Raw genomic sequence first — 72,089 nt, forward strand, 5'->3', positions numbered from 1 at the left:
CCCCTTTGCTTTTTGGGCCTCCCTTCCCCTAGAGGGCCTGGAAATGACAAATCTCTATTATATGAGGAGTATATAGTTGAACACTTTAATTTGCCTGATTTTTCTTTTTACAATTATCAAAATAAAATTTATTAAGAAAAAGGAAGAAGAAGAAGCAGAATAAGAAGAAGAGGAGGAGGAAGAAGAAAAAGAGGAAGAAGGAGTAAGGATAATTGCAAGGACAGAGCTGCAGGCCCAAGGAGAAGCCACGAGCCACAGCGGATGATTTCCAGGACTTGCAACCGAATGGAGTCAGCCCAGTTGAATTTCAAAATTGCTTGGGATTGGTGCTCCTCCTTTTTCTTCTAGTTTCTCCCCTTTTTTCTTTCTTTCTTTTTTTCTTTTAAAGATTTTATTTATTTATTTGACAGAGATCACAAGTAGGCATAGAGGCAGACAGAGAGAGAGGAGGAAGCAGGCTCCCCGAGGAGCAGAGAGCCCGATGTGGGGCTCAATCCCAGGACTTTGGGATCATGACCTGAGCTGAAAGCAGAGGCTTTAACCTTCTGAGCCACCCAGGTGACTGCGCTGTTGTGAAGTTCTTTGTCTCTGATCTGGGAATCTCATGTCTTTTGCCAGTTTCCAAAAATCCAGGCCAGGCTAACTCAATAGTTTGCAGGAGGGGTTCAATCTCAGACCCTTTACAGTTCTCGACCTTCAGTTAATAAAAATGATGGTATGGTCATGGGTATTTATCTAACTTTTAGGAATATTCTTCAGCCTTGTGACTGATAAATCTAGTTCTAAATAAGATACCACTTTAATAGCTTTGAAGCTTAGGAAATAAGAAACAGCCCATGGTTTATATTTGGTTGCTTAAATTATGAATAATAATATCCATATTAGTAAAAGTTAATAGACTCAGCACTCTTCAATGCTAATAGAAAGTATCTATTTATGAGAATGTGTTAATAAGAAGTTTTCCACACTTGTTCTACTGTGTGGTGTTAGAGTCTTAAAGAATAATATTTTCCTCAAAAAATATTATGGCAAAGGGATTTCTTTCCGCAGAATAAATGAAATCTGATGCATGACTCAGACCATGGGCTCCTCGAGATGATAGAAATTAGGAAGCATTAGAAACATGGGATAATTTTTTAAAGGAAATGAAAAATCTGGATGTGTGAAAACAAAGAACCAGAGAAAATTCCTGTGCAATCAAATGCATTTATTTTTTAGCTTAAGCAAGACAGGTGGTGAGCAAATTCATAATAAAAATGCCACCCAGAGATTAGCAGCTGGCTGTGCATGCAACCATGTATGCAAAACCAAGTTTTTCCCCAATACCAGCATGCAGATTGGATTCCTTCATGAAATTAACTCTGTGTCACATCCAGTTACTCTGCGTATCTGTTGCTGGGGAATTTACAACCCATTTACCACCTCAGCTGACAACCTTCACTACATTTCTGGGGACAGGAATGTCATGCAATGTACTATGGATCGGTACTCACTCCAGGAGAGGAGAGGCAAGGCTGTCGTCTGTAGGGTTTAGCATGGGTGGCCAGAGGGTCTCAGAAGAGCTAATTCAGTACACCCAACAGAAATATTGGCCACAGTGACTGAGATGAATCTTCTGACATCCCCACAGAGGCTTAGCCCCCTGATAAAAGTTGGATTCAGTTAAGGGTTGTGTGGAAGGGACAGACATGGGGGATCCTACAAGAGATAGGAGGCAGTCCCCTACCTTACACTGCTTTATGAACACTGCAGCCTCTTCTGGATACAAAGTCTCAAATTCACAAAATATTCGAGCTGGGATGAATCACCTACTCCAGATTCCTCACATTACAGTTAACCACGTGGCAGCCCAGAGAGGTAAAGCAACTGCTAAAGGTAAAGCATGGTAGTAGCAGGACCAGACTGGAATGCAGTATGCTAACCGCCACTCAAAAACATTGACACAGAGTATGTGGTCAAATTCTTCAACAAGGAGGATGAGACTGTGTAAACTTTTTTTCCCCAAGAAGCCTGAACTGTGTTGAAAGGCACAGAAACTGAGCTTATTCAGTTCTTTTCTGAGCTTATTCGGTTCTCTTCTCTCTTCCTGTCTCTGTCTCTCATAACCCTCCCCTTCACCACACAAACAATTCTGGTGAATGGAGATTTCTTGCTTTACAAAGACACACCCAACATCTTCAGGAAGACACTTTACAGAGTAGTTTCTCAGTCCAGGTCTTTGTGTGAGGTCTGGGAAACTGGCTTATTTTCTAGAACAATAGGTGGCTCTGAAATCAGAAGATCATCCTCTCCAAAGGAGGAGTTCTGGTCTGTGTTCACAAAGTTGGGGATGTCAAACTTCATGAGCCTGTTCAGCTCCTCCTCTGGCCGCCCATTGCTTCTAATGGCTTCCTGGATTTGAACACTGCTGTTAAGGGCTGTGGTCTGTTGACAAGCTTTAGCCTTATCCAAGTGTTCCATTTCATTGATGTAGCAATGAAAGAGAGACCTGGATTCCTCATTGCCCTGTCGAGAAAACACCTTATCTGGCTCCAGTGGTCTTCCAAAGTCTGACACAAAGCTATTCATTCTGAATCTCTTCTCTGAAGATTCTGCATTGCTGTAAGGAGAAGGAAAAGATAAGACTGCTTTACACACCAGCTCAGTCACATTCAGAAATCATGGTTTTGGGGGGTGCCTGGGTGGCTCAGTCGGTTCAGTGTCCGACTCTTGGTTTCAGCTCTGGTCATGATCCCAGGGTCCTGAGATCGGGCCCTACCATCTGCATGTGTGTGCCATCAGGGAGCACCATCACACTGCCCCCCTGCACGCATGTTCTCTTTCTCTCTTTCAAATGAATACTCTCCTAGAAAGTTTCTTTCCATTCAGTTTCTATCCCCTTTAGGTAACACTGCCTTGATCTTGATTTCTATTGATAAGCTTTTGTCTATTCTTGAACTTCCCATCAATTTCCACCTCCTATAGGTAACATTTTGATTTTTATCACCACAGGCTAGTTTAGCCTGTTTCTGAAATTCATACAAATTGATACAATATATAGCCTCCTGTGCCTGAATTCTTTTCCTTGGTCCATGTTGTTTCGTATAATAATAGTTTATCCTTCTTGCTTAGTGATATTTCATCATATAAATTTATTACAATTTGTTTATTTGTTCAATTAAAGGGCATCTGGGTTGTTGACAATTTGGCACTGTTGTGCTTAGGGCTGCTAAGAACGTTCTGGGTAAGTTTCTTTGTAGATATACATTTTTATTGCTCTTGAGTAAATACCTAAGAGTAGAATTACTGGGTCACACAGTAGATCTATGCTTGACTTTTTATGAAACTGCAGTTTTCCAAAAGTGGCTCTGCCATTTTACACCCTACCACAAAGTATGGAGTTCCAGTTACTCCTCATCCTTGTCAACATTTGATGATGTCAGTCTATTCAAGTTAGTCACGCTAGTGGGAGAGAAATGGCATCTTGTCAGGATTTGAATGTGCATTTCTCTGGTATCTAGCAATGTTGATCACCTTTGAATGTATTTGCTGGCTATTGGTTTATCTTCTTTTGTGAAGTTTCTATATGAGCCTTTTGCACATTTAAAAAATTGGATTGTTTATTTTTGTTACCAATTTGTGATTGTTTCATAACACATTTTTAATACAAGTCCTTTGTCAAATGTATTGCAAACATTTTCTCTTGATCTGTGACTTGCATTTTATTTTTTAAAATTTTTTATTTTTTTATTCACATATAATGTATTATTAACTCTAGGGGTACAGGTCTATGAATCACCAGGTTTACACATTTTGCAGCACTCACCATAGCACATATCTTCCCCAATGTCCATAACCCAACCACCCTCTCCCTCCCCTTCTCCCACCGGCAACTCTCAAGTTTGTTTTGTGAGATTAAGAGCCTTTTATGGTTTGTCTCCCTTCAGATTGCATTTTCATTTTTAAGATGTCTTTTGATGAGCAGCAGCTTTAAATTTCAGTTAATCTCAAGTTATTAATTTTTTTATTTTATATTTAGTGCTTTTTATATCATTTCTAAGAAATAATTGCCTACCCTAAACTCATGACAATATTCTTCTATGCTTTCTTCTAGAAGTAGGGTGTCCAATATAATAACCACTAGCCACAGGGGACTATTTAAATTTAAATTAAGTAAAATAAAATTCAGTATCTCCATTATATCATCCACATTTCAAGTGCCCAGTAGCTACATGTGGCCCAGGGTTACCTAATTCGACAGCACAGAGAATAGTTACAACATCATAAAAGTTCTCTTGGATAGAGCTCTTCTAGGAGCTTTTACTGTGGGCATATGATGCATGTTGAGATAGGGATCAAGGTTCATTTTTAAGTTTATCCAGTTGATCCACCACTGTCATTTAAAAGACTTCCCTTTCAATTTACTTTACACAGCAATAGACAATAAGAAAAAAAATTCCCTTCACAATAGCATCAAAAAAATAGAACACAGGCAAACCTCATTTTACTGCTTTTCATTTCATTACATTTCACAATACTGTATTTTTTACAAATTGAAGGTTTGTGGCAACGCTGTGTCTGAGAAGTCGATCAGCCCCATTTTTCCAACAGCATTTGTTCACTTTCTGTCACATTTCAGTAATTCTTGCAATAGTTCAAACCTTTTTATCATTATTACATTTGTTATGGTGATCTGTGATTAGTGATTTTTAAAGTTACTCTCTTAATTGGTTTTGGGGCACCCTGAACTGCGCCCACACAGGATGGCAAACTCAACTGATACATGTTGTGTCTTGACTGCTTCACTGACCAGCCTTCCCAATATCTCTCCCTTTTCTTGGGCCTCCCTATTTCCTGAGACAGAATGATATTGAAATTGTGCCAATTCATAACCCTCCACTGGCCCTAAGTGTAAGTGAAAGGAAGAGTTACACATCTCTCACTTTCAATCAAAAGCTAAAAATGGTTAAGCATACCAAGGAAGACACGTCAAAAACCAAGACAGACCAAAAGCTAGTCCTTTTGCACCAAACAGTTAACCAGGTTGTGAAGGCAAAGGAAAAAGTTCTTGAAAGAAATTGAAAGTGCTGCTTCACTGAACACACCAATGCTAAGAAAGTAAAACAGCCATATTGCCAATATGGAGGAAGTTTTAATGATCGGGATAGATGACCAAACCAGTGACAAGATTCCCTTCAACCAAAGCCTAATCCAGAGCAAGGCCCTAACTCTCTTCAAATCTGTGAAGGCTGAGAGACTTGAGGAGACTTCAGAGAGAAAGCCTGAAGTTAGCAGAGGTTGGCTCATGAGGTTTAAGGAAAAACAACCATCTCCATAACATCAAAGGGCAGGGAGAAGTGGCAGGTGCTGGTGTAGAAGCTGCAGCAAGTTATCCTGAAGGTCTAGCTGATATCATTAATGCAGGTGGCTACACTAAACAGATTTTTGGTGCAGACGAAACGGACTTCTATCGGAAGAAGATGCCATCTAGGACTTTAATAGTTAGAGAAGAGAAGTCAATGCCTGGCTTCAAAGGACTGGCTGACTCTCTTGTCAAGGGCTAATGCAGCTGGTGACTTGATACTGACATCACTATCATGCACTATTCTGAAAATCCTGTGGCACTAAGGAGTTTATGCTAAATCTACTCTGCCTGTGCTCTATAAATGGAACAACAAAGGCTAGATGACAGCACATCTGTTTACAACATTGTTAGTGAATATCTTAAGCTCACTGTTGAGACCTACTGCTAAAATAAAGATTCCTTTCCAAATAACACTGATCACTGATAATGTACTTGATCACCCAAGAGCTCTGATGGACATTTACAGAAACAAGATTCATGTTGTTTCCATGCCCACTAACATGACATCCATTCTGCAGCTCATGAATCAGGAGAAATTTTGACTTTCAAGTCTTACTTTTTAAGAAACACATTTCATAAGGCTATTGCTGTGGCAGATAGTGACTCCTCTGGTGGATCTAGGCATAGACAAGTCAAAACCTCCCAAGCATTCACCATTCTAGATGCCACTAAAAATATTGATGATTTATGAAAAGGAGTTTAAAAAATCAATATGAACAGGAGTTTGGGAGAAACTGACTCCAATGTTCATGAATGACTTTGAGAGCTTCAAGATTTCTGTAGAGGAAGTAACTGTGGATGTGGTAGAAATGGCAAGAGAGCTGGAATAGAAGTGGAGCTGAAGATGGGACTGGGGATCCAAACTTGAAAGGATGAGGAGCTTCTAATGGTTGAGCAAAGAAATTGGATTCTTGAGATGGTGTCAACTCCTGATAAAGATGCTATAAAGACTGTTGAAATGACAACAAAGTTCTGACTTTCTCATACTCTCAAATGAAGCTGGCATAGGGGAAAACGATGCTCTACAGCACCTATTAGATCAGTTAGGAGAGTCTGAAGTCAACTCATTCTCCTACGGCTTTGGTTACAACTGGGAAAATGAAAAAATACAAGGGTCAAACATCTTAAATTCTACCTTGATTCAAATTACAGGTAAATCCAGCAGCCAGAAGCTTCAAAAACTGAAACACTGAAAGAAGAGTAGCTTTGAGATGTTTACTTGACTTGGAATTAATACCATGTCATAAGCTCTCACAAGGAAAAGAGAGAACACTGAAGAATATTTGTGCTATAGGCCATTATGTCTGTGTCCCTCCAAAATTGCTATGTTGAAATATAGCAAAGAAAAAGGATATTTAACCTTAATGAATAGGATTAGTGTCCTTATAAAGAGCCTCAAGCAAGACCCCTCGCTTTATGTGAAGACACAGCGAAGACACAGTGAAAAGTCTACCATCTGTGAGCCAGATACTGAATATGCCAGCACTTTGAACTTTCAGCCTCCAAAACCATAAGAAACAGATTTATATTATTTATAAGCCTCCTAGTCTACAGTACTCTTCTATAGCAGCCTGAACAAACCAAGACAATTTGTCAGAAAATTTAGAATCACCAATAATTTTAGCATTTTTTATTGTTTTTCTTCCATTCCTACCTATTCTAGATCTTGTCATCATGAAATTGATGATCTAGCTAGTGTGTTCAAGAGAAGTTCTCCTGTGTCATCTTAACTGTTTAAAAATTATAATAGTTTATTCTGATAGGACAGTTAGCCTTGAAATCCTGTTCATTTCTTTGTTTTAGGAGTTTGTTATTCCTCATTTTCATCTTGTAAAAAAAATGCAACTGAGACTTAACCTATTTGTTGCAACCTTACTAAACTGCACAAGCCGGAATAAAGAGACTGTTCAGACTGTTCTGATTCTTGGTTTTTCCTTCTTCTCCCCATGGGTTTGGTCTTGTATTCCCTGCCCCTGGGGAATTTTCTATACCTGAACAGAGAGCCTCTAACACCCAGTCCTTTGGTACCTGCACTGATTGCCATTATTCCTATGATATTCCTCAGCTCACAAACTTTCACCAGCTCCCCAGACTCTCCACCTGGTCAGCTCAGACTCCCCACCCTTGCATCAACCAGTCTTTCTGGTGTGCTCTTCCACCAGAGTCCCCTTGCTAACCCTATAGTCCAGCCATATGGCACCTGACCATCCCCAGATGTGCTCAGGACTGTCTGTCTCTGTGCTTTGCTTGTGCTGTTCCTCCTGCTTGATGGGCCCTTCTGTCCATCAAAGTCAAATATCTTCTTCGCCACCCAACACAAATGTCACTGTCTCTAGGGAGACTCTCTGACCTCCCAATGGGAAGGACAGAGTCCTTCCCTCCTGCTGTACTTCACTAACAAGATGCATCTCTTCCTGCCTCATGGCAAAGCTATTTATGCACAGCCCTTCTTCTCTTCTACACCGCTGTCTATATTCTATCCATCTTTGCATCTCCTGAAAAGCCTCGCAGTCATTAGAGCCTCAGTGAGTGTCCTGAACAGCTGTGTCTGCAGGTGGCCTGAAGCCCTGGTTCCCATGAAAGACACAGCCTCCCCCAGTGTTAAGCACAGTGCTCCTTCCTCTGTGCCCAAGAGATAAATCAGGTCAGGTGGACAGAATCTCTCACTTCCATTTGGAGAAGGAAAACACCTATAATGCTCCAGGTTATTCCTCTAGGGATTTTTCCAGAGTTATTACAATTTTTACAAATGAAGTATTTCTGCTATGCTGAGTCTTAGCATGCCCACGATTGTCTTCAGGTTTGCCTTGCTCAGGAAAAGTGGTGGGCAATCCGGACTTTCAGAAGTCATTCCCAGTGGTCTTTTACAGGTGCGTTAAGCTAAACAATGACCTACAAAGAGTGAAATCTCTGTGATTAACAACTAATAAGAAAACAATAATAACCACTAATATTTACGGAGATGTGCTGAAAGCTTTCTCTCATGTAACAAGCCCTAGAGGTGCCGGTCCTTCTGTCTGGGTGTGGACGTGCCTTTTGGTGGCTATAGGTGCTAGTTCTCACTTACTAGGAAGATGTCAGTCTCTCTGGGGGCAAGAAAGAGTTTACTGCATTACAACAACCCTCCGCAGAGTCCTGAGCAAGCCATAGCTGTGCACTCAATAAGCATCACTTAACTGATGGGAAATTAAAAGTAACTGAATCTGATACATGACATAGGTTTTCTACCTGTCAATGGTGGTAGATCTCACGAAATGTCAGGGCTTCCTCAGGAATACACACCATGTCTGCACCTTGCCAACTAGTTCCTTTGGACCTTGGTCATTGTCAAAAACACTGAGCACTGATACTTTCTTGCTATAAGCTTTTAGGTGCACTGTACCCATCTTTTAGCGGTGCCATATTTAGGTAAATTGCAATTCAACAATTTACAATTTTTTTAGAGAAATTTCCATTTCTCTAAGGTCACACACAAACAATTCTGCACTCACTCAAAAATGAAGAACATCCCCACTTGGACAAGGTGCTCTTAGGAAAGGCTACAAAAGGAGGGTATTTGAGGCATATGATATCTGGGGTTTGATAGTTTTTTTAGGAAGTCCAAAATAGTAGACATAAAAATGTGATCCAAGCCTTTTCTGTTACTCTCTCTCTGGCAGATTTATGATAATGGGGCTATAATGCTTTAACAGGAAATCACACACAGTAAATGGCCCCTTAGCTGAGAAAGCAGGAGGAAATGGTTTTTTATCTTCATCGTCCATAAAGGATCCAGGTAAGAGGGGATTTTTTGGCTCCCCTTCCCCCCCACACAGCAGCAAATATTCCATAAGAAAAATAATCCCCATTAAAGCTGTTTCTTGGGCCTAAAAGCTTTTAAGAAAGGTGATGTCAGCTTTATAATAGTCTTTTTTCCTCTGCAGTATACTTTACTAGCAGTGTTCTCTAGTTCTGGTTCTCTTCTTCTGGGCCCACAGATTACCCTTCTCAGCCTGGGCAGTGCATGGGTGTGGTTCGTTCTGGCCAATGAGCTGCTGGGAGGAAGGAATGTGCGCCATTTCCTGGCTGAAGAGCAGAAGGGCGGTTGTGAGATCTCTGCAGATGCTCTTCCCTGTTAAAGGAACCCAGGAGGCTGAGTGCTGGAGACACTGCAGATACAAGCCAAGAAGCTTCTATCCACCTGTTGCTGACCCTCGGCAAACATGCAGCTTGAGTAAGAAATAACCATGTCTTGTGTCATACCAAAGTCTGAGGAGCTGTTTGTTACCGTCTCATTACCTCGTCTGATTATTATACATTCCCATTCTTCGCCAAAGCCCTTGAGAAGCCAGTGACTCCAGAATTGAAGTTCTTATGCTGATATGATCCCAATGTGAAATCTTCAGGGAAACAACTTGTCCATGTTATTGTGATGTCATTGGCTCTGTGGAGTGAATGGATCTCAACTCCCACCATCCAACACTGTTAAATGAAGGTCCAGCCAGAGACGGCAAACACATATTCTCTATTGAGTAAACTGTGATTGATTCCTGATGGCTGCCCAAAGGGTTGTTTTGGGTTGTTTTTGTTGTTGTTGTTCTTGTTGTTTTAAATATTTTTTTGTGTTTTTTTGTTTGTTTGTTTAAAGATGTTTTTGTTTTTTTTTTAAAGATTTATTTATTTATTTTGAGAGAGAGCATGCACGAGCCCACATGTGAGCACAGTAAGGGGAGGGCAGAGGGAGAGAAAGCATCCGAGCAGACTCCCACTTAGGGCTTGATCTCAGGTCCCTGAAATCACAAGTGGAGCCAAAATCAAGAGTTAGATGCTCAACCGACTGAGCCACCCAAGTGTCCCCCAAGTGATGTTTTGAAAACAATTCTGAGGCCAAGTCTCAGCTTTATAGGTTGATAGCACAGCTGATTAGTGATGTCTCTGTGGGCATGGGAACAAGGATGAGAAGCATGGGTTGTGGCAGCTACCATCCTTGCGTGTTACTACTTTTAAGGAGATGCACATCCTGGCCTGAAATACCTCCATGGAGAGAAAGACAGTTAAGCAGTAAACTCAGCACTAGTCCAATCTGAACTTGCAGACTCGATCAGGGATATTAACCAGAGTGTTGGAGTCATATTTCAAAAGGATGCTGCCTGACATCTTACTTGAGTAAGTAACTGTTCTTTGTGACAAACCACGCAGAGAGCCTGATGTGCAAAGCAGACACATTAGTTTTTCTGACCAATTACCAAGACTCTCTCCTTAGCCTCCTTTCTAAAATCATCCCACCATTTGCCTGAGAGACACACCCAAGATGAGGCTGGGGTAGAGAACTCCCAAGTGCAGATAAAATGTGAACGCTTAGGGCCTGGCTGTCCCATGGGAGCATGGGTTTCTTGTTGTTCTCCCTCTTCCTATTTACCAAGACCCGCAGCTCTCAGCAGGACCTCCAACCAGCAAGCCAGGGAGGGACTACCCTTCTCTGAGTACCACCGTGAATCCAGCCTGTGCAAGCCATTCCACAGGTGTCAGCTCATTGAGCCTTTACAATAATCCTCAGAGGCAGGGACGCCTGGGTGGCTTGGCTGTTAAGCATCTGCCTTCAGCTCAGCTCATGATCCCACGATCCTGGGATCGAGTCCTGCATCGGGCTCCCTGCTCCTTTGGAAGCCTGCTTCTCTCTCTCCCACTCCCCCTGCTTGTGTTCCCTCTCTCACAGTCTCTCTCTCTGTCAAATAAATAAATAAAATTTTTAAATAATAATAATCCGAGGAGGCAGATACTATTTTATTTTTATACAAGAGGAATTTCAGGCCAGGAGAGGTTAAGAATCCAGCCCAAAGTCTCAGTAAGTCAATCCGGAAATGTTTGACTCCAGAACCCACGCATGGTCCAATAAGTGACAGAAGGAAACAAATGTGATTGGTTGCTAGTATCTTTAGTTCTGGAGAAGGAAGAGATTAAAAATTACCAACACAAGATCATTCCTGTAGTGGTTAATAATAAGAACTTCTGAGTCCACGAGGTTTGTGTTTGAGGCCTGGACCAATAGTTGTTTTTACCTGTGAGACGTCAGACAAGTGTGAAGTTGGAATGCCTAAAAGATTTACTTCATCTTTCTGTGAGGACTTAGTGAGATTACAAAAATAAGGGGATGAGCAGACCCTAGCATATGGTAAATATTTTTTAAAAAGCTCTTATTATTCTCAGTGATTTATCATTCTTTCCTCCACGCCTAATTATCACACAGGGAAGCTTAAATTGGTTGTTTTAGATTAAAGCTGACCAAGTGGAAAAAAATAATGTCTCCTTTAGAGAAAATTTCTGCCAAATGAATGTCAAATTTACTAAGATCTAAAAACCTCTTTAACTGATTTTTGCCTCATGTCTGTTTCTTTCAGGCTTCTATTATGATATAAAGCAACCAAACGCCATGTCTTATACTGCCGCAGACTCAAAAAAGCATCTACAATGCGGCCCCGAGGGCTGATCCATTTATTGAAGTCAAAAAAAGGTTAGACTTTCTCCTTAACCTCATTAAAAAGCACAGAATTACAATAACCGCTCTTATATCATTGAGATTATTCAGAACCACCATCTTATATCATTCAGATTATTCAGAAAACCCAGCTAGCAGGAGGACTGAACTGCCAATTGAAAGACTGGAAACAGTCTCAGCTACCCAGGGTCACTGTGACAGATTAAGGAGATGGATCAGAGGGCTCCAGAGAGACAAAAACAACCAGAGTGTGTGAGTGTGTGTGTGTGTGTGTGAGAGAGAGAGAGAGAGTGTGTGTGTGTGTGTATCTGAGAGAGATTTATTTTAATTATTTAAATATATTAATTTATTTTATTTTATTTTTTTTTTTTTAAAGATTTTATTTATTTATTTGACAGAGAGAGATCACAAGTAGGCAGAGAGGCAGGCAGAGAGAGAGAGAGAGGAGGAAGCAGGCTCCCTGCTGAGCAGAGAGCCCGATGCGGGGCTCGATCCTAGGACCCTGAGATCATGACCTGAGCCGAAGGCAGCGGCTTAACCCACTGAGCCACCCAGGCGCCCCTATTAATTTATTTTAATTTAATTTTTTATTTTAAGGAACTGGTTCACGTGGACTGTGGAGGCTAGCAAGTCCAAAATCTGCCAGGTAAGCTGGCGGGCTGGAGCCCCAGGGAAGAGCTGCAGAAGGAGGCTGTGGGCAATCTTCAGTGGGAATTCCTCTCTGCTTGAGAGACGTCATTCTCTTTCAAGGGAGGCTTTCCAATGATTGATTGGATGAAACCCACTCACATGACGGAGGATGTTCTGCTTTCCTCAGTCTACTGATTTAAATGTTAACTCAATGAAAAACATAAATGCAGAAATGCCTAGAATAATATTTGATCAACTATTTCGGTATCATGGCCTCGATAGCTTGGTGTATAAAGTTAATCATGACGTGAAGTCATGTTTTCTTTGTGGGTAGGGCGTTTTCAAGCGTAAAGATCACGTGCGTCCTATATCAAGCAAACACATCCCAACAGTTCTGCGAAAATCTGTCCCTTTGAAGAAAAGGAAGATCACAGTGCTGCTGTTCACTGACCACTCCATGAGGTGTTCCCTAACCTAAGTCTGTCCTCTGCTTTTCTTACCACTGTTGCAACCCACACCCTATTTTCAAATTCCCTGGACCAGTATAACAGAAGCAAAGGCATGCACGGATTTTTATGAGCCCACAGAAGAAAGGGAAGTTCCCTGTCTTTTTAGTGGTTTTTCAGTGGCTGTTAAAGAGATTCTCAACCAGATGTCTCCGTAGGCTTCAATAAATGTTATTTTCCTTCCATTTAAAATGTGTTTAACTTTTTTTTTTCTGCACCTTAATGTCTGAAAATAGCTGAGTGAAGAGCAGAACCGCTCCCTTTCCCCAGGAACTTGTTACAGTACGCAAGTGCAGGCTGAAGACTGAACAACAGCCACGGGAGAGAGTGTGAGGAGATACGACAATGGGGAGAACCCTGTTGCCAGGCTATGCGGAGTAGGAGGGCGACTAGATGGAAAATGGTAGGATATGTGCTACATTTCTTCCACTTACTCTCCCAGGCCGCTCTCTGCCATTCTGCCTGCTGCTGTGCGCTCTGTGGCTTAGAAAACTGACCTCTGTTGGAGGAGACTGGCTGCTGGTTGTGCCCCTGTGGTCAGCCCATGGAGAGCGATGGTAAGAGGTGGAAGGAAGAAGGAAAATAAGGACTTGGTATTTATTTTGGGGTCCCTCCCTGAGATGGGTTTGGGGTCCCTCCCTGAGATGGGTCCCATCGGGCTAGCTCTGTCCTTCAACCCAAAGTCACAGCTCCTTTCGGCCACCCTTTTCACGAAACTCCTGGGTCCCCTTCAGATCTAGGGTGGCTGGTACCTGTTCCTCAGTGTTGGTCACCTGGGGGACCCTGCACTGTCCTGTCGGATTATCTTTCCATCTGGCCACAACTCGGGGATAGTCTTGTCATCGAAAGCTCTTCCAATTACCTATATGGAGTGTGCTATCTCTGCTGGTTGGGACTGACTAAAAAGGTATTCAACATATGTTATTTCTTGCTTTTTTGAAGAGTTGGGATAATAAAAATCCTCGAAAACATTTCTTAGTTTTTTGCAATCCACAACTGAAAAAACACCTTCTGATGTTACACAATGTTCTTTAAGAGTCATGTAATCATTTCCTCCATAAATCCGAGGCCCAACACAAATGTTCTTTATCCTGCCCTGAGAATTATATAATTCTTGGTGTTTCTCTTTTTATCCTAGCTTCAAGGAAGCTCAGTGTTGAACTCACTGTTTTATTGTCAATAATTCAACGGAGTACCCAGTTGTAACTATTTCTCTGCTCCTTGAAATGTTTTTTTTAAAAACATATTGCGTGGGGGGCACCTGGGTGGCTCAGTGGGTTAAAGCCCCCGCCTTTGGCTCAGGTCATGATCCCAGATCCTGGGATCGAGCCCCACATTGGGCTCTCTGCTCAGCTGGGAGCCTGCTTCCTCCTCTTTCTCTGCCTGCCTCTCTGCTTACTTGTATTCTGTGTCTGTCAAATAAATAAATAAATAATCTTAAAAAAAAAAAAACAACATATTGCTTGGAGCACTGGGTGTTATATGCAAACAATGAATCATGGAACACTGCATCAAAAACTAATGACATACTGTATGGTGACTAACATAACATAACAAAAATATTTTTTATTTAAATCAATTCTTAATTAATTAATTAAATTTCTTTTTAACTTAATTAAAAACTACATCATAGATTAATATAGATCCTAGCATACTCTAATTTTCTTGAATTTTCTTAATTAGTAACTAATTTACTTCCTGTCACTTAGTATAATATGTAGCACATAGTTACCTAGAAAATATTTATAGAATGAATAAATTAATAAATGAAAATAAATGAATAAATAAATAAATAACTGGTTTTCATCCCATTTTGCTACTATCTTTTTTTCTTCCCCACTATTTTTGGTCTCGTAAGTCACCCAAATTCTTCTGGGAATAGGAGAAAATACAACCTAATTAATAAACATTTCAAAATAAAAATCAGGCCTAGATCACTGTGAAACCTAGGTTCACAAGGATCTTCTTGAAAACAAGCCCCAGAGCCAAGAGGCAAAGTGCCAGGAGGAAGGTGATTCCACCCAAAGGCAACTGGGTACAGGCAGTAGTAAATCCATAACCAGCCCCTTTTTCCCCCACTGGAAGCAACCCCAGCCCTGGACAGTATGTCTATTTATTTAGTTCCCACGGGGCTTAATAGATATTTAGGAAAGACCCAAACTTACTCCTGGTGTGGTGCTCCTGTCTTGGTCAACAAAATCAGCACAAAAAACATGAAAATCACGAAGACAGCCAGACCAACCCAAAATCCAATCACAATGGAATCTGTAAACAGTTAATACTGGGATTAGCATTTCATAACAGCTTAAAACTTGAACATTCAAGGAATCTGATTTTTTCATTACATGAAATAAGAGAAGAAAGTTAACAATATGATAAGACAATCTTGACCCATTAGTCAACTGGGGACAGATAAGATGTAAGGAATGAGGGAGAGGGAAGATCCTGTGTGCTGCAGGGTTTCTGTCCCAAGAGGACACTGAGAGACTTTGGCCTTGTTGACTCTTTTTTTCCCGTATCTTAGTGAAGGAACCCCAGAAAGACGGTAGATCATCTAGGTCCTTAAGTTTCCACGTAAGTGTCCCGAGTTAGAAAAAATCTTTTTTAGCAGAGATTGCAATACGAAACTTAAAATAAATTCTGGGGGCACCTAGCTGACCCAACATGTAACTCTTGATGTCAAGGTTGTGAGTTCAAGCCCACACGGGTATGGAGCCTACTTAAAAAAAGAAAATTAATTCTCATTCAAACCAACCCAATTTTGTATTTTCACTTACATTCATACTGGAATAACTCAAGTCCTCATTAATTCTTGAGGAGAACGTACAAATCACCTTCTGAGTGCTCTCCCTATCTTGTGTCTTTCCCTCTGTCTCATCTCTGTATGAACCTACTTTATGACAACTCTGTTAATGTTGTTCCTTTATGAAAAATTATTCAGCAAAGCAAAAACAAAGCAATAGAAACAAAAAAATTCTTCGGCAAAAATAGCCCTGACCTTTTCCAAATTAAAAGAGATTCCATATGTAAATCACTTTCTACAATGTCTGGCATCTGAGAAAAATGTACCCCATATTTGCCAGCTATTATGGTTAAAATTACCATCAATCTCTCTCAGCTTACCTGTACTTTAAAACCCATGTTTCCAATTAGACAAGGGAACACTGTGTCTCTGTATTTACCTTAATTCTTAGCCATAACTTCCTAAGATCCACACCTTTTCAGGGGCTCTTATCCTCACCTGGCTGGAACAATTTTCCCCAACATAGAGCTAATAAGTCTATCCATCCTTCAAAGACCATTCCTTGAGGCTCCTGGGTGGTAAGTCATTAAGTGTCTGCCTTCAGCTGGGGTCATGATCCCAGGGTCCTGGGATGGAGTCCCACATGGGCTCCTTGGCAGGAGGCCTACTTCTCCCTCTGCCACTCCCTCTATTTGTGTTTCCTCTCTCGCTATGTATCTCTCTGTCAAATAAATACATAAAATCTTAAAAAAAAAAAAAAAAAAGACCATTCCTTACACCATCTCCCTCACAAAGCCTGGACTAACTTCCCCAAGTGATGTGTTTTTTCCCTCCTTCGAACCCCATAACATGCTTATGCTTCTCTACAAGGGCCCTTCCTTGATCTTATCTTGGTTAATAGTCACAAGTATACATCCTTGGGACAGGGATGAGACTGGTTAGTCTACAAAAACTGGCACATACACGTTAGGGTCTCAGATCTGGGGAAGGCACCAAAATTGAATCATTTTACATTTTCTTTCTTTTTTAAAGTTATTTTTAATTACCTTCAATTAATTAACATATAGTACATTATTAGTTTCAGAGGTAGAATATAGTGGTTCATCAGTTGTATATAACACCGAGGGCTCATTTTATCGAGGGCTCATTTTATCGAGTGCTCTCCTTAATGCCCATCACCCATCCACCTCCCCTGCAACAACCCTGTTTGTTTCCTAAGGATAAGAGTCTCTTATGATTTTGTCTTACTTTTTTCCCTCCCTTCCCCTATGATCTTCTGTTTTGTTTCTTAAATTCCACATATGAGTGAAATCATACGATAACTGCCTTTCTCTGATTGATTTATTTCACTTAGCATAATACCCTCCAGTTCCCTCCATGTCATTGCAAATGGCAATATTTCATTTTTTGATGGCTGAGTAATATTCCATTGTATATAGACACTACATCTTCTTTATCCATTCATCTATCGATGAACATCTGGGCTCTTCCCCTGTCTTGGCTATTGTGGACATTGCTGCTATAAACATTGGGGTGCAAGTGTCCCTTCAGATCACTGTATTTGTATCCTTCGGGTAAATACCTAGTAGTGTAATTGCTGGGTTGTAGGGTAGCTTGTTTTTATCTTCTTGAGGAACTGCCAAGCTGTTTTCCAGATTGCCCAAACAAGCTTGCATTGCCACTAGCAATTTTAAGGGAGTTCCCCTTTCCCCACATCCTCACCACCTCACACCAGTCAGAATGGTAAAAAATACTTCACATTTTCTTATCTGTTCTAAGAAGTTCCCCTACATGAGATTACAGTGAGAATGCTTAGAAATTAAAAAAAAACACATTAAATTAAAAAAACATTTAATGTGTTTCAGTGCAAAGCATCATTCTAATTAAATCATGTATTGCCCTTTTTCTAAAGTTAAGAAGTCAGATTGGCAATTTATTCTGAATAATTCATATTTCATTCTACATATAGGATTGCCCTGAAGTTCATTTTTATTCAACCATGTTCATTCAGTGCTTTGGACACAAAACTAATGTATCTTTCCCTGGACTCAGAGTGCCAAAGCAATAGAAATTGTAGACTTTGCCTTATAACATAGTGAAAATGAAGCCTAAAAAGGACAAAAGGATGAATACCAAAAAAACACGTGTACACAAGTGCAACCAACATTCAAGAATAACACCTCAGTCCTGGAGACACAGCCTGGAAAGTCCCACCACACTGATAAAGATGGTTCAGCATGCTGTACTTCATCAACAGCCTGCAGAGCAAAAGCAAGTTCTAAAGTATATGCAAGAATTATACTGAAGTTCTCAGTTGAGAATTTAACCTTGTCACCTTGATTCACATTGGAAGGTGTTCGCATTAGGACAGTTTTTGCCCTGCAAACAATGGCAGAGACTTCTTCGCTTCTCTAGCTCAGGGTGGGCAGAGATGGAGGAGGGGTGCCTTTAATCCAGCCTAGTTCCTTCCCTTTGCCTTCCTAGCACCCCAGGAAGCTGATCAAAAGGCAACAATACTGTGGGGCATGAGACAGTCACAGCCTTCCTTGATGTCATGGGGGAGCAAGTGAGGGAGGATCAGGGCGATAGTTAGAACTTGAGAATGCCAGTGGTCCAACGGCATTTCCAAATGCTTCCTTGATAATATGGCATCTACATATCCTATTACAATATGCCTCGAGTGGCTCTGTTTACTCACATTCCTCTTCAAACAGAATTTTGCTTCCTCTAGTTATTTCCATTAATTTTCCTCTCCCTCATCCTGTGTCACATGGCCTGACCCTAGGGCACTTTTTTACCCCGAACCCCTTTCAGGGAGTATCAGAGGTCCCCATCTTGACCCAGGCAAATCTAAACTCTCCTGCACTTTTATTTATATACCATGTTTCCTAGACATGGGCATGGCAGTCAAAGAGGGAAAGCAGAGAACCTGGCCCTCTCCAAAGCACCCCTCCCTGAGAAGGATTCAAAATAAAGGTTTATAGAGAGTAAAGCTCCAGTGAGGCCAGCTGGTTAAGGAAAGCAAGAGAAGTTTTCCTAAGGTGTTTCTAACAGAGCCCAGCGGCCACTTCTGTTCTGTCTAGAAACTGAACTATTTAGAGATCATTATAATAAAGGGGTAGAGTAAATTGTCAGGGGGAATTCTAGATGGTGAATGGAATGAAACAAAGAAGAAAGCTGACAACAGCGTGGCTTTCACTGGTGGGATGCTCTTTCACCATGATTATCTTTTCTACTCTAGGGTCAGACTAGGGCCAAATACCCAATCCCAGTTCCCTCCTTTCTACCTCCTAAGAATGAACTGTGACCCTTCCATCTCCTGGCTGTATGAAAAACAAGGATTAATACTAACTGAACGAGAGGATTCAGATACGAGAGCCATAGCTGTCCTCATAGCACTTCTGCTTTCTAATGCATTAGGGTCAATTTTGTGGTCTGAATTCCTGGCAAGGAGCCAACAGTGCTGTTCCAGAACTTGCTTGCTTTGACTGCGCTTCCAATGATGTGTCTTACTCTAAGTCTTCGCACGCTCCTGCTCTACTTCTTGTCTTGATGACCTGGCTTCTTACTAATTCGTCCATGGGTGTGGCTGGCATTATCTGCAAGTTGGCATATGAAAAAAAGCATGGGATATGACCTCCACTGATGGCTCAGAATAAGAGGGTGCTCCTTCAGTCTTTCCTCAACACAGCAGCTAATGGTCCTGCTAAAATGTAAATGTGTCCACATATGGACTTATAGGCTTTGCTTCTGCTTCTCTAAGAACATCTTGTCTCACCTAGTCAAGGTCTTCCTAAATGTCCTATTTCTCTTTTTCTTCATAGCAAAATTCTCGAGAGATCTGTCTGTACCTATGGTTTTCAGTTCTTCTCCTCTCATTTTTTTTTTCTTCAACCAATTCCATCAGCCTCTCACTCGCACACACTCTGCTAGGACTGCTTTCAAATCATTGCCAATTAACCTCTGTGTTGTAAATCTAACAGTCAAGTCACAGTCCTCAACTTACTTGACCTAATAGCAGCATTTAACACAGCCTCATCCCTGAACTCTTTCTTTATTTGACTTCCAGGAAACACAATTGCCCTGTTTTCTTCCTACCTTCCTGTACATTCCATTTAGGCTCCTATGCTATTTTCCTTCTAACACCTCCAACTTTAAAATGCTAGCATGTGCCAGGGCTCAGTTCTTCTACCTCTTCAGTTTTCTGTCTATACTCATTCATCTAGCCTCTTAACTTTCAATATGATTTATATGCCGTGACTCTCAAATTCACACCTTCACAACTCATCTCTCCTGCCATGTCCTATTGGATGTCTGACAGGTCTCAATTTAACAAGTCCAAAGCTGAGCTCCTGATGTCCCTGCTTCTCCCATAGTTTCCCCCATCTCTGTTCATTGCAATTCGTGCCGCCAAGTAGATCACGTATCTTCAAATCCTCCTTGGCTCTTCAATTTCTATTATGCCCTATGACCAATCTACTGATGAAGACTATCAGATCTATCTTTTAGAACTATCCAGAATGTATGTACCTCGCCACTCCACTGTCTCCCACCATGGCCATGCCACTGCCATCAGCTGACTGAACTACTGCGATAGCCTCCTCTGACTGATCGTTTGCTTCCAATCTCCCTCCCTCCCCCACCCGCAGTGATGTCTTATTGAAGCCTAAACCAGATGCGATTCCTCTTCTCCAAATGACATCTCAGAGAAAAAGTGACCTCAAAGGCTCTATAACGTTCTTCCTCTTCTCTATTGCCTGACTTCTTCTCTTGCTATCCTGCCTCATAGTGACTCCCCCGGTACCATGCTGGTCTCCTCATTGTTTCTTGGATGATCCATCTCATTCTTGCTATGGAGCATTTTCTGGAATGCTATTCTCCAGATACCTTCCAATTCGGCCTCTCACTTCCTTCAGGTCTTTTCTCAAATTCCTCCTTCTCGGTAAGTCCTTCCATGGCCACCCTGTGTATAACTTTACCACCGCACTCCGCATCTCCTTTTCCTACCTCTATTTCCTATGACCATATGGCATGGTTTGTTTATTTGACTTATTTATTGTCTATCTCTCCCACAAGGAAGCAAGATCTATAAGCTGAGGTATTTTTGCCTCTTTTGTTTGCTGCTGCATTTCCAGTTCTTAATTGAGTGCTGCACATAACGGGTACATGGTAAATACTTGCTGAAAGAAAGAGTGAATGAGTGGATGGTCATTCTGTTGGTGCCAAATATATGCAGCTATACTTCCACTTCTGATGGATTATAAGGTTTAATACCAAATGAAAAACTGAGAGCAAAAGGAGAATTCACAATAACCACCAGAGCTTGCCTCTCAGATGAAAGACCCTTTGAAGGCAGGACTCTTCATTTCAGCAGGCAGAAGAACCTAACTAAAGTATGATCTGTTCAGGTAAAGCAAATGAAGACAACTGTTATCCTGTCCTCAATAAATGCTTCCCCTTGAAATATCTGGCTTCTATTTTTCTAAATCTACACCTAACTGGCTTTGAATTCTGCTCTGTAATACAAGGAGACACACTTGAAGGTCAGAATCACAACTTAATTTAAAAAATTTTTTTTCTTTTAAAGATTTTATTTATTTTACAGAAAGAGACATACAGCTAGAGAGGGAACATAAGCAGGGGGAGTGGCAGAGGGAGAAGCAGGCTCCTGGCCGAGCAGGGCTCAATCCCAGGACCCCGGGATCATGACCTGAGCCAAAGGCAGACCCTTAATGACTGAGCCACCCAGGCACCCCAGAATCAGAGCATTTTCAAGTGGAAGAGACTATACCAAAGTACACAGTATAATAGATGACTTATTCTTTTTTTATTTTCCTGTATGTCTGTGTTGTTTTTCGTTTGTTTCTTATTCTCTTTTCTGTGCCTCGTATATCATCAGGTTCTAGAAGCTAAGGACCTCTATTTTACATCCAAACAGTAAGGACTCAACCAGGCATTCCGTTTTTTTCCTGATGTGAATGCTAAAACTAACAAAGCATTCCTTATTAATGGTATAGTACGTAAAGAAAATATGTAATGTGTCATACTTCTGTCTACATTTTGCAGGAATTCTTACCAGTTATAATCATCTCTAGAATGTAATATGCTCAAAAAAAGATTTCCAATTATCTCTAGAGATATACCAACCAAAATAATAGCAGCAAGCCTGTCTTCTTTGTCTCTTAAACTAAGGGAAAGAGATAGGAGCACGCTGACAGAAAAAATTTGGTTTGCCAACCTGTAAACGTGCAAATTATAGGGAAATATTTGGCAATTTGCCCAGTACTAAAATTTGCTTTGTACTAAAATTCTTTGTACTAAAATTCTTAAAAAGCAAGTGTCTTTACCTAAAGATTGCTCCAGAAAAACAAGATTGAATAATTAAAGTAAATGAAAGAGCATGATTTCATGCCCTGACAGCAACGGCCTTCCAACAGATAATCAATGAAGCATATCCTCATGGATTTCATCCGCTTTTCAAAATTTCCACAGAGAAATACTGAGAAGACATCAATAAATGAAGGAGTGAAAGCATTTAATTATTACTGCTCTCTTCAGGGATTAAGGATATATGATTTAGTTAATGACTTTTTAAGGAATAAATATAGAAATCCCTTGATCTGGTAAGGGAGTAACTCTGAAGCCCTTTGCAGGTTCACTGGTGGAGACGAGGACTTGGGAACCAGCCAGAGTATTGTAGGATTTTCTCTGCCTTTAGCGCTGCCCCTCCTTCTTGGTCATGCCCCCACAAAGAATGAAGAGGTAGACCCGATGAAGAGTGGCCAGCAGTAAAGCAAAGTTTACTGAGCAATGTTATAAAGCTCCAGGGTTGGGGTAGAGGGGTGGCAAGAGTGTTGCCCTTGGAGTTTCTAAGTTTAGGGGGTTTTATGAGCTCTTTTCCGGAACTATTTAAAGCAATCAAGGTGTGCTGAGTGGTGCCAATCAGGGCTTGGGTCCTGTATCCATCCACGTGCTAAAGTCTATTAGGCTAAATTCTACGTGCTGATGGTCTTTTTTTTCTTTTTTTTTCCTCACATCTGGGGTCTTCTTTATTAACCGCCCCTTGCCAGTGATACTGACAAACGTTTTGTGGTTACCTGCCTTATTTGAGGACGTTTTGCAGAAGTCATTTCTGCAATGGCTGCAAAGCAGAATGCTAGTGGGGTCCTGCTTAAGCTGCAAAACAGGATGTCAGTGCTGTTCTATATTAGCTGCCCCACCTCCATATTTTCATTTCATTGTTGGGGACCCTGGCCCTGACTATCCAACTGTCCAACTAATTCCTAACAGTACCACTGCCCTCTAATTGGCCCACTAGAGACTCTGCCGCAGCCACTAGCCACCAGTGGCTTCCAGGCCCCGGGGACCCATAGGCAAAGCCTTCCTGCCGCAGGAGAATGGGGGACAAAGTCTCGATCACTTAATTGAGCTGGAATGGGACTTGACCAGGATGAAGACTTAGGAGGCTCCTGAGTTTGCCTCCTTTCACAAACACATTGAATATACAGCTGCATATGGAGGAATTCCCTCTGAAAGATATCCAGAAACTAGCTAAGTCCCCTCCGACACCTCTGGCAAAAGAGGAAAACACCCACGTGAAAATGGGTAGGAAGGTCTGAGACACACTCTTGCCATAACCCCTACCCCCAACATAGCAACATACAGTTGGAAGGAAACCCCCAACTTCCAGCTTCTCCCTAAGAAGGAAATGGTTTGGACAGCACCTCTGGAGCCCCAGTTTTAAGATCCTCACTGCAGAAGACAGAGCCCTTTTGACTTTCAGAGCTAGGCCTTTTACGCTGCTAAGAGGCCTAGCTCTGAAAGTCAAAAGGGCTGAGGTGCATGAGAACCTAAAGACTACACAGCAAGCAAAGCAGCAGTAATTCAAGGACAGGCAGGGGAGCCCCCACCACAGCTATCCCCCCAAGGCTCACTGCAGAGGTAGTAGACAAAACTGCCCACTTCCCATTCTTTCCTGGACAGGAGTTTCTCTGCCTGCTTTAAAGGATGAGGCCTCAGGGCGGGGCCTCGGATTTAGCACCCAGCCAGCGGCTGCCAGCAGTCTCCCAGGGAAGCTGCCCACCCACCCTGCCTTCTCCCTGCAGCCTATTCTAATCATAAAACCAAGTCACCGGCATCTCCCTAGAGAGAGCTTATACACATGTCTGACACTCTAGCTTCTGTGGCTACAGCCCAAGGGACAGGTCCCCAGTCTCCTGGCTCTGATACCAACGGTGCTTACATTCAGGAGTCCTACAGGACTGCAGGGAACAAAAAAGCCATTCTTAACAAGCAGGCGGACTTGCCCAGCTATCTACTTGGCTGAAAAGAGAGGAAACGGGCAAAAACTGGAAGAGGATTTCCACTACCTCCATTTTGACCTCAAACTTTCTAATTGATTAAGTTCTTCTTTCCAGCTTATTTATTTCTTTCATCAGGCAAAAGATCCCAGAGCAAAAGGTCCCCTGATGGGAATGGAAACTACCCATAATGACTGCCCTGAGCTAGCAAGACCCTGCCCTTGACTGACTCCAAGACAATGACCAACCTGACCTTTCCTGCCCACCTTTGTCCAACATTTTCTTTATATAAACCTGGAAGTATCTTTGGCACTTTGAAGAGAGTCTGAGACACTAGTCTGCTGTCTTTCCAGTGTTGGCCTTACTGAAATAAATTCCTTTCTTGTTCCTCCAGGACTCGTCTCTCTGCCTATGGATTTTGTCAGCTGTAAGTGGCCAAACCTGGTCTGTTTAGGACCCCCAGAGCCAGGTGCTCTTGGACCCCTGTGCCCTTGCTTTAAAACTTCTATCTCCTAGTTTCTCCTGGGGAGGGATTTAATTACATACTTTTCCAGCTGCTGCCTATCCTATGGGCTTCTAATCAGCCTTCATCTGGGTAGGTGCTGACCACAATCTTTCCCTTGGGGACAAAGGCAGGTCTTGACACACCCTCAACTACTAGGAGCCACTAAAAACAAAGAAATTGGTTTTGGCAATCATAAAACTTCAAGAGGCAACTAGGAGCCCAGGGTAGGCTGATTGACAAGGTTGATCTCCTACACAAGACCACTCAAAACTCGGAGTGGTAGCTGTTTTCTTCAATGCACAGAAACTAGCACAGAGAGTCAAGAAAATTGAAGAAATAGAGAAATACATTTCAAGCTTAGGAAGAAGATAAATCTCCAAAAACAGATCTTAATGAAATAGAAATAAGCAATTTACCTGATAGAGAGCTCAAAATAATGGTCATAAACATACGGGGCAAGCTCCTTGACATCGGTCTTCACAATGATTTTTTTGTATTTGATACCAAAAGCAAAGGCAATGGAAAGAAAATAAATAAGTGGGACTACATCAGACCAAAAAGTTACTGCACAGCAAAGGAAAGCACCAACAAAAGGAAAATGGAACCTATGGAATGGTAATAAATATTTGCAAAGCACATATCTGATAAGGGGTTAATATCTAAAAATAGAAAGAACCCATACAATTCAATACCAAAAAGCAACCCAATTAAAAAGTGGCAAAGGACTAGAATAGATATTTTCCAAAGACATCCAAATGGCCACAGGCACATGAAGAGGTACTCAGCATCACTAATCAACAGGGAAATGCAAATCAAAACCTCAATGAGCTTCCACCTCATGCCTATTTGGATGTCTAATATCAAAAAAGACAAGAGATAAACAGTGTTGGTGAGGATGTGGAGAAAAGGAAACCATGGGACACTGTTGGTGGAAATGTAAACTGGTACAGCCACTATGATAAATAGTATGGAGTTTCCTCAAAAAAGTAGAAACAGAACTACCTATGATCTAGCATTCTCATTTATGGATCTATATTCAAAGGAAACAAAACCATTATCTTGAAGAGGTATCTATACTCCCACATTTACTGTACTATTATTCACAATAGCTGAGGTATGGAAACAACCTAAGTGTCCATCGCTTATATTGATGCACACATACACACGAATATTAGTCAGCCTTGAAGACGAAGGAAATCTTGTCATTTATGATAACATGGATGAACCTGGGGGGCATTATGCTATGTGAAATAAGCCAAATGGAGAAGACAAATACTGCATGGTATCACATATATGGGGATCCCCCCAAAAATTCAAACTCATAGAAACAAAGAGTAGAAAAGGGGTTCTCAGGGGGCTGAGGGTGGGGGAAACAGGGAGAGGTTGGTAAAAGGATACAAACTTTCAGTTATAAGAGGAATAAGGTCTGAGGATGTAACATATAACACGGTCAGTATCTTTGACAATGTGTAGGGTATAACTGAAATTTGCAACAGAGCAGAACTGAAATGTTCTCACCAAAAAATAAAGGGAAATATCTGAGGTGATGAGTGTTTCAATTAACTTGATGGAGGGAATCCATTCACAATGTATGTATTTATCAAATAATGACTTTGTACTCTTTAGATATATTACAATATTGTAAATTACACCTCAAAAAAGCTGGAAAAAAATTAGAAAGCCTTCCTCGCAAGGGAGCAGCAGATGAATGTAAAGGATCACGAACACCAAGACAGCTCAGACTGGCAGCACCCAGAAAATACTAAAAGAAGAAAGGCAATTCTGTTGCCATATTTGCGTCTCCATTTCCAATCTTCCTTAGAGTTCCTAATGTGTTCCATTAACTGAACCGGTTAAAAACCTAAATTTTTATCGTGCTATGGATTCATTCTGAAACAGCCAAACATCTCTGGAATATTTATGGGGTAACCATGACAGAACCTGCGAGTGGGCAGTAGTTCCTGGAAAACAGACGCTTTGTGCTGACCAGCAGCGTGCAGGTATGACTGGAGCTAGACAGTAACCTTCCACAGAATTGTATTTCCTTGCTTTGTGCTGGATTATTAGTCACTCCAATAACACAATGCACAATTTATGCCTATCACGCCAAATTAGGAATGGCTGCAGGCTATTTCAGTCCATCATTATGAATGCACACGCACTGCTTTCTACAGCCCCAAGAAACCCAGCAGGGCTGAAAGAATGCTGTTGACCATGTTTTACAAAAGAAGGTTCTTTAAATAATAGTTTCAGACTTTACTTTTGTACATATTTTTGATGGTCCAAATGTTCACACAGTTTGGGAGAGCTGGAATCATTACTACCTTAAAAAGAATCTCAATTGAAAATGACATTGATTCAGGGTTCCCCAGTAAGGGAATCTTTCAAGTTCTTTGTCACTCATGCAATGCTATCGCTGAGCAATCAGCCTATGTGAAGAAGGGGGTGTTTTCTGGGACTTGTGGGATACAGAATAGAGTTGTGTAAAAAGATAGAATCTTCAGGAAAATTAATCATGAGGGGATTTCACAGGTTAAGACAAATACATTACATTTACAATGGGGAATTGTATAAGACTTACATTTATGAGCCTTCAGTCCTTCAAAAGAAACTGGTCCAATCTCATAATATTCATATTCCCAGGTGTAATCAGAATTAGGTGCAGATTGCTGGGATGTTCTGTTAGAAATTAATCTCTGGCCAGACATCTCTTCCCTGCACAAATGGAGAAAAGGAAGTGTAGAACCTGTTAATTCATCCTCAACCCCCCAGATCCGCTACCTGCTTTTGACCACATTCAGAAGTTCAGAAGGCAAATGCACCAGGGAGGTCCCATCCACTAGGGTGGAGAGAGGTCCACAATGGCTGCCTCTACTTCACACCAAGTGGCCATTGTTTCCTTTTACCTCTCCGCTAGACTGAAATGTTTTTGAAGTCATACACCATGTCTTTTTTGTTGCCATCCCCCAGCACTTAACCCAATGCCTGGCACAGAACGAACTTTCAATAACTGATAAATGAAGGAAGGGGAGAAGGGAGAGAATGTATCAAAGTCTCTGAGCTTGCAACTTCAGCCCCACCACTTATACCTGCATGAATACGCAGAGGCTACAGAGAATAAATAAAATCAGTACCAGAGATGAATTTTCTCTGCATACATGTATGGAGCATCTGCTGTGCAAAAACAAAGACAAGCATCCAAAGGCTAATGAAATGGGGTGGCCAAAAGAGAAGTGGTCAACAGAAGTCCCATAATGGGAGAACATCCTCCGTGGAAGCCCAAATCTTGGCTACTGCTTATCCCTAAAATTGGACCTATTCTGAGGATGACCCAAGAGTCTCCGTGGTGATGATTTTAGATTTTAAAATTCTGACTTCTTTGAGACAAGTGGTTTCACTGTGTAGCACGTAGACCAAAGGTGACAAAGTAACAGATCCAATATTCAATATTGGGCATCAACTGTGTGCAAGACACTTCACATTATGGGATGGAAGACGACACTTGATATACAAACACAGACCCTACAGATCTTGCTTTATATTTGAGAAAGAATACAAAGTAACAAATAGCAGTACTATAGGGAAAATTTTGAATGGCAGATCAGCTAACACCAGGATTCACTGAGAAGTCATAACCACTGTGTCTCACCCCTAAGAGTTTTCTGAAGTTCCCCTTCTTCCACCCACCTTGGGTCAGTATCACCCACTGCTGCCTCTAGGGCACAACCCCTAGAGAAGTTGAGGCAAAATCACCATCACCCCTCTGTGAGTCTCATCTTTCCCTTTCTTTCCTTTCTTCCGTAATCCCCAATCCTGGACCCCACAGAAACAGACTCTAGCCCTTCAGTGTCATATTGTTCAAAGGATAGTGTGCTCTGATCCAGAGATATAGGCTAATATCAGAACTGGAGTGTTGGGGTGCCTGGGTGGCTCAGTTGGTAAGCATCTGCCTTCGGCTCAGGTCATGATCCCAGAGTCCTGGGATTGAGCCCCACATCAGGCTCCCTGCTCAGTGGGAAGCCTGCTTCTCCCTCTCCCACTTCCCCTGCTGTGTTCCCTCTCTCAATGTTGTCTCTCTCTCTGTCAAATAAATAAATAAAATCCTAAAAAAGAAAAGAAAAAAAAACTGGAGTGTTACTGTGAGTGCCCAGGCAGACAAATCATTCCTTCAAAGGTAGAGAAGAATGTATCATTTCTCATTTGGAAAAGAAAGCTACACAAATTTTAAGAAAAGCTGACCTTCAAGGAAGTATTCAGTGACCTTTCTAACACCAACACAAAAGTAACATAAAACCAGGACCACAGTATTATCTTTGGTCTTTTTATTATTTGAACAAGAGATTATTTCCCTCGATGAAATAAATTTCCTCAGGAAATGAAAATTAATAACTCAAACCTAAGAAACACGATCCTCATTTATGAGCACTTCCTCCAGAAGGAAAGAATTGTGTGTGAGCAAAGAGTAGCTCTTCAGCTATAGGGTTCAGAGATAAATGGTAGATTCAGATAAACACAATGTCCATTTGAAAAGGCTAAGAATTTCACACCATGCAAGCAACGCACTAGATCTGAAACTGGAAGACCAGGGTCTTCATATTGCTCTACCTCCATTCAATATGGTGCCAGGAAATGGTTCTGGCTACAGTCCTTAGTAGACACCATCACTGCCCACCTGGCCCCCTTCTTGAGCTGCTTAACTGGTTTTTCTGCTTCTACTCTCACTGACCAATTGTAATCCACTCTTCACCTATCAGCCAATGTTTTTGTTTGTTTGTTTGTTTTGTTTTGTCTTAATTTCCCCTGTCATTCCTTTGCTTAATATTTTTAATGTCTTCCCACTGCTCTAGAGATAAAGCCCAAAATCTTTGAAATGTCCCACAAGGTCACGACTTGGGTCTTGCTGTCTCCTTTTATCCCACCTTGTATCCTACCAAACTGTGCTTGCATTTCCAGCAGTTCCTCGGAGACTTCATGCTCTGTGTTCCCTGCACACATGCTCTTCCCTTTGGCAAGAGTGTGCCTCCTACCAGCCCATCCTAACCCGTTCTTCTTTTCGACTTACTCTTATCTATACCAGAGCTGGCAAATCTGGCCCACCACCTGTTTTTATACAGCCTCCAAGTGAAGAATGTTTCTATATTTTTTCATGGTTGGAAAACAATTTCTTTTTGAGAGAGAGAGAGTGTGGAGAGGAGTGGATGGGAGGTACAGAGAGAGAGAGGGAGAACCCTAAGCAGGCACCACAAACAGCACAGAGTCTGACGTGGGACTCAATCTCCCAACCCTGAGATCATGACCTGAGCTGAAATCAAGAGTTGGTTGCTTAACTGTCAGAGCCATCCAGGCATTCCTGGAAAATAATTTTTAAATATTTTGTGACATAAGAAAATTATATGAAATTCAAATATTGGAGTCCATAAATAAAGGTTTTATTTTATTTTTTCTAATTTGTTTGAAAGAAAGGTAGAAATAGCGACAGAGATAGCAAGAGAGAGCATGAGCAGGGAAAGGAAGGAGAAGCAGGCTCCCCACCGAGCAGTTCTGGGCTCGATTCCAGGACCCGGGGATCATGGCCTGAGCCCGAAGGCAGACATTCAACCAGCTGAGACACCCAGGCGCCCCCATAAGTAAAGTTTTATTGGAACACAGCCACCTTTGTTTTTGTATTTTTTTATGGCTTCTCTAGCATTACAAGTGCAGAGTTGAATAGTAGCAAAAGAGGTATTATGGCCCAAAAGCCTAAAATATTTACTTTCTGGTATTTTATAGAAAAAGTTTGCCAACCCTCCTTTAGGGCAATGGCGGGGGGGAAAAAAGATCTAAGCTTCAATTTTCCTATCAGGAAAATGAAGAGGATAACAGTACCTATTTCATGAGTTGCCGTAAAGATTAAATGTGCTGTTACATGAAGTATGGGTAGCCAGGACCCAGTTAAGACCAACACATAGCAACCAGCTCTATTACTCTAAGGTAAGACATGCTAGTCTGGGATAGAAAAGCCAAGGCCTCTTCTTCAAGCATCACCAACTCCCCTGTCAGCCGGTTCCTATCAAATTCACCATGTGGGGTCATTGAGATCTATGTGACAATGAATATACCTGTGGGGGGGGGGGAACTCCTGGGGCATTTATTTAGATGCTTTAAAAGTTTTAGTGAGAAATACGTACATCACAAAACTCGCGCTGTTCCATCAAGTCAAAAATATGGTAATAATCTCTCCTGTTTTTAAGGAAAATAGTAAGTCTGGTTTGATCATCTCATTTTTATTGGAAATCAGGTATTACAGCCAATGCAATAAACAGAGCAGAGGGAGGCACTAGACTTCCTCTGGTATCGAAAGAGGTAACAGAAAAATGGCAAAAGGGACATAAAACACCGAAGGAAATAAAGATGGGAGTCTTTTCCGATCTCTGTGTCAGTTGTTCACATCTGTACCTAACGGTCATCGCCACCTGTGGCTGCCCAGGCCCATCTGCCCAGCCCAGCACGTCTCCCTGCGACTCTCTTAGGTCAAAAGAAGCATCACGGCCACCCTCATAAGGCTGGCCAGGATCTAGTAGACAGATGATGTCTATACAAAACATCAGAGATCAAGAAATCTCAACCCCTGGGGAGCCTGGGGGACTCCGTTGTTAAGTGTCTGCCTTTGGCTCAGGTCATTATTCCAGGGTCTTGGGAACAAGCCCCACATCGGGTTCCCTGCTCAGCAAGGAGACTGTTTCTCCCTCTGCCTGCTGCTCCCCTGCTTGTGTGCTCTCTCTGACAAATAAGTAAATAAAATCTTAAAAGAAAAAAAAGAAAGAAAGAAAGAAAGAAAGAAAGAAAGAAAGAAAGAAAGAAAGAAAGAAAAGGAAGGAGGAAGGAAGGAAGGAAAGAAGCCTCGGCCCCTCACCCATTATTTCTTTTATTCTCCCTTACACCATTCCTATTCATCTACATGTACTATCTAGCAACAGCTAGAGAGCAAAGGGTCATGCAAGTCACATGTGCAGAGATCTTAAAAGTGGAAAGTCGGTCCTTTAATAAGAGAGGAGTAAAGTGCTGGCAGATGCCTGGACACGAGAGGGAGTGAAGAACAGAGCCAGACTAGCAGAGGTTCTCCAGGGAAGCTGAATGAAATGTTAGACAACCTCTGCCTGAGCGGCCATCATTTTGGCTGCCTTTAGAAAACAGGGGGGTAAGCTCGGGGGGTTATTTTCTCTATTTCATCTAGGTTCACGAATCCCAAAGATAGATTGGGGGAACCGGCATCTCTGGCCTCCCCTCTCGCTCCCGTCTCTCCTCTAGCTTGAAAAAGCCCATGGGGCAATGTTTCTCATCCAAGTCTCAAACAGATTAGCTTGGGCCACCGCATACACCAGGACAGGAAATAAACAGAAGGCTGTTGTCTGGCCGGATTTTGTATTATGCCTCCTGTATGAAGGCTCAAGTTGCTTGTCTTAGCTTTGCAGACAGAAGCTGGCACTGTTTCACTGTGGTGGGAAATGCCAGCACATCTGGGCAACAGCCCCCAGAGTCTGGTATTTGCACGACAGTGAGGGACCCATGTCGGGGTATAACGCCCTGTTGTGGAGGAGGCAGTCTGGCACCACAGGGCTTACTCACTGGGGAGGCCGAGAGCAGACAGCTGCTCTCTCCTGAACACAGCAAACAGGAAATGCAACGCTCAGCCAAGCGGCTGCCTTCTGTGCTTCTGCCACTCCTCAGCATCCCTCCCCAAATCTCCTCAATGTCAGACTTCATCGTAATATCAGCATCATGAAAAACTACCTCTTCCAGGGGAAATGCATCATAAGCAAGCTTCCCGGAGCTAACTGTTCTTTGGAACCGCTGAGAGCACTCTTCCCAACAGCCACAATAATGAAAAAGCACAACTGAACCTCAAAAACCACACGAGGAAAGGAAGTGTACCTTCTTCAGGTACGCATGTGGCAGTTGAGGCCAATCTCTAGGATTGGAGAAGGGAAGAAGACCTCAAACCCACAGTGAGAACGCAGGGTTAGCAGCCCCAGACATGTCTTAAGGCTGTGTAAATGTCCCGCTTCTCCCGGATACATTCCCAACACTCATTCCTTCCAATCACCCGATCTTTCTTCCTCCTACCCAGCTTCCCACACCACTCCTGGGCACACTCTGTTCTTCCTACAGACGCGTCAAGCCATTCTCTCTACCTCCTTCAAACTGGGAAGACGCATGTGGTCACGGACCCTTCTCTGGAGTGAATAAAGGCTCTTCGTGGCCATTTTTTGAGGGCCATGATGCGTACACGTGCCCAGGGTGTTATTTCCTTGAAGTTGGACCTCGATTTCCATACTAAGGTGTAAACATCAGCAAATATGCTTTCCCAGTGACCACCAATTCGGTCAATGTTCGGACTAGAACATTAAGGAGAGAGCCTTAAAGATACCTATAAACCCTAAAAAATGAATACACGCACACACATGCATACACACAGCTGACAACCCAGCCAGAAAAGCATTCCGAGAAGCTGGGGGCCAAGGTCACTGATCCAAAGCCCCATAGTAACCTGTAGGTACAGAGGAAGACTGAATGACCCATTCAGTTTTGAGATCAAAATTCCGCATCACACACTATCTTCATACCCCTTAGTCCCCAAATTCCAGTTGTGGGCATACTAGCCAGCACACGAATCTCTGTTCTGGACTGGGCCATAAGGTTCTCATCAGTTACATGTACTTATCTCTTTCTTTCTCCTATTCCTAGGAACAACTGTCCCCAGAAAAACCCAGAGAAATCACTCTTTTTCTTTTTTTAAAAGATTTTATTTATTTATTTGACAGACAGAGATCACAAGTAGGCAGAGAGGCAGGCAGAGAGAGAGGAAGGGAAGCAGGCTCCCCACTGAGCAGAGAGCCCGAAGCTCAATCCCAGGACCCTGAGATCAGGACCCCAGCCGAAGGCAGAGGCTTTAACCCTCTGAGCCACCCAGGCGCCCCCAAGAGAAATCACTCTTGTAACCCATCACCCTTTCTCTCTCCAAGCAAAGGCATTTGAGAAACCAAACGTAAAGCCTGGCTAGGCGACATTCTAGCGGCCAAGGAGCCCAAGATGAGAAGTTCTGAATTGCAGCTTTAGAAGCTTAGTTCCCTCATTGCACAGAGTTGTGACCAGGCCCCCCAGGTGAAGAATAATGACGCACTCAGCCTACCCACATCTCAGTGGGGTAGGGCCACCCAGAGATCAGAGGAAAGTCTGCAAGCTATCAGTCAGGTCATGACAGACCAGAGCCCCTGGGTATTCCTGAAGCATTTCCATAAGGCAACATCCCAGCAAGGAATTACACTCTATCTTCTAAAATCAGAGCCCCTGCGGTCTCCTCCCAGGGCAGTGCTTAAAAAAATGCAGACATTTCCCCTCCAGTGTACTTTTCCTTTTTATATATTCTGTGTGAATCACTGTCTTCTTGTACTTGTTATATTAAGTCTCATGTTTGCAGATTCCTTTTCTGTGAACCCATTTGAAGTCAGCAATTTCTTTCACGGAGTGTGGATTTTTATCTCTTCCAATTGAAGAGGTCTTGCTTCTGGGACTTGGAAGTCTTTTCCTCCTAACTACTATCTTGTGACTTAAGCATGAATCTTACTTTTGAAGTCTGCATCTCTGGCCTCTCAGTTTAGCCTAGAGATATCACTTACACACACACACACACACACACACACACACACACACACGCCTCTTCCCCTCTCAAACGGACAGACTCCCCCATTTCTCTACGCTATCAAGTTTTACGCTGTTCCTGGGTACTTCCTAGAAAGTATGCAGTTACCCAGCAGATCTCAAAAATGTGGCAAGTGACAGCTGGCAGAGAAATTTCAGATGCATCTTCTTCCTCTCTATCCCCACATCCCTGCCGCACAGCAGCAACTTGTTTCCAGAAGCAAAACAGAACCACAAGTGTTGCCAAGCCTGAAGACTACACTGGTCTTAAAATCAGAATCAATGCCAATAAAAGAACAACTTCCGAAGCCAGAAACGGGACTTAATAGTCTGTACAGATAAATATTCAGTTAACATCTGAAATGGAGAGATGCTTAATTGGCAAGTGGGTATCCTTCTCCCAGCAGCTGGTGCTTCAAAGAGGACAGTTGTCTGGACTCCCAAATCTACGTCCTCCACTTATGCCCTGGGCAGCCACAGAGTAGTCAAAAGACTAGAAAGTAATTCTTAAAGTTAGCATTTCCTGACTCTGTTCAGTCCAGCAAATGCTTACTGCATGAACTACTCGATGCTGGGACATAATGACTATCCCGGAGCCCTTCGGAGATGTCTTTGGAGATGGTAACAGATCCTTGCATCACATCATAGTACAGGCAATGCTAGGACTGCACAAACCCATCCTTTGGGGCTGTCTCTTCCTTCTGAGTCCTTCTCTGGTCCTTTCCGTAAGCACCAACACAGCATGGCCTCCTTCTGCTTTGCTCACCGCTATATTTCCAGCAACCCACATGAGGCTTGGTTCATAGCAGAAATGCAATAAATACTTGCTGATTTAGTTTCTTATTCTGTGGAGAAGCCACAGAATTCTCTTCTTTCCTTCTGTTACCCCACCCTGATCTTGAGAACAGAGTTCTCCCATTCTGATAGAAACTTCAGTCGGGCAGGGAGAAGAACATCACACCCACACAGAGGGGAAAAAACACCCCAGGAAGAAGCTGGGAAGCCTCCATCTGAAAAAGATTTTCCGAAAAGAGAGCTGAGACATGGCTAAGAGGCAGGCATAGGGAAGGCAGGCACGCTGCCCCGGGCAACCACACCTCAGTCCCAGCTCTGAAGATTTAGGAAGTTGGGTTTTCACGGTACTCCAAGGGCAAGAAAGGCAATGAACTGGGTCACCCTGACCAAGTGTAGGAGAATGATTTTCAACCACAGCATCAATTTGGTGAATTACAATAAGAGATAAATGGCTAAGGAGACCAGAGCAGAGCACATGCGTCCCGTGATCTGGGAAGCAAACCTTAAGATCCAAAGATTAATTGATGACTGTGGAATTAGGGCAAAGGAGTTATGTCATGTAATAAAACAGGGCTCTACTCCTCTACCCCACTACAGGATGCCATGATATTTGTCCTATATCCCAACACAGATGCCCTATGGCAGCCGCAAAGTGAGGCCACTCCCGTGGCAGGTTGGGGTCTCCACCCCAGAAAGGCATTAACTCCCACCTCTTTCTACACCTTGCTTTCCTGGGTCTGGACATCAAGAAATTCTAGGCCTATTGAGCATAGCTGTGGAATCCCAAGTTGACCACTCTATCACCGTAAGGTTTGCTGGGTCCCCGATACTGTCTATTTATCTTTGCTCTATTCCAGAGCCTTCAGAAGAAGTATGTTTAAAAGTACTGGATTCGAGTCAAAAAACCAACTATCCAAATGCAGGGCTTCACCATGGGATATCGCTTCACACCTAGGATGGCTGTTATGTAAAAAAAAAAAAAAAAGCAAAAACAAAAACAAAACCCGAAAATAAGTGTTAGCAAGGATGTAGAGAAACTGGCACCCTCGTGTGTCGCTGGTGGGTATGTAAAGTGGTGCAGCAGCTACCAACGGCCGTAGAGCAGCTTCCCCCCCACCCCGGCCCGCCACAAGTTTCAACATGGAAAACCTCACAATCCAGCAATTCCACCTCTGGGAATATTCCCCCAAAGAATCGAAAGCCAAGACTCCAGCAGGTATCAGTACACCGAGGTCCATGGCAATGTTACTCCCGCCAGCTGGAAGCTGGAAGCCATCCAAATACAGAGTGGCAGGTGAATGGATAAACAAAATACAGTATGTACACAGAGTTGAATAGTATTCAGCCTGAAAAAGAAATTCCAACACGGGCTATGACATGGATGAACTACAAACCACGGCACTGCGGGAAATAAGCAAGATGCACAAGAACAGATACTGCACGACTGCCCTGTTGTGAGGCGCCTTGAGTCTTCGCATCCACAGAGACAAAAGGTAGAATGGTGGCTGCCAAGGGCTGGGAGAAGCAGGGAATGGCAAGTTCTCGGTTGAGGGGACAAAGACTTTCAGCTTGGGACGATGAAAATGTTCTGGGGACAGATTATGGTGATGGTTGCACAACAACGTGAGTGTTACGTCATATACATTTTACCAAAATTTTTAAAAGTTCTAAAACCTTTCTTAATAAGAAAATAATAAGAAATCAGCACTTCCCACCCAAGGTACTTGAGGGAAGTGTAAGTGAGAGCTCCCCAGAAAGAACTAAAGACCCTCCCTTGGGGACATGCGGGCACTGGCTGACCTTCAAGTTGTATTCAGCTCTGCTCTTCTCAAGAGACCCTGCAGTGAGACTCCTTTCCATGTAAAAGGAACATTCTGTCTGGGCTGTGGGGATTCCTCCTTCTCCCTGCCTGAGACAGCCCTGGGCAGCTGCAAGAAAACCGGTGCTTCCCTCCACCAGTCCCGGAAAAGCACTGACTACTTCCCACCCCCCCCTTCACCTCCTGCTGTTCTGTCATTAGCCAACCTCATTTCAGCAGAAGGCCAATAGAAGTTACCACTCCAGAGCTTCCAGAGCATTTTTCGCATTTAAAGTCACAAAGAGAGGGTGCCTGGGTGGCTCCCTCGGTTAAGCAGCTGGCTCTTGATTTGGGCTCAGGTCCTAATCTCAGGAATGTGAGTTCAAGCCCCCTCATGGGCTCCACACTCAGTGAGGCCTCTGTTCTGATTCTCTCCCTCTGCCTCTGCCTTTCCCCCCAGCTCACACCCAGGCTCTCTCTCCCTCTCTCAAATGAATAAATAATTTTTTTTTTTTTTTAAATAAAGCCACGAACAGAACCACAAAGAAGTACTCTCCTAACACTAGCTCTAGTCTCTGAAAAATATTAACTGGAGACCAGCCAGAATTCATGGACCTGGGAAACAGGACTGCAGACATTTTTATTTTACCAAATAAGGAAATTTTTTGAAAATAGCTATTACTAACAATTAGCATCCTAGAAACAAAAGGTCATTTGAGGCACCTTCCAAGGGAAGAAAGAATCTCACAGGAAAAATGGCCCTCTGTGAGAAAGGAAGGCTGGCAGTCTGACCAACACTGTCACAGCAAGCAGGTATGTTTTCATGGGTGGGCGTTACACCAGCTCTGTCCAGTGTGTTCATGCAATACTTGTCTGAAACGGCTTACATAGTCATTCGTTCTGAAAGCAAAGGAAAGGACTGAAAGAGACATGGTGAGACTTTTTTCTACAGAAGCTATGATTCTGTAACTTAACATCAAGTTGCTTTCCATTTGCAACACAAAGTCAATGATGTGTGTCTATTTGTAAAAATCATGTGTGTGTGTGTGTGTACATGAGTGTGTGTATAAACAGTGCAACATGGATATGTGCTGTCACAGGCTGAACTGTGTCCCCCTAAAATTTGTATGTTGTAGCCCTACTCCTCCATACCTCAGAATGTGGCCCTAGTTGAAAACAGGGTCTTTAAAAAAGTAGGTTCAAATGAAGCCATTAGGGTGGGTCCTAATCCAGTCTGACTGGGGTTCTTAGAGGAAGTGATAACGACACACAGAGAGACACCAAGACCACCTGGGCACAGAGGGACAACCATGTGAAGGAAGCAGCAAGAGGATGGCCACCTCCAAGGGAAAAGGTCTAAAACATATCCTTCTCCTAGTTCACCGAGAAAACCACCCCTGACACCTTGATCTTGGACTTTGAGTCTCCAGAACTGTAAGCAAATAAATTTCTGTCATTTCAGCCACTCAGTCTTTGGTATTTTGTTATAACAGCCCTAGTGAACTAATATAGCTTTCATTAATTAGATACACTGTCCTAGAAAGTCCATTGAAAATGACTTACATAATACCAACCGCTTCTACTACAACTAAACAACAAATATATTTCTAGAAAGAAAACCATTGTCAAAATGTCATAACTCTATCCCACTACACGCCATCTTCACCAAATACATATATGACATTCCCATCAGCATGTCCTTCAAGGAGAAAGAGCACGAGTCTTGTACATGGTAAAATTAGTATGGGTCAGTTCAGACCAATGAGGGTATTTTTTTTTTAAAGATTTTATTTATGTATTTGACAGACAGAGATCAAAAGTAGGCAGAAAGGCAGGCAGAGAGAGAGAGAAGGAAGCAGGTTCCCTACTGAGCAGAGAGCCCGATGCGGGACTCGATCCCAGGACCCTGAGATCATGACCTGAGCCGAAGGCAGCTGCTTAACCCACTGAGCCACCCAGGCGCCCCCAATGAGGGTATTTTAAACACAATGAGCTCAACAATGAAAGTTGTAGGCAACTTTGAAAAGTCAAAGCCTGTGCCCTCAAAGAATCTGGGCTGGTCTTCAAAACTAAACTCTCCTCTGTTGAATGTCACCCCTTCAAATCCACGCATGCAGACGTTAAGATGCAACACAGAAACCTGATGACACAGGTAGGCAACAGGTGAACAGCTCAGCATGACAGGGAGGCCCCTGATAGCACAGAAGCCAGGTGGAGGAGGGCTCAAAGACAGTCAGTCCTCTGAGCCTTTGCCCACTCTATTCCACCTGAAAGCCTGGACTGCCATCTACCCCTACCTGGGATTCCCACCAGCCTCTGAGAACAGAGCTCAGTCACCACTTCCCCCCGTCCCCAGTCCTGCCCAAGCCCAAGAGGTCTGTGCCCCTTCCTTCAAATCCCATCACATGGATTACCCGCATCTCTCACTTTAATAAGGACAGTATAAATCAGTCTCCCTCAGGATCGGACTCTGCCTCTTGCTGAACTCTCATGCTGATTTATAGAGCTGCTATTATAAAACATCACAGCCAGGTGAATCAGCATCTTAACCATGGTAGGGAAACAACCCCCTTCTCCATTTTAATTAGTGGAGTTTTGGGAACACTTGGCATCATAGGGCTAAGCAGAATGAGACTGGCCATATCGTAAATCACTTTGAGGATCATCTGGCACACAAGCCGACTTTGTATTTATTGCTCATGCTCTCTGTCTCCAAACAGCACACACTGTTCTTTATAGCCCTGAGCTGAATCATTCTTCTGACAACACAAGCCGAAAGAGAAGGACCAGGTATTTCAATCTCTGTTTCACAGAAAAGGAAATGTAGACTAAAGCCGTGTTTATTTAAGGCCCCCAGACAGGGCCACAGGAAAGCTATATTTTCTAATGACTGTCTTCTCCTCAGTCTGGGATTCTGACACTCAGCGGTGCGTCTTTTCTACTTTCTCCATCTCCCCCACCCACTGCCAACCTAGTGCCATCCCTGATGATAAACAAATCACAGTCTGGGGCGCCTGGGTAGCTCAGTGGGTGGCTCCGCTGCCTTCGGCTCAGGTCATGATCTCAGGGTCCTGGGATCGAGTCCCGCATCGGGCTCCCTGCTCAGCAGGGAGCCTGCTTCCTCCTTCTCTCTGCCTGCCTCTCTGCCTACTTGTAATCTCTCTCTGTCAAATAAATAAATAAATCTTTAAAAAAAAAAAAAAAAAACAAATCACAGTCTGGTAGAGCAAGGCCAGCCAGGCTCCAGGCTCCCCAGGCCTCCTCATCTGCAGGGAGAGGCCAGTCAGGAGAGAGCCAGAGGGAGCCTAGCACAGGGAGGGAGGGTCAGAAAGCAGGTTCCCCACTCTGGATGCCTAGAGATGCTGGGGATGTCAGCCCCCCAAGTCCTGGGACATACCTGGCTCATCCTCCTGGAGCATCAGTTTGGAAGAGAACTTGAAAGATGATTTTTTTTTTATATTAAGTTCAGAGATATTATAGAGTAAACTGCAAATATCAAATGAATGTGCAAGATAAACACAGACTTGCTTCTGGCAGCCTTGGCCTCTGATTCTCCCAGAAATATGGGTTAACCATACTCTCCAGCTGAGGTAATTTTTTTTTTAAAGATTTTATTTATTTATTTGACAGAGAGAGAGATAGCAAGAGAGGGAACAGAAGCAGGGGGAGTAGGAGAAGCAGGCTTCCTGCTGAGCAGAGAGCTGGACCCCAGGACCCTGGGATCATGACCTGAGCTGAAAACAGATGCTTAATGACTGAGTCACCCAGGCACCCCTCCTGTTGAGGTAATTTAATGGAGATTTTAGGGGAGCACTGGTAGGAATATGTATCGATTTATGTGATAAAATTTCCAAATCTTCAGATCCTCATCTGTTGTTTCTTCTTCTTGATCCACACAAGAGAATTATATTTGGGGGAAAATCTGCACAAAGGTTTACAGAACAATGGGTGCTGTATACACCCACATACCCTCACTTTTCTCCAAGTTTTCTTTCTTGACCAACTAGGCAACTGTAGAGCTGATCCAAAGGAAGCAACTCCCTCAGCCCTGCCCCATCCTTTGCCTTTAATTGTTGTTTTTGCTGTTACTGAGGACGTGAGGAACACAAAGACATCTTCGAGGAGAATAATTATTTGAAGCTTATAAATTATTTTCAGTTGAAGGGTTATAAATTTGGCTAATGTTCTCTAGTCAGGTGAACATCCCATAGATCTTGATAACAGAGACTCAAGCAACAATTCAACCCAGACTTTAACATCCATAATTTCAGCATTTCATAAAAAGATGCTCAACTTCTGCTTTTTTATTTCACCTCTCGGCAACATCTTAACAGATAGAAGAATCACATTCGCAAGGAAGGAGAAGCCAAAATGCATACTTTCCTCTCTTTCTAATGGGACTAAGCATCTCTTATTCTCCAGTCAAGAAGAAAAATCACTTTGTACCCTGATATAAGCTAAAAATAACATGAACATCCTGTCTGAAAGTTGGTCCCCCAAAGTAATAAAACCTTGAACATGTCCCATAAGCCTGGACTCCCCAAGAAAAAAACTATTTTTTTCCTGATTGTTTGCTATGAAATGTCTGAAGATAAGTCATGACTTCAGAGAATAAAAAGACCATGTGTGAAAGTTGCCTTCAACCATGAAAAATAGAATAATGGACACTTGAGAACTCTGATAATCTTATGAGGTATTTTCTTTCAAGTATTTATTGTTTTTATCTGATGAGCCAATCTTCTGAAGCCTGACTCCCTTGCACTCTGGGCAAGTAAACATTTTCTTTCCTAAATGTTCCCACTTCCAAGTCTGAAGTCCATGCAACCTCAAGGAAACAGACCATTACTCTTTACTATTCCAACCCAAGCATATACAATCCATACTCTGAGAGGGCACAACTGTGGAACCTGATCAAATGTCCACTTTATTCTTGTCTCCCATCGCCCTTTTTTTTTTTGTTTGTTTTTTTATTTATTTAGTCAGAGAGAGAGAGAGAGAGAGAGCGAGCACAGGCAGACAGAGTGGCAGGCAGAGTCAGAGGGAGAAGCAGGCTCCCCGTGGAACAAGGAGCCGGATGTGGGACTCGATCCCAGGACGCCAGGATCATGACCTGAGCCAAAGGCAGCTGCTTAACCAACTGAGCCACCCAGGCGTCCCTCCCATCGCCCTTTAAATGGATTCGGTGGACACATCCTCCCTGTCCTCAGATGAACACTTTGGTAAATCCCATGACTTTGCTGCTCAAGCAACCACTTTAAAGTCCCAAAAGAATTCTAATGTGCAGCCTGGAAATTAAAGAAACTCCAACCAGGTTATAACATTAAATGTCCTGGTCTGTGCAGCTAGGTCCTTCTGCACGTTGCTCTCCTGTAGAGATTGGTGGAGCATGACCTCTTTTCTTTTTCTCTACTTTATGTCCAACTGCTGGCCAGTTTCTCACCCCAACAAGATCAAAGAAGGAGGACAGGACTGTGTTAACTGTCTTCACACACTCTACTTATGGGAGTTTTCATGATACTCATTTTCCTTCAGCTGCTGGCTCACTCTGACCTCAGCCTCTGGATTTCTGGAAACTCTAGCTGCTGGAAACCTCGCTGAATTTACAGTGTCTCCAGGCCAGGCCTCTTTCCCACATGGTCCTACCTGGTCCGCAGGAAATCCTCTGGCATCTTTTGCCCTAACAAACTCTGAGAAGGCTGGTGATCCTACGACCCAGGTTATTGTATGAGCACCAAATGCACGAAACACATGTACAGTTGAACTAGTGGTTTCTCAAAAGACCCCCTCAACTAGGTTTGGGATGAAGGAAATGGATCTTTCTGAATAAATCTCTTTAACACAGCCCCCTCTCTTAATCCTCATATTCCTGAAGTGGTCAGTGGGGTTTGTGAGTTATAGAAAAAATTCTCAAATATCTACATTAAAGCTTCTACTTGGTGGTCTAGCACTTTCCTCTGGAATTTCACATAACTTTAATGTGTGGCTCAGTCAAAACTTAAATTCAGTATTCTATTTACATCCACACACGTACAAATGTTTAGGATGGACTAGTAATTTCCAATTATCTCAAAGTTCATTTTACTCATATAGCTAATAAAACTGAGGAATATGAACACTGAAAGGGGCATCCAGAGATATAAAAGTCAACACTCCAGACACCGGTAGAGAATCCTCTCCCAGTCCTAACACAAGATCATCCAATATTGCCTTGATCTGACACTGGAACATACTTACTTCCTCTTCCTCAGATATCTGAGGACTGGCTTTATAACCGGCCAAGGTTCCTCTCTCTGGCAGGTTAAACACTCACTCACTGTTCCTCATATGGCCTAGTCTTCAGGTCTAGGTCATCATCATCCAGGTCACCTTCCTCTTGATGCTGCAAAGTCAGTTTCTGTCCTCTATTAAGGGGCCACCAGAAGGGGGCAACATGTGGAGGGACTCTGGGCTCCCTTGACCCAGTCGCCTTAGGTTGGGTTAGATGATAGTGGTTAAGGGCCCAGGTTCTAATGAAGGCTCTACTATTTACTGGCTGTGAAATCTTAGGCAAATTACTTAATCCTTCTGTGCTGCAGCCTCCTTATCTGTAATGAGAATGCTGATAATTGTTTCCCCTGCTTCATGGGGTTGAGATAAAATTGTGAAACACTCATACGTGTGCCTGGCACATAATAAGCTCCATACAAATGTCTATAAAAAAGGTCTGTCCTTGGGCTGCCTGGGTGGTTCAGTCGTTAAGCCTCTGCCTTTGACTCAAGTCATAATCTCAGGGTCCTGGCATCAAGCCCGTCCGGTTCCCCACTGAGCAGGAAGACTGCTTCTGTGTCTACCACTCCCCCTGCTTGTGTTCCCTCTTTCACTGTCTCTCTCTCTGTCAAATAAATAAATTAAATCTTAAAAAAAAAAAAAAAGTCTGTCCTTGTCAGCGCAACCCGAGTTTGGTTCCAGTGACTGAATTCTCTGTATGTCCCTAGCTTTGGGAAGCCCTGTTTGTAAAATGTAAAATAGTAACAGCAACCTAGCTGTGAGAAGTAAAGGACATTATGCACTAGGAAGCACTTAGCCAAGTCATTATCACCCTGAAGACATTAGAAGGTCAAGAATAAGCATTCTCCAGAAGAGATCACATATTAGTTTACAAAACCAGACTCAACAAATAAAAGGAGATCGAAGTCATACCATGCACCTTTTCTGACCACAGCACTATGAAACTTGAAGTCAACCACGAGAAAAAAAATCTGGAAAGACCACAAACACATGGAGGTTAAATAACATGCTACTAAATAATGAATAGGCCAAACCAGGACATAAAAGAAGAAATTTTAAAAACTATATGGAAATAAATGAAAATGAAACACAATGGTCCTAAACCTTTGGGATGCAGCAAAAGCCATCCTAGGAGGGAAGTTTATAGCAAAACAGGTCTGCCTTATGAAGCAAGAAAAATCTCAAATAAAAATTGAAGCTTACACCTACAGGAGCTAGAAAAAGAACAAAAAATGAAGCTGAAAGCCAGCAAAAAGAAGGAAATAATAAAGGTTATAGCAGAAATAAATGATATAGAAACTAAAAAGACAAATAGAACAAATCAATGAAACCACGAGCTGGTTCTTTGAAAAAAAAAAAAAAACAAATTAATAAACCTCTAACTAGACTATGCAAGAAAAAAAAGAAAAAACTTAAATAAATAAAATTACAAATGAGAGGAGAAATAACCAACACCACAGAAATATAAACAATTATGAGAATACTATGAAGAACTATATGCCAACAAATTGGACAACCTAGAAGAAATGGACAAGTTCCTTTCTTTTATTAATGTGATGAGTCATGTTGATTGATTTGTGTAAATTGAAACCAAAACAGGAAGAAAAAGGAAGAAAAGGAAAAGAAAAAGAAAAAGAAAACTTGAACAGACTGATAACCAGCAAAATTGAAACAGTAGCCAAAAAATTTCCAACAAACAGAAGTCTAGGGCCAGATGGCTTCACACGTGAATTCTATCAAACACTTAAAGAAGAGTTAATACCCATTCTTCTCAAACTATTCCAGAAAATAGAAATGGAAGGAAAACTTCCAATTCATTCTATGAGGTCAGCATTCTCCTGATACCAAAACCAGATAAAGACACCACAAAAAAAGAGAACTATAGGCCAATATTTCTGATGATCATAGATGCAAAAATCTTCAACAAAATACTTAGCAGACCAAATCTAATGATACATTTAAAAAAAAAGCAACATAATCAAGTAGGATTTATTCTTGGCCTGCAAGAGTGATTCAATTTATACAAATCAATCAACATGACTCATCACATTAATAAAAGAAAGGATAAGAATCATGTGATCATTTCAATAGATGCAGAAAAAACGTCTGACAAAGTACATTCATTCGTAATAAGAACCCTCAACAAAGTAGATTTAGAAAGAACACACCTCATCATAATAAAGGCCATATATGGAAAAGCCCACAGCTAATATCATGCTAAATGGGGAAAAAGTGAGAGCTTTCCTCTATGATCAGGAACACAGCAGTGGTGTCCACTCTCACCACTTTTATTCAACATAGTTCTGGAAGTCCTCTCCATAGCAATCAGACAACAAAAAGAAATTAAGGGTATTCTAATTGGCAAGGAAGAAGTTAAAATTTCACTCCTCATAGATGACATGATAGTCTATTTAGAAAATCTGATTCTACCAAAAAACTATTAGAACTGATAAATTCAGTGAAGTCATATGATACAAAATCAACATATAGAAATCCGTTGCATTTCTATACACTAATAATGAAGCAGCAGAAGGAGAAATTAAGAAAACAATCCCATTTACAACTGTACCAAAAGTAAAGAGATAGCCAGGAACAGTATGGTCTAGGAATAAATCTAACCAAAGTGGTAAAAGATCTGTACTCTGAAAACTACAAAACACTGATAAAGAGATAAAAAAATGACTCAAAGAAATAGAAAGACGTTCCATGCTCATGGATTGGAAGAACAATTATTGTTAAAATATCTCTACTGCCCAAAGCAATCTACCCGTTTAATACAATTCCTATCAAAATACCAACAGCATTTTTCAGAGCTAAAACAATAAATCCTAAAATTTGTACAGAACCACAAAAGACCCTGAATAGCAAAGCAATCTTGAAAAAGAAATGCCAATCTGGAGGCATCACAGTTCTGGACTTCAAGCTTTATTACAAAGCTGTCATCATCAAAACAGTCTGGTACCAGCACAAAAACAGACACATAGATCATTGGAACAGAAGAGAGAACCTAGAAATGGATCCTCAGCTCTATGGTCAACTAATCCTTGACAAAGCAAGAAAGAATATTCAATGGCAAAAAGACAGTCTCTTCAACAAACTGTGCTGGGAAAACTGGACAGCCACATGCATAACAATGAAACTGGACCATTCTCTTTCACCCTCTACAAAAACAAAATCAAAATGTATTAAAGACCTAAATATGAGACCTAAAAACATAAAAATCCTTGAAGGTAGTACAGGCAGTCATTACTCAGACACTGGATAGAACTAGAGAGTATTATGCTAAGCGGAAATAAGTCAGCAGCCTGATGCAAGAGAAACAAAAGCAAAAACAAACTATTGGGACTACATCAGAATAAAAACCTTCTGCACAGGGAAGAAAATAATCAGCAAAGCTAAAAGGCAGCCTATGCAATGGCAGAAGATATTTTCAAATGACATATCTGATAATGGGTTATTATCCAAAATATATGAAGAACTTTTATAACTCAATACCCAAAGAACAAATAATCCAATTTAAAAATGGCCAGAAGACGTGAATAGACATTTTTCCAAAGAAGACATACAAGATGGCCGACATGAGGAGGAGATGCTCACTCCTCATCAGGGAAATGCGAATCAAAATGACAATGAAATACCACTTCACACCTGTCAGAATTGCAAAAATCAACAACACAAGAAACAAAACAGGTGTTGGTGAGGATATAGAGAAAGGGGAACCCTCTTCCGCTGCTGGTGGGGATGCAGACTGGTGCATTTACTCAGAAAAACAGTATGGAGGTTCCTCAGAAAGTTGAATATAGATTCTACTAAAATCTAGTAATCACACTAGTAGGTATTTACCCAAACAATGCAAAAACATTATTTCAAAGGGGTACATACACCCCGATATTTATAGCAGCATTATCAACAATAGCCGAATTATAAAAAGAGCCCAAATGTCCACACCCACTGACAAACAGAAGAAGGGTGTATATATACAATGGAATATTACTCAGGCACAAAAAAGAATGAAATCCTGGGGAGCCTGGGTGGCTCAGTTGGTTAAGGGTCTTCCTTCAGCTCAGGTGGTCCTGGGATCTAGTCCGGATTCAGGTTGCCTGCTCAGGGGGGAGCCTAACTTCTCCCTCTGCCCTTACCCCTGCTTGTGCCTTCTTTCTCTCAAATAAATAAAAATCTTAAAAAAAAAAAAAAGAAAAAGTAACGAAATCTTGCCATTTGCAACGATGTGAATAGAACTAGAGAGTATTATGCTAAGCAAAATAAGTCAGCAGAGAAAGACAAATACCATATGCTTTCACTGTGGAATTTAAGAAACAAATGAGCAAGGGGATGGGGCAGGAAAGAGAGAGGCAAACCAAGAAAGAGACTCTTGGCTACAGAGAACAAAGGGTGGTTACCAGAGGGGAGGGGTTGGGGGTATGGATGAAATAGTTGATGAGGATTAAGGAGGGCACCTGTGATAAGCACCAGGCGATGTATGGAATTGCAAAAATCACCATATTATACACCTGAAATTAATATTACACTGTATGCTAACTGGAAATAAAATAAAAACTTTAAAAACTAAATAAAAGGTTAAAAATAAAGGATTCAGAGGAATTGTGACTGGCAAAATATCAGGCCTAGAGAAATAGGGAGGAGGAAGGCTACATTTTCTAGAATGTGCAGATGATATAATTTGCACAGTAAAAGGTTACCCCACCGTGAGCAGAGTGGGATTAGCCTAGAAGGATCAATGTGGGCAGCCAGGGAGAGGTGTGTACACCCTAACAGAGGCATCAGGATAAACAACACAGAATAAAACACACTCACAAATAAATAAATAAATAAATAAATAAAATCTTAAAAAAAAAAAATCTACTCTGGAATGTTGCCAGGTTTCAATGTTTCCCTCTCTGGAAAAGTCAGGTACAGTGGTCCTCTATCAAGCCTGCTGCAAGGTGACTGAATACTTTTCACTGCTCTAGGATCCCTGTTATTTGGGCCTTGAGTTATCCAGCCCAGTCTTGAGGTTCAAGACCTCTAAAGGGGCTCTTATTTCTTTGCACCCAGGAAGAAATAAACTGGGAGCATTTCTGCCTTCTCCTAAACCTACTGATATCATCTTCCATAAACACTGCAGATCATCCTGATCAGAGCCTGACTCCTTGATGTGGGCACCCCAGCTCACAGTAGCCTCTCTGTTCTGGACCTTACCTGTAGCAGCCACTTTCCTGCCTGCATTCTTCGCGATGCACTCCAGGTGCACCTAAGGGACACTGGCCTCAGGGTCCTAGTTTCCAGACCCACTACTCCCCACTCTTGACCAGGGGATTCAGTAGAAAAACTTCTCTCTTATCTCAACCTAATTTTTTTTTTCATGTGCAAACTGGAAATACTACCACTTAACCTTTGGGGTTTTCATGAGGATTTATATAGGGAAATTCCCTTGTTTTCCCTGGAGTAGCATGGACAATTACCCCAAGCTCCCTTTGCTTTCAGGACACCATACAATGCTCCCTTTTGTCATGAGATTAAATCCTGGGAAATAGCTGGGATTCGTCCTGTCGTCTGAACTGCTCCAGGAACCACAAAGCCTCCAAACAAGTTTCTAATGAGGAAACCTTTAGTCTTCCTCAGTTAATTATGCAGAAAGGATGGAAAGCGAAGAAAAACGAAAACAATCTTACCCTCTAATCCGTAAAATGACCTGCGGGCAGCTCCCTAGTGCTAACGAAATGGATTAACTGTCGAGGCAGGGTTGATTCCGGGAACCCTGCCCACTGCTGGGGGCGTGCACCGCGGGTCAGCAAACCGCGCGTTTTCCCTGGACTCGCAGGGTCCCGGCGCCCAGAAGGGTTCTCCGTTGTAGGGCACAGCGGTGCCAGGCAGGCCAGGACCCGGACTCGGAAAGTTTTCTCATGGGCGGGAGAAGGTGTTCCACGGCCCTCCCAATGCAGAGGAGAAAACCCGTCCGAGCCCTGAGCCCCGAGCTCCACCGCCTCCAGCCTTTCCGGAAGGTTTCCGGCCGGCCACTCAGGTCCGTGGGCTTCGAGCAAGGTCTTCAACTTGGATGCCCTCCACGGGGTCTCACTCTTCTCCCCAGTTATCCCATTCCCGCTCCCACCCTCCCAAACACCCCTCACCCCACCCCCAACTGAAGCACCACCGCCAACCCCGATGAGCCCGACTGCCTTCTCCCCAGCCTCCCGACACCGGGCCGCGGCTCGGCATGACCCCGGGCGCCCAGTCCCGCCCGCTGTTACCGGCTGGCGCTCCCCGGCCCGCGGACACCGCTCCTCCGAGGTGCGTGAGCGTCGCCACTGCCTCCACCTCCTCCGGCGCCCGGGGCCTCCGCGTGTCGCTCGTGGCGCGGCGGTGCGGCGGGGACGCGCGCTCCCGACCTGCAGCCCCGGCGGCAAGGGGTGCGGGGGGCCGCCTCCAGAGCCTGGGGCCGCCGAGACTAAGAGGAAGCGAGCTTTGCCCAGCCCTGCCCGGCTCACACTAACCCCTCTCTATCTGGTTAAGAGCTTTCCGCAGGGGAGAAGGAGAAGAAATCAGAGAATACTTGACCCTCCCCAGCTCTGCAGTGGGTCCCTCAGAGCAGTTTTGACTAATGAGTTGAGCAAGAAGGAGCGGGGCAGCCAGCACGAATGAGATTTATGAGAGATCCTCACGTTGAGTTCAAGTTCATTAAGGCCGAGGTCCTCCATCATGAGCTATTAAAATTCCTTCCATTTCAGTTCTGCCTTCTGCTTGCAGGTGTGGGTGCCAACAGACAGTCTAAATGTCCCCCAAGCAGGGACCCAAAAGGATAGGACTGGACCGAGAGTAGTTTCAAGTTAGCAGACTGGCTCACTCCTCCAGTAAATATTTACTGAGACTGTAGTCCATGCCAGACACCGATCTGGGCGTTAGGGATACTGCCTCCTGGACCTTATAATTCCAGTAAAGAGACACTCAGTAAACATAAATGCATGAAATAGGTAGCATGTGCAGTAGCGATAAGAGCTATAGCGAAAAAAATTACTCAGGAAGGGCATAAATAAGGGGGGGGGCGGTTTTAATTCGGTGGTCAGAGGTGGCCCCAAACTGAAGATGGCTCTTGAGTAAAGAACTGAAGATGGGTTTGAAGTGGGCGGGGGGGGGGGGGCGGGGAGGTCGGGGTACCAGGTGGTGGGTATTATAGAGGGCACGGATTGCATGGAGCACTGGGTGTGGTGAAAAAATAATGATACTGTTATGCTGAAAATAAATAAATGAAAAAAAAAAAAAAGAACTGAAGATGGGAGAGGAAGCATGCTGGCATCTGGGGAGAAAGCCTGTGCGGTGCTCCTCGCCCCAAGTTGTTCTTTATGGTATAAGGCATTTCTTGCACTACTCACATACCATAGCTGGCAGTATTATTGCCAGTTTACAAATGAGGACTCTGTAGCTTAGGGAGGTTAAGTGAATGGCCTGAGATCCCAAATTAGTAAAAAGGAGAACTCCGGAAGCTTGGTGCCCCCCAGAACCATGGTTTAAGGAGGACCACAGTGCAGTGGGGAAAATGCACCATGAGCAGCCCACATGCTGTCTGGTAGAGGTGGGATTAACTCCATGTCTCGGTGTCCGAGTCCTTCTCTAACTACTTGCATTGCTTCCAGTGGCGTGTGCCTGTTTATGTGGCCGCAACCCATCACACCTGCCTTGGAGCCTGCTCTGCATGCCATGAAGCCACCAGAGAGCAGAGTGGCAGAGGCAACAGCGCCAACCAGCCAGTCTCTGCCTTAGCATTCAGAATCTGATGGCCTCTTTGAGGCTGAGTGCCAGTGGCTCATAAGGCAGAAAGCAAGGGCACATTGTCCTATCAGTTTCAGGGGCTGGGACCACAGCATCCAGCATGAGCATCACCACCAATAGGGCGGGAGCTCCCCGTTTCTCTCCCAGGTACCTCTGCCTTCTTATGGCTGCATCATTCCCTTTTTCCCTCCCCCGTGCCAGGAATATCTTCCCAGCTGACCTTCAAGGTCTACCCCAAAGGCTACCTGTTTCAGGAAGCCTTCCTACAGCTACAAATGAACTCTCCTTCTAAACTCTCATCCCTCTCTTAGAACTTGTCTTTGAGAGTTTTGCTCTTATATTTCCTCCTCCTGTCCCTCCATAGGCCTACTTTACATTTCATTTCCCCACAAGTCTTTGTATAGTGCCTTGCACCCAGCAGACCTTTGATGAGGATTTTGTTGTTAATAAATTAATTTATGAAAACTCTATTGCATTGTCTCTTAATTTTGTCTTTTCATTCCAAAATAGCTTTTAAGCAGACAGTAACTGAGTGACAAGACTGAGTTATAGGTAGCCGCAGCTGTTGCTTTTCAATACACATTGACAACAGTTTACTTTGAGCTAAATTCTCTTTGCACCATTCTGAAGTTTGAAAACCAAGGTTTAAGAGTAATTTCTCCAAGGTCACAATACTAAATATTGCTAGAACCAAGACTTAAACCCAGTACTCTTTGATTCCAAAAGGTATGCTCTCCTCCACGAGCTCAGGTAGCTCCTTATTCAGTCATTCATTGGGCTTTTGATCAACATTTATGGTCTCAACTCTGCAGCAGACGTTGTCAAAATAGCAGTGATGCAAACACAGTTCTTGGGGAACTGAAGGGAGGTGGTCCAAAAGAACAAACTTCCAGTTAGAAGATAAAGAGACAGGCACTAGGACAGAATATACCATGCAATGACCATGGTTAATATTGTAGGATATGTAGGAAAGTTGCTAAGAGATAAATTCTAGCAGTTCTTGTCACAAGGAAACTTTTGTTCTGTTTTTGCTTTTTCTTTTTATTGTATCCATATGAGAGGATGGATGCTAACTTATTGCAGTAATCACTTCACAATACGTGTAAATCAAACCATTATCATACACACCTTTAACTTACTCAGGGATGAAGGTCATTTACATTTCAATAAAACTGGAGGTAAAGACAAGAGTTGTTGCCCACAAAACTAGGTAATCTAGTAGAAGGGAGAAGGAGGTAGGAAATACTCAGGCTTCTCCATTATAAATCTTATAAAAGAGATGCAGAGAGGCCCTAAAGGGACACTCTGTTTTAGAATAGATAATGACAATAAGGATTCACTGAGAAGATAAAATGTAATTTTAATTCTGAAGGATATAAAGTACTTTATTATAATCATAATGAAGAAGAACATATGGCCAACAGAGTAAAGAACATATGCAAATTATGGAGGCATGGAGGAATAAGGCACATTCAGGGATGACTGCAATGATTCCTGGGGCTACAGCATGATAAGAGCAGCACTGAGAGGAAGCTGGAAATGTAGGCACAGCCTAAATACAAGGGATGCATGGATTGGCTTCATGGAGTCCAGGATGCTCTGAAATGTACAAATTCATGGCTGTCTATGTTTGTGAACTTTGCAGCAGAGAGGTTTGAAAGCTTTAGTCAAATCCTCCAAGGGGCTGACTGACCCAGGGTCAGGAGGTGAGGAAGTCAGCCACCATCTGGAGCCCAATCCACAGAACATGGGTAACCCCCAAGGGATTGCAACATCAGGATTGGGGGTAGGTGCGAGGCTCACCCCTGCCAAATCGCCTCCAGATATATAGTACCTCACTAGTCCTGGGCAAGGATGGCTGAACCCTGACCCCTTTAGCACCTGCACCCAGATCCCCTCCCAGGACAGAAGAAAGGGGTAGTTGGGAAGTCAACATACAAGAAGTCAGGGAGCTGACAGCTAAGAACATTTACCATGAAGGCAGCAGAAAGCAGGACCACATGAACCAATATCCTAAGCCCTCAGTGCATGCTCCATTGTCCCGCCAGATTTGTGCTCCCACCCCAGCACCCTAAGTGGAAGTCCTAATCCCCAATACCTCAGATTAAGACAGTATTTGAAGGCAGGGCCTTTGAAGATGTGATTAAGGTTAAATGAGGTCATATGAATGGGCCCTAATCCTATCTGACTTGTGTCCTTATAAGAAGAGGTAAAGACACACAGAGACTTGTGTACACAAAGGGATGATCATGGGAAGAGGTACCAAGGAAGGCCATGTACAAACCAAGGAGAGAGGCCTTAGAGGAAATTAACCTTGCTGGCACCTTGATCTTGGACTTCCAGTCTCCAAAACAATGAAACAATACATTTCTATTGTTTAAGCCATCTAGTCTATGACATTTTGTTATGGCAGCCCTATAAAACCAATATATTTATAAAACATAAATTCAAATTCAAAGATGAACGTTTTAAGAAATTCAATATGGTGGCCACAGAACATTAAATCTCAAATGAGGGCTTTCCTAAGCATGGGATCTTGTGCTGCGATCCTAATCACAACACCCTGAAGCCAGGTCTTAGGAATACAGGAGTGACAATCTATAGACAGCTTGGGATCGGGGAGTGAGAGTGTGATTGAATCTGTGGGAATGGATGTGATTGCTTCCTGAGAATACAAAGTAAAAAGACAAGAGAAGAGAAAGACTTGATATCAGAAGCTTGGAACACAAACCTGGAAGGAAGACAGAGAAAGAACAATTAGAGAAATAGATGAACAAGAGAAGGTGGAGAGATGAGTAATAATGTCAAAGTCTCAAAGTTATGTGATTAAGAACTAGAGTCCAGGGACGCCTGGGTGGCTCAGTTGGTTAAGCAGCTGCCTTTGACTCAGGTCATGATCCCAGCATCCTGGGATCGAGTCCCACATCAGGCTCCTTGCTCGGCAGGGAGTCTGCTTCTCCCTCTGCCTCTGCCTGCCATTCTGTCTGCCTGTGTTCATGCTCTCTCTCTCTCTGATAAATAAATAAAAAAAATCTTAAAAAAAAAAAAAAAGAACTAGAGTCCATTGGTCTTGGCACAGAGGTCATGTGATGGAAACTGAGGTCAGATTTCTGCTGGTTAAGGAGTAAAGATGACAATTATAGGCGATTCCTCTAAGGAGACTGGGGAGGGGCTGGAGGTAGGACTGTGAAGGACCTCGGTGCAAGCATACAAAGACCCAGGGGTCAAAGATTCTAAAATCCAGCTCCATGTTCTGTCCCTGCATCAGCCTGCAGGTCAATGGAAGGTCTTCCAGCAGAGGAACCAAACTGCCTCACCATGAATAATAAAGCTGTAGCTGGAGTCTTCCTTGTCTATTTAGTATTGGGGTCCCCTCTGTTGCTCCATGAGAGCAGGAACTGTTCCTTCGCCATCAGGCACTCGCTGCAGCTCCTGGCAGAGTAGGCAAAGCAGCATATGCTGAATCAATTAATAGGAAACAGAGTCAAGTGACAAGTTGTGTTTGTTTTGTTTTGTCTTCATTTATTTCTTTGTTTTGGATGAAAAAGTCTTAAACGTATTTATAGATTGACAGCAAGAACCCAGAAGGAAGAGAGAAGGTTGAAGACAGGTTTGAGAGAGGAAAGAATTGATGACATAAGATACTAGGGGAATGGAGTAGGAAAATAAATCAACATAAATATGAGAGACAAAAAAAAAAAATCTGAATCATCCTTTGGGAAATTCATTTATTCATTCAATGGTGACTACCTTGCTTTATCTTGGACCCTACCAGGGGTAGGGAAACTTGGTGAAGGGGAGGGTGGATACAAAAGAGCTATTCCCTTCCAGCTCTTCAGATCACAACATCTAGTTAAGAAATTTCTCGTGGAAAAAGATAAACAATGATTTAACACAGCAAGCATGATCCCAACTGTCTGAGTAATAAATATTTGGAAACAGAATGGACAGAAAGGAAACCTGGAGGCATTAGGAAAATGCACTGCAGAAAAGGAGAGGAGAGGAAAAGGAAGCAGAGAAGAACCAGGGGAAGGTGGCCCTGGCCTGCTGGTAATGGGCTAGCTGGCAGCTTCCAGCATCTAGAAGGCAGGGCTCAGCGTTGCCCCAGGACCTGGGACAGCTCCATTTATTTCCTTGTTAACTAGGACCTGTGCCAATGTGCCCAGCAGGAAGCAGTAAAAATCCAGACTTGTCTCAGAGAAGGACATATCCCTAATAGTTAATGTGTCTGGGTGAGGAAAATTTGGCAAAGTTTCAGAGAGTCCAATAATACGGCAAGAACCAACTGAGGAAAATGAAAAAGATGAAAAGACAGTGTTCTCAGATTTTAAAATATATAACACAGTGACCTCTCTAACTTAATTGTTTTCTTCAAAGAACAGGGTAATCCATCATCAACCCACTAGGAAGGCAAAATCACATACACACATACACACACACACGTACACACACACAGGCACTGGTACTCCACCATGCCAAGTTACCCAAGGGAGCAGCAAGCGCAACTCACTTCTATGATACAGTTGCTCAATTAAATTTCAGAAAATAAATAGAATAGTGAGTGTTTAGAAATGCAGGATGTGAGGAATGCAGGCTGTAGTTGGTCATTGTGAGTCACTTAACAGTGGTAGCTCTCCACCTCATTTCCTAGATGATTTGAGAATTGTCACCTTTCTCTTACTCTGCATGAATTGCGTTTTATTGCCTTATCTTGGCTTTATGCTTTTGTTCTTCTTAAAGTAGCACAATTATGCCTGAGTGTATGTAACATGCATGACCAACTACAGCCTGCACTCCTCACATCCTTATCAACTGTGACCTTCTATTCCATGGAATAAACATACACCAGAGAAGGTCATACACACACATGTGCCTGGACGGGACCCCTTGTCCCTGTAGCCATTCCATTCCTTCCCGAACAGTGCGCCCACGTTTGCTTGGAGCTTTCCTCGTGCAGCTAATCCTATTGTTTCTCTGGCAGAATTGTACAGACGTCCACCCACAGAGCGTGGGACCAGGCAGACAAAACATCTAACGTATTTTAGTTCATGTTTGGCATTCAGTCAGGAAGACGGAGCTTTGAGCCACTCTGAAATGTCAACCTGAATATATTTTATACCATCAGAGAGAGACACTGTGCACTGGGGAAGAACTACAGCCTTGTTATGCTAACTTGTAGCCCTAGGCTCTAACACTCCCTATTTCTTTCTCTCAAAACCAACTTGTGCATTTTGGAGTAAATGTCTGGAGTCTCCTTATTTGTTTACTACCACACAATAATGACAAAGCTATAGTATACTGGTTCTGGGCTCATTAACTCACTAAGAGCAAATGGAAAAAGGAGACTTATTTGTTCTAGTTCCTCGCTTCCTATTATTCATTAAATTATATTACAGGCATGACATTCCTGGGTGGCTCAGTTGGTTAACTGTCTATCTTCAGCTCAGGTCATGAGCTCACGGTCCTGGGATCGAGCCCCATATCGGGCTCTCTGCTCAGCAGGAAGTCTGCTTCTCCCTCTGCCCCTCCCTCTGCTCTTGCTCTCTCTGTGTCAAACGAATAAATAAAATCTTAAAAAACAAAACAGTATGTCACAGCCAGTATAAGGCACGCAGGAATTATTCCAAAACGAAAAGCATATTGACTCCATACTGGAGATTATAGCCATGCATGGTATCCCACAGAATCATGCCTGTCCATGTCTGCATGTCTACCTACATGCAGGCAGGTAGGTGGGGACAAGAGGAGATCTTACAACCCCGCATGGCTTCAGCTTCCCATGGAGTCTACCTTTCTCCCACTTTTCTCTTCCTAATCCCTTTGCCTCAGGGCACTATTGCACTCATCATCTTTACATGAAAGATTTCACTCTCAGGTTTTACTGTATGACCCAGCCTGTGTATCCCTGCCATCACAGAACACAGACTGACCCCAATGCAGTCCCTAAATTGCCACCTGCTTCAGTGGCAGCCCATCACCACCTGCCTTTGCTCAATTCCTGCAGACTCCTTAGCCTTCCTGACCCGGAGCCTAACCACACCCTCCTTGTTCTTCTCTCACCTGCCAGGAGCATCAGGCAGTCAGGTCCCTGGGGGACTTGCCTTGGGGGGAATGGCCTCAACCTTGAAGCCACAGTCTTGCCACCTTTGGCTACCTTCCCCTCAGGCCTTCCTTGACAACTCACACATTACACAGACACACATACACACATGCAAAATCACACACACAATTTCAATCCATTGCAATTTTATAATTATAGAACCCTCAACACTACACTCTACCTTTCTAAGTGCTTTACAGACCTCTCATTCCAGCCTCAGAACCACCTTATGATATAGCTGCTGCCTTTACCAGTATCTCACTTCACAGTGGAGGAAATTAAGGCTTAACAAGAACAGGAATATGCTCCCAGGTGCCGAAAGCATTCCGCTTGCTTCTGCCTCTCCTCAAATCACCACTGATACTATTCTTAAGGTTTCCAATTCCACCAAAGGGCATGTCTCTATTTGTAGAAATTCACTCAGTGATGAATAATAGAAGATGAATAATAATGAGGAGGAGGAACAGAAGGAAGGGAAGGGGTGTGTGTGTGTGTGAGTACATGCACACTCATACACATGTGTATCTAGGTGTGCATGTTTGTGTATAAAATCTCAAGGAAATATTAATAGAAATGTAAAAACATTTAAATTTTTCTTATCTTTAAAATAGTACCAGCAAGTTATCAAACCCTTCTGAACACCTACAAACTCAATAGGAGATAGAAGTCAAGAGCAGCAATTCTGGGAACAGAAAATTGACCACTTTCTGGAAGGTAGGATGTGAGAAGTGAATACGAAACCACAGGAAGATAGACCGTGGTGGGAGGGGCCAGCTCCCAGCAAGTGGTGGAGCAACAGAGCACAAAATTGGGACTTTTAGAAGTCTGCTCCACTGAGGGACGTTGCTCCAGAGGCTAAGCAGGGGATGGAGCCCTCACAGGGACACTGTGGTCTCAGGACCCATGGGGTTACAGAAAGACCAGGGGTGTCTGAGTGTAGCAGAGCTCCCAGTTATCAGAGCCAGGAAGCCAACTATAGAGACAGAGCCAAGGAGTGAGCTCTCAACTCAGGGTTACCTTAACCATGATCTGAGGCACAGCCGGGCCACTGATCTTTGAGCAGGGACCCCACAAGTGGCAGATACAGAGAGACCCCCTCCTTCTTCCTCTGGGAAGAGTGGTGCAGGAGTGCGTGGCCAGAATCTGCTGGGTTTGGAGACTCCAAACAGAGCCCTGCGCTGGAGACAGAAACACTCAATCACTGGCCCGGTGAGCTCAGAGCACGGCCAGAGACCAGGGAGAAGGGAGTGATTAACTGCATTTTTTCTGCAGGGGCACTGAGTAGTGGGACCTGAGATCTCGATTCCTCCAGGCCAGAAATTGGGAGGCTGCCATTTTCATTCCCATCCTCCAAAGCTGTACGGAAAGCATTCAGGGAACACAAGTTCCTGAGAGCAAAACCAAGCAGATTACTTAGCCGAGCCCCTGGCAAGGGTGGTGCAATTCCACCTCAGGCAAAGACATTTGAGAATCACTGCAACAGGCCCCTCCCTGAGAAGATCAGCAAGAACATCCAGCCAAGACAAAGTTCACCAATCAATGAGAACTGGAGAATTCCAGAGCTAGAGGAACGCAGCACATAGAATTCATACCATTTTCCCCATGATCCTTTAGTTTTTCAAAGTTAAATTTTTTAATTTTATTTTTTCTTATTCTATTTTTTAAAACTTTGCCTCTTTCCTATTTTAACATTTTTAAACTATTTTATCTTATCAATACCCTTTTTAAAAAAGATTTATTTATTTATTTCACAGACAGAGATCACAAGTAGGCAGAGAGGCAGGCAGAGAGAGAGAGGAGGAAGCAGGCTTCCCACTGAGCCGAGAGCCTGATGCAGGGTTTGATCCCAGGACCCTGAGATCATGACCTGAGCCGAAGGCAGAGGCTTAACCCACTGAGCCATTCAGGCACCCCTTATCAGTACCTTTTAAAAAAAAATCTTTTTAAATTTTCATGCTTATAGTTTTATTTTATCCCTTCATTGTATTTAACCTTATTTTTTGTATACATATAGTTTTTTTTCTTTAAAATTTTGGGATACAACTTCTAATAGATCAAAATATACCCTAAATCTAGTGCATGGCTTTGTTCTAGTCTCCAGCCTGATCACATTCTCTCCCCTTTTTTTTTTCTTCTTCCCACCAACGTATCTTATTAATTCCTTTTTTAGAATCTTTTTAATTTTCATCTTTACAGTCATATTCCATCCCTTCATCGTGTTTACTTTTTGTTTTATCATCATTTCACTTCATTGTGTTTATTTTTGTTATTTTTGTGTATATATATATATATATATATATATAAGTTTTCCTTTCTTTAAAATTTTAGGAGGTAGTTTCTTCTAAGAGACCAGAATACACCCCAAATCAAGTGGGTGGCTCTGTTTTATTCACCATGCTAGGGACGCCTGGGTGGCTCAGTTGGTTAAGCAGCTGCCTTCGGCTCAGGTCATGATCCCAGCGTCCTGGGATCCAGTCCCACATCGGGCTCCTTGCTCAGCAGGGAGCCTGCTTCTCCCTCTGCCTCTGCCTGCCATTCTGTCTGCCTGTGCTCGCTCTCTCCCACTCTCTCTCTGATAAATAAATAAAATCTTAATATTCACCATGCTAATGTATGTGTGTATATATGTATATTTAAATTTTTTTTTTAATCTTCTCCCCTCTTTCTTCTTCCCCTGGTTTGGGGTCTCTTCTGATTTGGTTAGTGTGTATTTCTCTGGAGTCTTTGCTACCACTTTAGTATTTTGTTCTCTCATTCATCTATTCTTATCCAGATAAAATGGCAAGGCAGAAAAACTCACCACCAAAAAAAGAATGAGAGGCAGTACCAATGGCTAGAGACTGAATCAATACAGACTTTAGGAAGATGTCAGAACTAGAGTTCAGAATGACGATTATCAAGGTGCTAGCTGGACTTGAAAAAAGCATGAAAGATATTAGGGAATCCCTTTCTGGAGAAATAAAATCCCTTTCTGGAAAAATAAAAGAAATAAAATCTAACCAAGTTGAATTAAAAAAAAGCTATTAATGAGGTGCAATAAAAAATGGAGGTTCTTACTTCTAGGATAAATGAGGCATAAGAGAGAATTAGTGATATAGAAGACCAAATGACAGAAAATAAAGAAGTGAGCAAAAGAGAGATAAACAACTACTGAACCATGAGGGCAAAATTCAAGAAATAAGTGATACCATAAGACAAAACAATATTTGAATAGTTGGGATCCTAGAAGAAGAAAGAAAGAAAGAGAGGGGCAGAAGGTATATTGGAGCAAATTATAGTACAGAATTTCCTTAATATGGCAAAGGGAACAAGCATCAAAATCCAGGAGGCACAGAGAACACAACTCAAAATCAATAAAAATAGGTCCACACCCCGTCATCTACTAGTAAAACTTACAAGTCTTAGTGACAAAGAGAAAATGCTGAAAGCAGCTTGGGACAATGGGTCTGTAACATACAATGATAGAAATATTAGATTGGCAACAGACCTATCCACAGAGATCTATGAGGCCAGAAAGGACTGGCATGATATATTCAGAGCACTAAATGAGAGAAACATGCAGCCAAGAATACTATATCTAGCTAGGCTGTCATTGAAAATAGAAGGAGAGATAAAAAGCTTCCAGGACAAACAAAAACTAAAAGAATTTGCAATACCAAACCAGCCCTACAGGAAATATTTAAAGGGGTCCTTTAAGCAAAGAAGGAGCCTAACAGTAACAGACTAGAAAGGAACAGAGACAATATACAGTAACAGTCACCTTACAGGCAATACAATGGCACTAACTTCATATTTTCAATAGTTACCCTCAATGTAAATGGGCTAAATGCCCCCAGTCAAAAGACACAAAAGGGTATCAGAATGGATAAAAAAAAATAAGACCCATTGATATGCTGTCGACAAGAGACTCATTTTAGACCCAAACACACCTCCAGATTTAAAGTGAGGGGGTGGAAAGTAATTCCCAAATTCCAATTCCATTTCCAAAATGGTAAATTATTGGACATCAAAAGGAAGATGAGGTGGCAATCCTTATACCAGCCAAATTAGATTTTAAGCCAAAGACTATAATAAGAGATGAGGAAGGACACTATATTATAATTAAAGGGTCTGTCCAACAAGAAGAGATACCAATTTTAAATATCTATGCTCCAAACATGGGAGCAGCCAATTATACAAACCAATTAATAACAAAATCAAAGAAACAAATTGACAAAAATACAATGATAGTAGGGGACTTTAACACCTCTCTCACTGAAATGGACAGATCATCCAAGCAAAAGATCAACAAAAATATGAAGGCTTTAAATGACACAGTAGACCAGATGGACATCACAGGTATATTCAGAACATTCCATCCCAAAGCAACAGAATACACATTCTTCTCTAGTGCACATGGAACATTCTCCAGAATAGATCACATTCAGGGTCACAAATCAGGTCTCAACTGGTACCAAAAGATTGGGATCATTCCCTCATATTTTCAAACCATAATGCTCTGAAACTAGAACTCAATTACAAGAGGAGACTTGAAAAGAATCAAATACTTGGAGGCTAAGTTGCATCCTACGAAAGAATGAATGGGTCAACCAGGAAATTAAAGAAGAATTTTAAAAAGTCATGGAAACAAATGAAAATGAAAACACAACGGTTCAAAATCTATGGAACACAGCAAAGGCGGTCCTGGGAAGAAAGTATATAGCAATACAAGCCTTTCCCGAGAAATAAGAAATATCTCAAGCACACAACCTAACCCTACACCTAAAAGAGCTGGAGAAAGAACAGCAAAGAAAACCTAAACCCAGCAGGAGAAGAGAAATCATAAAGATCAGAGCAGAAATCAATGAAATAGAAACGAAAAGAAGAGTAGAACAAATCAATGAAACTAGAAGCTGGTTCTTTAAGAGAATTAATAAGATTGATAAACCCCTGCCCAGACTTATCAAAAATAAAAGAGAAAAGACCCAAATTAATAAAATCATGAGTGAAAGAGGAAAGATCACAACCAACACCAAAGAAATATAAACAACTGTAAGAATGTATTATGAACAACTATATGCCAGCAAATTTGACAATCTGGAAGAAATGGATGCATTCCTAGAGACATATATACTATGTATATAGTATATAAAACTAACCAGGAAGAAATAGAAAACCTGAATAGACCCAGTAAAGACATTGAAGCGGTCATCAAAAATCTCCCAACAGGGGCACCTGAATGGCTCAGAGGGTTAAAGCCTCTGCCTTCAGCTCAGGTCATGGTCCCAGGTCCTGGGATCGAGCCCTGCATTGGGCTCTCTGCTCAGCAGGGAGTCTGCTTCCTCTTCTCTCTCTTTGCCTGCCTCTCTGCCTACTTGTAATCTCTGCCGTCAAATTAATAAATAATTTTTTTTTAATTTAAAAAATAAAAATATAAAAGTCTCCCAACAAACAAGAGCCCAGGGCCAGGTGGCTTCCTAGGGGAATTCTACCAAACAGTTAAAGAAGAATTAATATCTATTCTTCTGAAATTGTCCTAAAAAATTGAAATGGAAAGAAAACTTCCAAACTCATTTTATGAGGCCAGCATTACCTTGATCTCCAAACCAGACAGAGACCCCATCAAGAAGGAGAATTACAGACCAATATCCTTGAGGAACATGGATGCAAAAATTCTCACCAAAATCCTACTGCCAGTAGGATCCAACAGTACATTAAAGGGTTATTCACCACAATCAAGTAAGATTTATTCCTGGGCTGCAAGTTTGGTTCAACACCCTCAAATCAATCAATGTGATACAATACATTAATAAAAGAAAGAGTAAGAACCATATGATACTCTCAATAGATGCTAAAAAAGCATTTGACAAAATACAGCATGCTTTCTTGATTGAAACTCTTCACAGTATAGGCTTAGAGGGTACATATCTCAAAATCATCAAAGCCATCTATGAAAAACTCACAGGACATATCATTCGTTCTCAATGAGGAAAAACTGAGAGCCTTTCCCCTAAGGTCAGGAACACAACAGGGATGTTCACTATCAACACTGCTATTCAACATTGTACTAGAAGTCCTAGCCTCAGCAGTCAGACAACAAAAAGAAATTAAAGGCTTCTGAATTGGAAAGAAGTAGTCAAACTCTTACTCTTTGCAGATGATATAATACTTTATATGGAAAACCCAAAAGACTCCACTCCAGGATTGCTAGAACTCATACAGAAATTCAGTAAATTGTCAGGATATAAAATCCATACACAGAAATCAGTTGCATTTCTATATACCAACAGCAACACAGAAGAAAGAGAAATTAAGGAGTCAATCCCATTTACAACTGCACACAAAACCATAAGATGTTAAGGAATAAAAATAACCAAAGAGGCAAAGAATCTGTACTCAGAAAACTATAAAATACTCATGAAAGAAACTGAGGAAGGCACAAGGAAAAGGAAAAGCATTCCATGCTCATGGATTGGAAGAACAAATACTGTGAAAATATCTATCTTACCTAAAGCAATCTATACATTTAATGCAATCCCTAGCAAAATACCATCAATTTTTTTTCAAATAAATGGAACAAATAATCCTGAAATTTATATGGAACCAGAAAAGACCCCGAATAACCGAGAGAAATGTTGAAAAAGGAAGCCAAAGTTGGTGGCATCACAATTCCAGACTTCAAGCTCTATTACAAAGTTGTAATTATCAAGACAGTAGGTACTGGCACAAAAACAGACACATAGATCAACTGAACAGAATAGAGGGCCCAGAAATGGGCCCTCAACCCTATGGCCAACTAATCTTTGACAAAGCAGGAAATAATGTCCAATGGAAAAAAGACTGTCTCTTCAACAAATGATGCTGGGACAGTTGGACAGCCACATGCAGAAAAATGAAATCGGACCATTTCCTTACACCACACACAAACATAGACTCAAAATGGATGAAAGACCTCAATGTGAGAAAGAAATCTATCAAAACCCTTGAGGAGAACACAGGCAGCAACCTCTTTGACCTCAGTCGCAGCAACATCTTCCTAGGAACAACGCCAAAGGCAAGGGAAACAAGGACAAAAATGAACTATTGGGATTTCATCAAGATCAAAAGCTTTTGTACAGCAAAGGAAACAGTCAACAAAACCAAAAGACAACTGACAGAATGGGAGAAAATATTTGCAAATGACATATCAGATAAAGGGCTAGTATCCAAAATCTATAAAGAATTTATCAAACTCAACACCCAAAGAACAAATAATCCAATCAAGAAACAGGTGGAAGACATGGACATTTCTGCAAAGAAGACATCCAGATGGCCAACAGACACATGGAAAAGTGCTCCACGTCACTCAGCATCAGGGAAATACAAATCAAAACCACAGTGAGATACCACCTCACACCAGTCAGAATGGCTAAAATTAACAAGTCAGGCAATGACAGGTGTTGACAAGGATGTGGAAAAAGGAGAACACTTCTACACTCTTGGTGGGAATGCAAGCTGATGCAGCCACTCTGGAAAACAGCATGCAAGTTCCTCAAAAAGTTTAAAATAAAGCTACCTCATGACCCAGCAATCGCACTCCTGGGTATTTACTCTAAAGATACAAATATAGTGATCTGAAGGGGCATGTGCACCCAAATGTTTATAGCAGCAATGTCCACAGTAGCCAAACTATGGAAAGAACTTAGATGTCCATCAACAGATGAATGTATAAAGAAGTGTGGTATATATTTACAATGGAATACTATGTAACCATCAAAAGAAATAAAATCCTTGCATTTGCAGTGATGTGGATGGAACCAGAGGGTATTATGCTGAGCAAAAGAAGTCAATCAGAGAAAGACAATTATCATATAATCTCTCTGATGTAAGGAATTTGAGGCAGGGGGAGTTGAGAGGGTAGGGAAGGAATAAAATGAAACAAGATGGGATCGGGAGAAAAACAAACCATAAGAGACTCTTAATCTCATGAAACAAACTGAGGGTTGCTGGGGAGTGGGGGATAGGGATGGGGTTGCTGGGTTATGGACATTGTGGAGGGTATGGGCTATGACGAGTCCTGTGAAATTGTAAGCCTGATGATTCACAGACCTGTACCCTGAGAGCAAATAATGCATTATATGTCAATAAAAACAAACAAACAAACAAACAAATAAATAAAATAGCACCAGCACTGGAAAGCCAAAAAGAAGAAAATAAAACCATCTATAACTTTTCCACCAGAAAGCTACCAATTATAGCATTTTTGCATTTACTGTTAGATTGATGTACAACATAGCTAGTCACACAATAATCATATGGAACCTGTGAATGTGTGTGCATGTATACATACTTGATAATACATATATATTTTTCACTTAATCCCATTACATTGCAAGCATTTTCTATTTTATTGTATAATTTTTATAAGCATCAAACTTACTAGCTGTAATAGTCCATTAAGTAGGTGCTATAATTCCTTTGACTATCTCATTATGCATAGACACTTAGATAGATTCCAGGTTTTTTCTACTACAAGTTTTGCTGTGATATTTGTATTTATCTTATATAATGGCAGCTATGACAAGAGTCAGGGCAGTTATGCTGTCTGTACCTTAATCCTCATTTTACATTTGCAGACATTTTGCAGCTGCATACCCACAGGGGGTGACAACAATGGTCGCCCTGGCAAGAGGCTGCTGCAGGGAACAGCAGGTGTATCCTAGTGAAAGTTCTTGTTTTGTATTTATTTACAAACTCTAAGTCTCTGCTTATTCTATTAACAAGAAATAGAGTTATGAACCACTGTAAGTTTATAAATGAGAAACCACTCAATTTGGCCTGAACATGAGAAATCTCAGGGCAGGGAGAGATGATAACTAAATATTTGAAGGTGAAGGACTTGGGGGAGAATTGGTCTGTGGCCTCAGGTGGAGGCAGGTTTCAGCCGCGTACGGGGAACTTGTGCCAAGCAGTCCTGGAACAGCCCCCTCGGTGGCTGTGATCTGGAGCAGGCTGGACAAGCCCCTGGCCAGGACTGAGTCAGGGAGTGCAAGGCTGGCCCTGCAAAGCTGGGCTGGATGCTCTGTGAGATCCTTTGCAGCCTCAAGGGGCAGTGACTATTAGAAGTTACACAAAATGGGGGGAAAAAAGTCACACAAAATGAGGGTTTTTTTTTTCCTTTTGTGAAATAGAAAGGAATCAATTACGATAATTTTGAATTGTTTAGTGGGAAAATGCATTTGCTTTTTATTTTTAAAGATTTTATTTATTTATTTGACAGACAGAGATCACAAGTAGGCAGAAAGGCAGGCAGAGAGAGAGGAAGGGAAGCAGACTCCCCGCTGAGCAAAGAGCCCGATACGGGGCTCGATCCCAGGACCCTGGGATCATGACCTGAGCTGAAGGCAGAGGCTTTAACCCACTGAGCCAGCCAGGTGCCCCAAAATGCAATTGCTTTTAATAATGGTTTCCACTGATTCAATAAATATGCCTGGCGTATGTATTATGATTCAGACATTTTTTTCAGTGCTGGCGATACAAGGGTGAGCAAAACACAAAAATTCATGCCTTACAAATACCTTCAAAATGTTTCTGTATGTAGGGGTGCCCGGGTTGTTTAGTGGTTCAGTCGTTCAATGTTTGCCTTTGGCTCAGATCATGATCCCAGGGTCCTGGAATCAAGTCGCGTCGGGCTCCTGGCTCACTGGGGAACCTGATTCTCCCTCTGCCCCCTCTTTTACTTACATATTTATTTATTTATTTATTTGAGAGAGAAAGAGAGGCACCATGAGCAGAGAGAGAAGCAAAGGGAGAGGCAGAGAGAGAGAAGCAGGCTCCCTGCTGAGCAGGGAGCTGGATGCGGAGCTCAATCCCTGGACCCCATGATCCGTGACCTGAGCCAAAGGCAGATGTTTAACCAACGGAGCCATGCAGGCACCTCAAATAAAGAAACAAAACATTTTTAAAATAAAGTTTCTGCATTTTTTTATCTGACCTCATAGTGATTGAGTGAAATGAGTAGAACAAGGATTCTCTCCTTTATGCACAAGGAAGCTAAAGCTTAGAAAGGGCCAGTGACTTGGCCAGAAGCACACACTGAAAAGTAGGAGAAGAATGGAAACCAGCCCTGTGAGCTCCTGTCCCACTGCTCCCAGCAGTGTCCTGTCACCACGTGTGGAGAAGAGCTTGTGTTCCTGTATTCCCACCTCAGACTTTGAGAGTGGCAAACACGTCCCCAATTCCCTAAAAGTTACTGTACTTTTCATATAGCAAAGAGATTAAACCTCAGAAGCACTGTTCATTATAAGCCTAATATACTTTAATTTCTAAGCTGTGAGGCTCTCCAAAGCTAATGTATTTTGTTCATTTTTTTCAAACTCTATGACTGACACAGAGCTTACACTTTTTCAGTGTTTGTTAGTGGATAACCACAAGTCATATTGATTGCTACTTTTTTTTTTTTAAGGTTCATTTATTTATTGATCTCTACACCCAACATGGGGCTTGAACTCACAACTCTGAGATCAAGAGGTCACATGCTCTCCAACTGAGCCAGCCAGGTGCCCCACAAATGCTCTTCTTGTGAAATTACAGTACTTCCAAAATGGAAAGTTAAGACATTTCACATGACTTCCAAGAAACTAGAAGGGTAAGGCAAGGATCTCCATATTGATTATAGAAATGCTTGGTAAGACGTGTGTAGGATGCCTCAGAGAAACAAGAGTCTGACTTAATCTTCATTTTAAAGCTTTGATTATTTGTGGAGTTGCATGATTTATAGTGTATTTCACTATGTTCTGTTTAATTACATTCTGGCCTTTAGTTTTCTAGTACTTTAAAACTAAAGTCCTCATTATAATCACCAGATTGTATTTACCCACACGTAGGGTCATCTTTTGCCATCACAGGCATTCTCTACCCATGGAAGTTAAGAAAAGTAAACAGATCTTTCTATGGCGGGTTTCTGGAAGGTCTCTGTGTAGAGGGACAAGTGAATGAAAAGAGAGCACCATGATCCCTTCTTCAAGTTCTCATTACTTGAGGACAGAGTCATATTAGACCTAAAGTAGAAAAGGATACATGCACACATATGCACATAGACAACAAAAACATGACATAAAGATATGTAAATATACATCCAGGCGTACCTCAGAGATACGGCGGGTGCAGTTCCAGATCATTGCAATAAAGCAAATATTGTAATAAAGTGAGTCAAATGAATGTTTTGGTTTTCCAAAGCACATAAAAATTATGTTTATACTGTACTAAAGTCTATTAAGTCTGTGTATACTATACTAAAGTCTATTAAGTCTGCTGTAGCTTTAATACTGTACAAAAATTGATTTAAAAATACTGTGTTCCTGGAAATGACTATTTACCATCTGAACTTTAAGCAATTGTAACCTTTTTGCTGGTGGAGGGTCTTGCCTCAATGTTGATGAGTGGTGACTGATCAGGGTGGTGGTTGCTGAAGGCTAAGATGGCAGTGACAATTTCTTAAAATAATACAACAATGAAGTTTGTTGCATTGAGTGACTCTTCCTTTTATGAACGATTTCTTTGTAGCATGCAACTTTGTTTGATAGCATTTTTACCCACAGCAGAACTTTCAAAATGGGAGTTGATCCTCTCAAACCCTGCCACTGCTTAATCACAAAGTTTCTGTCATATTCTAAATCCTTTATTGTCATCTCAATGAGATGAATATGAGAGAGAGGGAATATTCAGTGCAAGAGAAAGGGGACTGTGTGAAAATAATTTAAACTTCACATCTATCTGAGTAGATGGGAAAATCCACAGAAGCTCGATTCTAAGGACAGCTCTGAACTCATGGATGTCTATGCCCTGTCAAAATAATGAAAAAATTCACCCTTGTTCATTTGTGGGGGGAAAAAAAAAAGTTAAATCAATGATTGAAATGAGCTTGTTTGGAGGGATCCAAGCTATCAAGTAGAGTCAATGTAACGGGCCCTGAGAATAGAGGTCAGAGTTAGAGACCTAGGTTCAAATTTCTGATCTGCCCCCAACTTGTTCTGTGTCTCAGTTTTCTCATCTGCAAAGTAGGGATAAACACTGTCTCCAGGCTTTTTGCAACTAGAAGGAGCTCACTTGTGTGAAGAGCTTACAGAGGGGTCTGTCACAGAGTAATTGCTCAACAGAAGGCAATAGCATTGTTCTTGGTTACTCATGAGACAGCAATCACATGGCCAAAGTCTCCACCTTACAGAGAAAGGATGAGATTTTGAGTCTGGACATTGGAGTTTCAGATTGAATCCAAAAGTAAAGTTTGTACTTGAGCAAGTCAATGAATCTGTGCGTGCTCCTTTTTATGAGAAAGAATGACTCATCCAAACCTCACAAGTAAGAATTAATTCTGCTTTCATTCCAGATCCATATAAAAAGTGGAATCAAGGAGAATCGATTTTCAACTAGTGTCACCATAAGATCTGAAGACCGTTGGCCTCATATAGGATTTCCATGAAACAAGAACATTTCCCAGAGAGACAATGCAGCTGCTCCCTGTGGTTCCTATTGTGCTATTTCTCTGTGCCTGAGTGTTTTCTAGATCTGGGTTGTTTCCTTCTCATAAGAAATTATGTGGGCTTGGGGAACTCAAACTCTGGTGCATAAGTAAAACAATGAGGGAAAGAAATCTCTGGCAGAAGTATACCCCATTCAAACAGAAAAGAAGTTTTTTCCAGTATGGAGTTTCCTCAAAAAGTTAGAACTAGAACTACCCTATGATTCAGCAATTGCATTACTAGGTATTTATCCAAAGAATAAAAACATACTGATTTGAAGGGATACAGGCACCCTCTTGTTTCTAACAGCATTATCAACAAGAACCAAATTATGGAATGAGCCTAGATATCTATCAACTGATGAAAAGAAGCTGTGAGATACACATATGGAATGGAATGTTACTCAGCCATTAAAAAAAAATGAAATCTTGCCATTTGCAATGACGTGGATGGAGCGAAGAGTACAATGTTAAGTGAAATAAGTCAGTCAGAGAAAGACAGACATGTGGAATTTAAGAAACAAAAAACAAACGAAAATGGGCAGGGAAAGAGAGGCACAGCAACAAACACTATTACCTGAGAACAAACTGAGGGTTACTGGAAGGAGGTGGGTGAGGGAATGGGGTAAATGGGTGATGGGTATTAAAGAGAGCACTTGTGATGAGCACTAGGTGTTAGACGTAAGTGATGAACTACTAAATTCTACATGCGAAACTAATATTGCACTGTATGTTAACTAGCTTGAATTTAAATACAAACTTGGGGGGTGGGGGAAGAAAAGGAGTTTTTAAACTACCCGTAACAGGGCTCATTCCTTTGATAAGAAGAATGGACTTTGATGTTTGCTTTCAACTTGGATTCCCCAGAGCAGTGCTCCCTGCCAGGCTTTCCAAGTGAGCAGCCACTTTCTGTCTGGGACAGGATTAGCAGCAGGTCTGTAATCCATTCTCCACAGGGTTGCCCCTAGGAAATAAAGGAACTAAAGAAGGTGACATTGTCTAATCTTATAAAGATGCTAATAATAGGTCTCCTGCCAGGCAAAATAATTGAATCCCTAGTGGGAGAGTCCTTCCCTAAAAACAGTTTTAGGATACGTACCAGGTTGCCTGAGATTGCTTTTGGTAAACAAATGTGGCGTCTGTGAATTTCTGGGGCAGGTCTCCCTGAGAAGTCATGCAAGCTATGTAACTAGCTGAATATAAAATAGAGAGTTTGCAAGGCTCAAATGGCTCACTTCTGTGTAAATGATCTGACCAGCACATATCCCTTAGAGACCTCATATATTCACCTGGGGCAGAATCAATCCGGTACTTTGAGAAAGGGCCTGAGAACATACACTGACCATCCTAGACTGGCTCTTGCTTACCCTACAGCTCTTGATTACTTGTCTCCCTGAAATTATTAGTAAAGCTTGCCCTAGGCAAGATCTCTGAGTCATGTGAGTCTTATGTCACATTCCATTTTTGTAATCAGCCAGGAGTCTAGTAAAGAAAGAAGGAGGGGTTGCACTCAAATTTAAAGTAGGAGGCAAAAAATAAAAAATAAATGAATACTAAAGTAGGAAGCATCAGTCTGTGGAGTGAACTTCATACCTTCTTGGGAGGCTCCAGAAACTGAACAGAAATGTCCATTTTGAATTACCTTTGAGATCTGCCATATGTAGGGACCTGGGACTTGGTCCTCAAAGAGTTAAGATGAGTATTAAGAGGATAAAGGGATGGAATTTAGAAACCCAAGTAGAGATTTCATTCCCATCCAACAGATTTCTCTCAAATTCAAAACAAAGGGCTTTTATTATAAACTAGTCTTTGACTCTGAATTTAGTTAATCTCATAACACCAGAGCAGGGAAGGTGACAGCAAACTAGATGGAATGTTTGACTCAAAGTAGTCAATCAAGCAGGACAAGTATGCCAAGCAGAAAAACCAATATTTTCCGGGTAGGATGTGGATGAATGAGTTCCTGGGCACACATGCCTGCATCCTGCCTCCGGCTCTCTCAGCAGTTCTACATATCCATATAGTCCACCTTTGTCCCTGAACCTCCCACTCATTTCAATTTTCTACCCATGTCCTCTTATTTTCATTTTCATCCTTCTGGGCTCCGCCTTGGTAAGACACATGCCTTATTAAACAACAACAACAAAGTTCCCAAGCACTTCTTCCTCACGATGGAGAGTTATTTTCCTTTAGTCCTTCTGAAAACATTCTGCTGTACAACTCAAATCAATCATTAAGCAGCATGTCTCTTGATTAAATTCAGAATATGAGTGTGCATATGGTTGCTTTAGTCACCAGAAACAGTTGTCTCTGGGGTATGGGTGAGAACCTGAGCTGTCAGTTTCCTGCCAGGACCAGGTGAAATCATTTGACTTAGGACAAACTAGCAAGGTTTATCTTTAGAGGGCAATTATGTTGTTTGAAAACCAGCTCTTTCCTTCAGCTTCTGAGGAAAACTCAGGGCTTGCAGTGCTGATTAGAGAACAGAGTTTCTGCCACGCTCTGATGGATGTTTCCCAAGATTGTGGAAGCAGAATGGAAACTGAGTTATCAAAGAGGTATTGACTGTGGACTCCATTTTGTGTCTCCATGGGCAAGAGCTGTTTAACTCTATACCAGACATAAGATGCAAATCGAGAACTCAAATACACATCTCAAGTAGATATCAAGGATTTCTGCATACCTAAAGAAGACATGAAATATAGA

General features: G+C 42.2%; 1 protein-coding gene across 1 annotated transcript; it reads right to left on the reverse strand.

Annotated features, from left to right (window-relative positions):
• Window positions 1–1,039: 1,039 nt before the first annotated feature.
• On the reverse strand, window positions 1,040–49,561 carry MRAP2 (melanocortin 2 receptor accessory protein 2). The gene is made up of 4 exons (XM_004773591.3): window positions 49,290–49,561; window positions 27,085–27,218; window positions 15,121–15,220; window positions 1,040–2,599 (listed from the first exon to the last, which is right to left on the reverse strand). Exons 2-4 carry the CDS (start codon window positions 27,209–27,211, stop codon window positions 2,206–2,208), a joined length of 621 nt encoding a protein of 206 aa, XP_004773648.1. The 5' UTR covers window positions 27,212–27,218; window positions 49,290–49,561; the 3' UTR covers window positions 1,040–2,205.
• Between the last annotated feature and the right edge of the window lie 22,528 nt (window positions 49,562–72,089).

The sequence above is a fragment of the Mustela putorius genome, unplaced genomic scaffold (genome assembly GCF_011764305.1).
Source record: "Mustela putorius furo isolate JIRA1106 unplaced genomic scaffold, ASM1176430v1.1 tig00000166_pilon_pilon_pilon, whole genome shotgun sequence".
Lineage (NCBI taxonomy): Eukaryota > Metazoa > Chordata > Mammalia > Carnivora > Mustelidae > Mustela > Mustela putorius.

Bases quoted from the DNA above. Each gene is read 5' to 3' on its own strand.
- MRAP2 (XM_004773591.3), bottom strand. From the start codon at position 27,211: ATGTCTGGCCAGAGATTAATTTCTAACAGAACATCCCAGCAATCTGCA. The intron at 15,221-27,084 runs GTAAGTCTTATA...AACTGTTTACAG, and splicing joins AGGACTGAAGGCTCATAAAT to ATTCCATTGTGATTGGATTT. The intron at 2,600-15,120 runs GTAAGTTTGGGT...TTCTCCTTACAG, and splicing joins ACAGGAGCACCACACCAGGA to CAATGCAGAATCTTCAGAGA.